The sequence below is a fragment of the Pseudorasbora parva genome, chromosome 6 (assembly GCF_024679245.1).
Source record: "Pseudorasbora parva isolate DD20220531a chromosome 6, ASM2467924v1, whole genome shotgun sequence".
Lineage (NCBI taxonomy): Eukaryota > Metazoa > Chordata > Actinopteri > Cypriniformes > Gobionidae > Pseudorasbora > Pseudorasbora parva.
In genome coordinates this window covers 38525255-38597343 of record NC_090177.1, presented here as the reverse complement: position 1 = coordinate 38597343, position 72089 = coordinate 38525255, and the positions used below count along the sequence as shown (strand labels likewise).

Sequence of the window (72089 nt, the reverse complement as noted above, 5' to 3'; positions counted from 1 at the left end):
CCATTATATGACAAATTATCTTCATATCTTGACTTACTAGTGTTGTTACTGCCGAGTTTTGCTTGTTGACTGAACACTAAAGAGCGACCCCCATGTGTGGTTTTGATTCTGCCCGCTAAATGTTTATACGTCATTTGTGCGACCGACGCGCGGTTTTACTTCCAGGTGCATTGTGGGTATTGTAGTTTCTAGTGCTTTCACTTCATACACCCTGAAAAAAATATTTAAAACAATATTCACTTGTCAGTTTGATTATGGTCTTCTTCTTCTTCTTCTTCTTCTTCTTCTTCTTCTTCTTCTTCTTCTTCTTCTTCTTCTTCTTCTTCTTCTTCTTCTTCTTCTTCCTTTTTGTTGCTCCAACTGAATCAATCCTCACGTAAAATGTTCTGTCATACAGTCTAAAAATGCCCATATTGATGTGATAGGTAAAAATAAGCTCACCTCAGATTTAGCATAGTCTAATCGTGCATATTGTCAACTATAGGAAACATTTAGTCCTGTTGGATTTATTTGATTTGAAACACAATTCTGAGAAAGTGTGGAAGGGCAGACAGCATCATATCAAGTTCAAGTTCAAGTTCAATTTTATTTATATAGCACATTTCCCACAGCCCCCAGGCTGACCAAAGTGCTTTACAGAAGGTCAAGAATAGCATACATACATAAAAATAAGACCAGAAGAGAGTAAAAAATAAAAAGCACAACTTTTAAAAGTCAAACACATATCAGAACAGCAGTTGCAAAAATAGCTTGAAATGCAATGCAAATAAAAGTTTTTCTTCTCAAGTCAGATATCTGTGATTCCACATTGACCTCAGGATGTCTCCAGTGAGAACTCAGAAGCTGCTTTGATAAAACTCTAGTCTAACCCCTCATTTACACTGAACACGTGTGCGGCGCATTACGGCTGCGACAAGGTTTTTATTCCGTCCTCCACAGTGCTAACTCACACCGGGAGCATATCAGAAGCGGAGCGACTGGATGCGTGAGACCACGTGATTTGCCTGTCCGACGTTCATTTCTCGTCTCCTACCAAGGATATACTGCCAATATACATGCAATACATTTGGGAGTCTGCACAGGGTGTTTATTTTAAAATTGACAGGGATTTTTGACTTTTATTTTGTATTTCCGGTGCGACTTGGACGCGCGTCCGTCAAAAATAGACTAGGCACCTATATTTAGCGAAGCGGCACGGAGAGCCGCTTCTGGGAAGCTTCTGAAACGCGCCGCGTCGTGGCCGGTGTAAACACAAGCATTGACTAGAATGGGCGCGATCAGCTCCGGTAGCCGTGTCGCAGCCGTAAATATTTAAAGGTGCCCTAGAATGATTTGAAAAAATATGTTAATTTGTTCTCTGATATCTACATAGAGGTTATGTGGCTTATTTAATGGCAAAAATTGTCCAGATACAATTTTACAGGTCCATTTACAACCTTATAAATTGTTCCTAGGATGTAATGCTCTATTTTTGCCTTATTTGGAAGGGTCATGAATATTAATGTTGAGCTCTGCTCTGATTGGCTTATTTCAGCAGCTCACAGCACACAGCAGTTCAGTGAAGCGGCTCGTGAGTCCTGACCGTCCAGACAGAACATAGACCGACTAAATGACACTTTAAGCAGAACATCTCAAATGGAGATGGCTAAAATGCAGCTTACATGTTTATTTGGTGTTTTCAGATCATCCACGCACGAGAGAGAGCTTGCGTGCATATGGTTGCCAGATTGTGCAAGTTTAGGTAAAACACCAGATAGTATACATATTCTTTTCACAGAAAAGCTCTGATTGGGGGATTTAAATCACTGATATCTGGCAACCGCATGAACGCTCTTCATTCCCTCAGACAAAACCAAAACCTGTGATTTTAGATTTGTCTTTTTTAGTCAACGATATTTCATGTTTATATAACGTTAGTCACAATGTAGGCTATGCAGTGCCTGTGATGTAGCCTAGAAATCTAGACGAACCCAAGCGGCAGCAAATTTAATTTGCCCGCGAGTGTCGTCTAGCAACTCTCAATACCCTTCTGAGCTGTATTCGCCTAACTTTTGTCGGGCCAATCACATCGTGTATAGAGTCAGTGTGCGGGGCCATAATGATGACGGCCGAGTTGCGTTTGCGTGCTTCTACTAGACACAGAAACTGGCGAACGGCGGTCTTTCGAATCAGCTTTGACCGCGACTCTGGAAGACTTGGAGTTAAGCTTTTCTCTGAGAAAAGAACAAAGAACGGCACTGAAGTCATTCTTAAAGAGGGAAGATGTGTTCGGAGTTTTGCCGACCAGATACGGCGAATGTTTAATCTGTCAACAAGCTCTGTTTCACATTTGTGGCTCTGGTTGGTTTTAGTGCTATCCTATCGCGTGCAGAGGGAGTTTGAAAGACAACCGTTTATCCGCCCCTCGGATTGAGCTGTCAATGGAGAGTTTCCAGACCAAACATCTTGATGTGGGTCTGGCTTGTCAGGCTACCTGTGATGTACTCTGAAATACAAGCATGCAAAAACATCATACTTAAGGTCTCAAAAAAAATATATATTATATATATATATATATATATATATATATATATATATATATATATATATATATATATATATATATATATATATATATATATATATATATATATATATATATATATATATATATATATATATATATATATATATATATACAGTATTGTTCAAAATAATAGCAGTACAATGTGACTAACCAGAATAATCAAGGTTTTTAGTATATTTTTTATTGCTACGTGGCAAACAAGTTACCAGTAGGTTCAGTAGATTGTCAGAAAACAAATGAGACTGTACAAACTGTACAAACTTTGTACAAACTCAAAACTATTTTGTACAAACATTTTTTTTTCTTCTGGGATTTAGCAATACTGTGAATCACTAAACTAATATTTAGTTGTATGACCACAGTTTTTTAAAACTGCTTGACATCTGTGTGGCATGGAGTTAACCAACTTGTGGCACCTCTCAGCTGTTATTCCACTCCATGATTCTTTAACAACATTCCACAATTCATTCACATTTCTTGGTTTTGCTTCAGAAACAGCATTTTTGATATCACCCCACAAGTTCTCAATTGGATTAAGGTCTGGAGATTGGGCTGGCCACTCCATAACATTAATTTTGTTGGTTTGGAACCAAGACTTTGCCCGTTTACTAGTGTGTTTTGGGTCATTGTCTTGTTGAAACAACCGTTTCAAGGGCATGTCCTCTTCAGCATAGGGCAGCATGACCTCTTCAAGTATTTTAACATATGCAAACTGATCCATGATCCCTGGTATGCGATAAATAGGCCCAACACCATAGTAGGAGAAACATGCCCATATCATGATGCTTGCACCTCCATGCTTCACTGTCTTCACTGTGTACTGTGGCTTGAATTCAGAGTTTGGGGGTCGTCTCACAAACTGCCTGTGGCCCTTGGACCCAAAAAGAACAATTTTACTCTCATCAGTCCACAAAATGTTCCTCCATTTCTCTTTAGGCCAGTTGATGTGTTCTTTGGCAAATTGTAACCTCTTCTGCACATGCCTTTTTTTTAACAGAGGGACTTTGCGGGGGATTCTTGAAAATAGATTAGCTTCACACAGACGTCTTCTAACTGTCACAGTACTTACAGGTAACTCCAGACTGTCTTTGATCATCCTGGAGGTGATCATTGGCTGAGCCTTTGCCATTCTGGTTATTCTTCTATCCATTTTGATGGTTGTCTTCCGTTTTCTTCCACGTCTCTCTGGTTTTGCTCTCCATTTTAAGGCATTGGAGATCATTTTAGCTGAGCAGCCTATCATTTTTTGCACCTCTTTATAGGTTTTCCCCTCTCTAATCAACTTTTTTAATCAAAGTACGCTGTTCTTCTTAACAATGTCTTGAACGACCCATTTTCCTCAGCTTTCAAATGCATGTTCAACAAGTGTTGGCGTCATCCTTAAATAGGGGCCACCTGATTCACACCTGTTTCTTCACAAAATTGATGACCTCAGTGATTGAATGCCACACTGCTATTTTTTTGAACACACCCCTTTCAACTAATTCAACTAATTGCCCAATTGCACAGCCTTAAGAGCGTGCATATCATGAATGCTGGGTCTCATTTGTTTTCTGACAATCTACTGAACCTACTGGTAACTTGTTTGCCACGTAGCAATAAAAAATATACTAAAAACCTTGATTATTCTGGTTAGTCACATTGTACTGCTATTATTTTGAACAATACTGTATGTATGTATATATATATATATATATATATATATATATATATATATATATATATATATATATATATATATATATATATATATATATATACACACAAAATTAATCGCCTTGTCAAATGACTGTTGTATGGTGGAAAAGGTGACGTTTGCTAGAAGGAATGCGTTAATGATCTGTACGTTAAGCAACGGTTGTATTTTGTAATACAAAATAATATTACCCTTTGTCATTAGACGCACTATTTAGTTTGCTAGACAATGCTGTCTCTCTAAGAAATTTTCAATTTAATCAGAAATTGTTTAAACAGTCAATAAGTGGATAAATCGCTACGTACTGCTTGCAGGAATATAGTTGCCACTTTCTTCAGTTTAAGATGCTAAGCAAAGCTTGCTTAAAATGGGCCAAACAATTTAACAATCTTGAATTAAATTGTTGTGGTATCCGATTATAAACATCAACCATGACTGTTGACATTTTGTATCTGTGGGAAGGGTATAAAGTCCTCATGTCCCCTGCACAGCCTGGAACATGACATATGTGTCCATGAGAGCTGCTGTTTACGCTATCCTCAGTGTCTTGTTTACCTGCAGTCCTGATGATTCGGCTCCGCCTGACAATGAACATGTTTGGACAGATGCAAATGTTTGGGGCGTGCATATAAATGATCCCCAATGATTGCGTCACGGTTGGGTTCATGTTGAGAATCACTTATTTTTCCGTGGTGTTTTTATGCACAAGATTTACATAAGAAGTAGGAGGCAATGGTGTATGAGACCTACAGTATGTGATGTCCATGTACTGAACTCTTATTATTTCACTGTGGCAAAAGTTAATTCAATTTTTCATTCTAGAGCACCTTTAATAGAAATCAGACTTTGCTTTTTTATTTATTGTAAATAATTAAACAAATGAAAATAGCATGGACAAAAATGATGGGATCCCTAACCTAATATTTTGTTGCACAACCTTTAGAGGCAATCACTGCAATCAAACGTTTTCTGTAGCTCTCATTGAGACTTCTGCACCTGGTAACATAGTTTGGCCCACTCTTCCTGAGCAAACTGCTCCAGCAGTCTCAGGTTTGATGGGTGCCTTCCCCAGACTCCAAGTTTCAGCTCCTTCCATATATGTTCGATAGGATTCAGATCAGGACTCATAGAAGACCACTTCAGAATAGTCCAATGTTTTGTTCTTATCATCTTGGTTGATTTTAGCCGTCACGTGTTTTGAGTCATTGTCTTTTTGGAGGACCCATGACCTGCGACTGAGACAGAGCTTTCTGAAACTAGGCAGTATGTTTCGCTCCAGAATGCCTTGATAGTCTTGAGATTTCATTGTGCCCTGCACAGATTCAACGCACCCAGTGCCAGATGCAGCAAAGCAACCAAAACATAACCGAGCCTCCTCCATGTTTCACTGTATGGTGTTCTTTTCTTTGAAAGCTTGATTTTTTTCCGCCTGTGAACATAGAGCTGGTGTGACTTGCCAAAAAGCTCCAGTTTTGGTTCATTGGACCAAAGGACATTCTCCCAGAAGGATTGTGACTTGTCAGCATTTCAGCAAATTCCAGTCTGGCTTTTTTATGTTTATCTTTCAAAAGTGACTCCTCCTGGGTCTTCTTCCAAAGATTGGGCAAAGACATGTGTGACACTGATTAAATAAATTAACTTGAAATATCACTATAATCCAATTATTTATTATATTTTTTAAAAGGTACCAACAAATGTGTCCAGGCCATTTTAGAATATTTTTTGTAGAATAAGCAATAATTCATTTCTTTTAACAACTTCTTTGCTTTATTCTATGACATACCAAAGGCATTCAAGTATACATGATAAAATAGCTTTTAATTGAATCACTTTTCCATCAGGAGCAATGAAGCATTATTTCAATGAGCTGTAAGGCCGGGTACCAACAAATTTGAGCATGTCTGTAAATATACCCTTTTCGTAGGCTACCTTATTGCTTATGCATACTTTCACATGTGCAGTAGCCTATTTAAATTATTCAATCTAAAACATTTGTATCAATAGCCTAATGAAACAATTAAGGGAATGGACCATTTAGTTGATGTGATTCTTATTCATAAATCAATAAAGAAGAAAATAATAGGCCTGTGTGTACATTTAAGTTGAAGATTTATAAAAAATGTTAATTATTAGTATTTATTTTTTTCAATTCCGTTTTAATGGAATTTTGCTTGGCTAATAATTGAAATGCGCAAATCTTGGGGAAAGGGGGCGGCAAAATACCTCAACAGAAAATTGCTGACAGAAATTGATAAACATAACGATAAACAAAACTAAAAGTAGGCTAGACAAACTAAACAGGGACACGTAGAGACTCAGAGCTAGGCTATATTTGATATAGTTTGCATTCAAGTTTCGCTCTTTTTCACATCCCACGCATTTTAGCTTAACACTTTCTGGCCTTTCAGGAAACACCAGATGCTATTGGATTAATAAACGCGTCTTGTCCCTGGGGTGTTTGTGAGATTTAAGTGCACACGCGCACACACACAGCCCCTGGCAGATCCGCTCTATCAGGGCTCTTTCGTTTTCATTTCCCGGAAGGATTCTTAATTTTGTGCAGGCGATCCGCATAAGAAAAAGACAAACTCTGCTGTGGACCACTACGACGTCACGCGACTCCAAATGCTTTCTTTGGAGTATATGTCGACCAGTTGTTGATATTTTAATCACTTATTGATATTGTCGCGAATAATTAGAAGAGTGTGTCAAGTCTTGAAGGTTGAAGAACATGAGTGACGCCTCCTCACCGCCACCTTTAATAAAGGTAAGAGCTACGGTAGACTCACAGCAGGAAATAAGTGCATTGCATAGGCTACTACTGTTTATGATTTTGAATGAGCAATCTTTATAAGTGCCTCAATAAAGAACGTACTAAAGTAATTGAAACGCATAAAATCACTCAAAACTGCTCATTTTAAACAAATGTTATATAGCCTATTCAACTGTTTTGTTAGTTTACAAACCCTCTCAAAGCCATAATATGAAAGTAAACTATTAGTGTAGATTTTTGATGCAAATCTATATCCTATTAACAATTTAGACGAGAGTGTAAAATTGAAAATAAAAACTGTGCCTCAAATTTACTTTCACTTTTGCTGTGTGTGTTTGTTTTCATTCAGCAAGATAGAGTCTTCTGTCCTTTCTGGTTCATTCATATAAAGGCATTATTATACATCACTGAAAACATGAAAGGGAATTAAAGGCTGAAATAAAGACTCCCCTTATTTTTCTTTAAATATTTTTATTGAAGTAAATGTGTCTTTCTGCTTTCCCTTCCAAGCTTCAGCAGAGTTGTAATGGGAACGAACCCTCAGTTTGCGCGGCAGTCCTGCCCAACCCTCCCTCCATGATCGAGGCCATGCCTGATGAGCTGTGCAAGCTACCTGGAAGACTACGTATGTTCCCTCATAAAACACATTAAACGCATAAACTAAATATGTTTAAGGTGCATTCAAGGGAAAATGTACTCGATATCAAGCCGTTTCAAACATGGTTTCTTCCGTAGAACACAATAAATATTCACCAGAGCTGCACATTTCCACACAGTATCCACTTGGCGCAATGACAGTACCTTAAAGCATTTGTCTTCATATATTTTTTTTCAATTCATTTAATGGTTTATTTAAAAGGGGACAGTGCATTTTCATAAAACACATGAACAAACATGGTTAAAAAAAGCCAGAATTAGCCAAAAGGCTATTTTTCATCTGTAGTCCCCTGGCCAAGATGTAAAAAAAGCAATTAAATACAAACAGAAATATACATTTACAAGTCTACGGCAAATTGACTACAATATAAATGACACTGTAAAATAACTTAATACGTTGTGCCTGTTACAATAATCAGACACACAAAAAACACATTTTCAAAAATGGCTATAGTGTATCTAATATATAGTACAGCTCAATAGACTCGACTTTTAATGTTGGCAGACATAGGTGTTAATGAGCCAAATTTTCAATTTTTTTGTAAAGGCCTTATAAGTATTGAGCTTATATTTGTCTACACCTAAAGCCCTGCTTACTCCTGGTGTTAAGATGTGTTTTAGTCTATCGGATCACAAATGGATGACGCTAATTACAGGTGTAAAGGGGGTCAAAAGGTTGTGAGCCTGTCTACTTTCGACCACTTCCAGAGGTAGTCAAAGCCAAAACCAACCAGATTGCTTTCATGGTGTAAACGCTCATGCGGTCCAATGCGTTTCCATGATCTCTCACTATTCCTGATTTCTAACACACGCTGTGTTCGTCCTGATTGTGGCTGTCAGAGCAGAAATGAAAGCTGTTTATCCGGTCATGTTCATATATAAATTGTGTGAGGTTATTTCGTCCATTAGATCGAAAGATCTGAAAAAGCCTGTACATCTGTCTGTTTTCCCTGCTGATATAAATTTCCGTCTGTTCCTCATGCACATTGCAAGGCTCCATAAGACATGAAATTGTAACAAACTACTTTTTATAGTGCTTATATGTTTTTTCATAGGCACTTCACACTGTCTGCTTTCATTATTGGACAGTCTGCACATTATCTCTTAATGTTTCCCACAGAAGAAAAAACGAATCATGACTCAATGTATTTTCTGTTGTGTAATGTACAGGGATCAATCCTTCTCTGTGGGATAAGGAGGATGTGAATCTCTGGCTGCGCTGGGCTCAGAGGGAATATTCCTTGCGCCGTGCGGACCACCAAAGATTTGAGATGAATGGAAAGGCTCTTTGTCTTCTCACCAAAGACGACTTCCGCCTCCGCTGTCCCAGCTCTGGTGTGTGATAGTAAAACAGTTACAGTTATCAGTTTTGTCCAAACCTTTTATAATAACTGTGCACTGTGGATGATAACTGCTGTGAACAGGTGATGTTCTGTATGAACTCCTTCAACACGTGAAGCAGCAAAGGAGATGTGCAATCTTCAGTCCACTGTCCAACTCCAACACACAGTCACAACAGACCCTCGACACGCATGGGACGACAGGTGATCTGTCTATCTGTCTAAATGTCTGTCTGTCTGTCTGTCTGTCTATCTATCTATCTATCTATCTATCTATCTATCTATCTATCTATCTATCTATCTATCTATCTATCTATCTATCTATCTATCTATCTATCTATCTATCTATCTGTCTGTCTGTCTGTCTGTCTGTCTGTCTGTCTGTCTGTCTGTCTGTCTGTCTGTCTATCTATCTATCTATCTATCTATCTATCTATCTATCTATCTATCTATATCTATCTATCTATCTGTCTCTCTCTGTCTGTCTGTCTGTCTCTATCTATCTATCTATCTATCTATCTATCTATCTATCTATCTATCTATCTATCTATCTATCTATCTATCTATCTATCTGTCTGTCTGTCTGTCTGTCTGTCTGTCTGTTTATCTGTCTGTCTGTCTGTCTATCTATCTATCTATCTATCTATCTATCTATCTATCTATCTATCTATCTATCTATCTATCTATCTATCTATCTATCTATCTATCTATCTATCTGTCTGTCTGTCTGTCTGACTGTCTGTCTGTCTGTCTGTCTGTCTATCTATCTGTCTCTCTCTCTGTCTGTCTGTCTGTCTCTCTCTCTCTCTCTCTCTCTCTCTCTCTCTCTCTCTCTCTCTCTCTCTCTATCTCTCTATCTCTCTGTCTGTCTGTCTATCTATCTATCTATCTATCTATCTATCTATCTATCTATCTATCTATCTATCTATCTATCTATCTATCTATCTATCTATCTATCTATCTATCTATCTGTCTGTCTGTCTGTCTGTCTGTCTCTCTGTCTGTCTGTCTGTCTATCTCTCTCTCTGTCTGTCTGTCTGTCTGTCTGTCTATCTCTCTCTCTGTCTGTCTGTCTGTCTGTCTGTCTATCTCTCTCTCTCTCTGTCTGTCTGTCTGTCTGTCTATATAAGAAAGAAAGAAGAAAGAAAGTCTGATTTCTTTCTTTCTTTCTTTCTTTCTTTCTTTCTTTCTTTCTTTCTTTCTTTCTTTCTTTCTTTCTTTCTTTCTTTCTTTCTTTCTTTCTTTCTTTCTTTCTTTCTTTCTTTCTTTCTTTCTTTCTTTCTTTCTTTCTTTCTTTCCGTGTTCCTTGTTCTGTTCTCATGAATTTCTCCTATTATTGATAAATGTCTAGCTTCCTACTTGAACAAGTGCCAGGGAATACATGAAACGGCTTGCCGGCGCTTGCAGCAAACACATCGTTGAAGGAACTGAGCCACTGATTTTGCTCCAGTATGCCTCTGAGTCCTTGTAAAGGGAAGCATACTGTATACTCGGTTCTGTATTTTTTGGCAAGTACTTTATAATTGATTCTGACTGGAAATACACCGATCTACTTCATTTGTGAAACACAGAGTTAAATTACACCCATTCCTTTATGCAGGAGGGAATTTCCTGGTTGCAAAACGAACAGTGTTGCCAATAGGTGTGGCTAAATCTGACTTAACTCCATTAAAGCAATATTACACATTTATTTTACTTTCATATTTGCCTTTTTGCTTCGGACTTGACCCTGTAATGTTATGAATAAAATGCTAATTTCCGTTGCAATTACAGCTGTAAATAGCACTTGATAAATGGTCTTGCAGGTCCTTGTGTCTCCTCTAACAGAGGTGTTCCTGTTTGTCCTGTGAATCCAAATTCTCGGTTGCTAACAGCTGGATGCAGCACACATCAGAACCAGGAGGGGAAACCCTTGTCTGCTGATCCTGAGCATCCACAAGCCATGCAAACAGGTCAGTGTTTCATCCATCTTTGTTATAAATCCTGGAACTGGCTCTCAGGAATTTATGCAGATTTAGTAAATAAAACCGTTCTGATAATCTTTATTTTGCCATTATTAAGGGGTTCATGATGAAACATTATGAAATTAGTTTGTGATAATATGATACAAAGGCCATTTAATAAAAAAAAAAATATTAAAAAAAGAAACTAAGTTCAAATAACCTCTGCTAAATCGAAAATATACTGCTCAAAAAACACTTTTTAATCAGTGAATCTGCCACTGCAACACATTTCTCCCTGAGACCAGAGTTCGGCGCTGATAACTGTCTTACTGGCAAAGTTCTGGTAAGACCACTGGAGGAGGTTAGGTTATTGTTTGTTTATAATGTTATACATGGGCTTTCCCACATAGAGAATTATGAGACGGCCGCCTCTGTCTGTCGACAAAACTCAGACAGGACAATTACTCAGATTCGGCCTGCCGAAATAGGCTATTGTCACATGATCCTGCAGCAATCACTCTTATATTATGATTTGCTGGTACAAAGTCATTTAAAGCTATACCATAGCTGAATATACGGGACAAAGATATTATAGGCCTACTAATATTATTTTCATCGTTAAATTAAAGTTGACGGAAACTCGTCTTCCCTCTGCTGCAGCTGTCAATCATCATCTCCGTTCAGCATTCAAACTGCGCGTCGCGTTCGGCTACGACAGTCATAAAACTCTCCAAGATCATATATTCTCATTATAATACTTGATCTGTAAATAAAGGACTGTGGATTTGAGTTTATAGCTGTTTCTGAATGATGTACTCGCTATTGGGTGACAGCAAGGACTGCATTGGCATCACACACACAATACCTGGAATTTAAAAGTGTGTAGAAACAAATGATCAGTAAATGAATGTTTCTTAACACATCTGTTGGGCAGATTATAGACTAGGATCTGAGCGCTCAACATCTCTTCTCTCTGTGCCGTGAACTCTTCAATACGGAGCCAGTGTTCAGTTTTGCTTTAAACACATCATTTTGCACATGGGATGCGCATTTGCTCTTTGGGTCGCTCTGATTTTAACATGGGCGTCGGAACCATTGTGTGTGGGTGGGACAAGACCCACTCACTTTTTAAGACCAATGATATTGGACCCCCTCACTTTTATCGTCTCTAATTCAGCACATGTCTGCTTGCGTTGACTACCCCTTAACCGAGAAACTTATTAAGAAACTTATAATTAAACACGTGTTAAACGCTTTATTTCCCCTTTTCTAATATTTTCTATTTTTTTATTGAAAATAAATACCTTTCCGATCTGAAATGTGATGGGGAAAGGGATTAGAGCGAGTGTGGCAAAAGACGGATTCGAACCTATGCTCGCGAAAGGCCTATGCGTCAAAATTTTGTGCTAGGCGTCTTACTCCTACTCTATAGGCAAGGTAAATATTTCAGTGATTTCTGTAATTTTGTTTGGCCCAATCAATTGTTTAGTAAACGGCATTTTTTCTGTCTGGATACGGAGCATAAAGAACATGCAACTTGTTCATTATCATTATCTGTGAAACTGTTGATTTCTATGGCAGTTAAATGAATACAGCCTTTTTATTATTAGACTATTGGTATTGACTGGTTTGAGGTCTTTTTTGGTATAGGAAAGGGATATGGCCTAAAACGCACCATAATGCAGGAAATCACATCTATGAAATCATTTTATTTTCAGACCCCCCACAAACCAATTTCCCCACCTATCATATTTTGTCTTATGGGTCCTGCACACTGTGCGATTTTTCAAAATCCTTTGCGAATGTCCCTTGTCAGACTGTACGAACATGATTCCCGATGCAAGCCATGTCACACTGTAAGATCTCAGTTGTCATTAATGTCAGACTGCACGATAGTTAAGGTGCGCTAAAAACGGACGCACGCAAGAAAACTCACCCAGAGTTTTATATCATAATGAATGACGTGCTGGGTGACGGTGAGCTGCATTACACGCGTGACTGAAATGCTGGCTACAAATAAATTTCTAGCTCTCGTTTTGGTCATAGTTTGTCTTGAAAAACCGAGATATTTGACTGTCGTCGTAGGAGAAGTCACACTGCAGGATTCTGTGCCAAATCTTCTGACACTGCCAGAATTTCGTCTGAGGTCAAATTTGATCGCAGCGCTCATTAATCGGCTGCCGGTGAACATGTCAAACTAACGATCAAAGACGTCAGATTTTAGCCTAGGATCAGAGGAATCTTTTAGGATTTGCTAAATTTGTCTCAGACGAACAAATCGTGGGCAAAATCGCACAGTGTGCACCCGGCTTTAGCCGCTACTGACCCACCCACTTTTTATTTGCTTTCGACGCCCATGGATTTGAAGCCTTTCATATTATGGTTTTGTGCACTGAACGATTATTAGAAGCCTGTCTTGTTCTCTCGTATCTATCATATCTTGGCTGCCCCCTTAAAAACTGCACATTATGTTTACAATAAACATCTTGTAATGTTATATTATTTTTATATATATATATATATATGCTACATGATCATGCCGAACACTGCGAGTGTGTGTTAGAAATCAGGAATGGTGAGAAAACATCGTGCTTGGTACGTTTTTCCAATTTAAACTAAACCTGGGTCTCCAGCCAAATGTCAACAGAACTCAACAGCACTGTGTTACCAAGTCTGCGGTTTTCCCGAGGGTTGTTTTCCATGTCCGCGGCCCTGACGGGTTAAAGCGACTTCAATTATGTGATATAAAGACCCAGGAATGTGAACTTTAGCAGGTAACCTTGCCAAAATAACACACATTTTACCCCTCAAATGCCATTTTCTTTCCAGAGAACCCCTCCCTGAAAAGCTATTGGGCTAGTTGGTGGGTTTTGTTGTAAAAACTTGTCAACCCTGTCTGCACGCACGCTGGAATAAGTAACGTTAGAAGAAAAAGATGAGTGTAAACAATCTTTGCCGGGTTGTAAAAAAAAGAAAGAATTTAAGGATACACAGTTACTTACCGACACGATCATCATTTCAGAGAGTAATAGTGAAGGTGAATGCCTATACGAACAAGCTCTCTGTTTAGGGTTTGAACACAAATAACCCAAGCCCCTTTGATGACGTGCATGATTACGTTACTGTTGATCATCTGTCCGTCATCGTCTAAAGCCCGCCCTGATGATTTCATTGGTCCGAACAGTTTCTGTTCAGACATAATCACTCCTCAATGGATCAAGTCCAGACCGAACTGCCCCAGCTCAAATGTTGTGGGCGGGGCTGAGTACGGCTGGCATCCAGGCTACCAGCCCTCACCATTTATCCATATTTTGCAGAGCTTTCTCAACATTCTCCCAAAGAAAAACTGCAACAGACATCTCCAGACAAAACCAGACAGCCTGCAAAAGTTTACTGTACAGATGAGCCTCTCAACCTGTCCAATAAACCTGAAAGACCTGCAAACACCACACACACCACTGAGGCCAATGGAAAAATCGCAGGTACTCACGCATGCTATTAAAGACATTAACAAAAAACAAAAAAAAAGAATACAAATTACTGTATTTCTGAAACCACAAAGTATCATGCTTTTAACCATTTTTCATTAGACTGCAAACTCTTATGGGGACTATGTGTACCACCTGCTGTCGGACAGTAGGTATGAGGCCTTCATCCGTTGGAGGATTCGGACGCCATGATCTTCAGAGTGGTGGATCCCAATGGACTGGCACGACTCTGGGGCAACCACAAGGTACTGTAACAGAAGAAACCCGCTAACTTCTTTTGTGTTTAAGTGTTATTTACAATAATAGGGTCTGTTTGTCTGTTATTGCAGAACAGGGCCAATATGACCTATGAGAAAATGTCTAGAGCATTACGTCATTACTACAAGCTCAACATTATCAAGAAAGAGACAGGGCAGAGGCTGCTCTTCCGGTAAGTGGACTCATTTGAAGCACATTTGTCTTTGTCATTGCTCAAATGTCGGAGTCGACTTGTATGGGTTTTCAGTTGTTAGTTGAAGGTGATGCCGATATAATTCCTATATAAATCCATTAAATGAAGGAAAATGAGACATGAGAAATTAGCTTGTATGGACTGCACATTTGTAGTGTACTTAAAGTATATTAAGTCACCTAGAAATCAAAATTGATTTTTTATATTTTTTATGGAATATTGCAGCTTATTATAAATGATTAATCTGTGCACACTATCATTTACACAAAAAATTAATAATGAATGTGCCCTTATAATCTTTAATCATGAAAGGACACTTTAATGACTATGTTTCTTAACACACTTTTAAAAAGTGCACTTTTTTAATAATGTCAAATTAAAGTACATTTAATTAATAATCCTGTTTTAATAATCTATTGTCGTGTTTTAAAGAAGTACACTTAATTAAATGTTGACTAACATACTAAAGTACATGTAAAGTACTTTTATTATAATTTTATGTGTAATGTTACTATACTAGAGTGTAAAGTTCAGTACTACCTGTACATGTAAAGTTATATTTTTAAACGTACTAAATTGCAACTTCATGATAAATGACATTTTCAATAGAAATAACATTAAAGGTGGGGTAAGTGATATCTGGTAATCGTTGTTGATATTTCAGATCACCAAATCAAACACCCCCTACCCCCAAAAGGGTCTCGGCCCTATTTTGATAGCTCCGCCCCACACGTAACCCAGACAAAGACTATGGCAGATTCTGTGTTACTAATCCAGGTCGAATATTCAATGAAAAAGTCACCCCTTCCATCACAAAAACACAAACTGTTCTCATGAACAACTCGATAGTACACGAGCCGACAGTCCAACTAACGACATATTACAATTATGACAAGATTAGAGGTATAGCGATCCCAAAACACAAACCGCTCTCATGAACAACTCGATAGTACACGAGCCGACAGTCCAACTAACGAACATATTACCATTATGACAAGATTAGAGGTATAGCGATCCCAAAACACAAGCTGTTCTCATGAACAACTCGATAGAACATGAGCACGACAGTCCAACTAACGAACATATTACAATTATGACAAGATTAGAGGTATAGCGATCACAAAACACAAACTGTTCTCATTAACAAGTCGATAACGTTAGTAAAAAAGCATGATAGTCCAGCTAACAACATATTACAATTATGACCGGATGGGTTATATCGATGAAAAGAGGAAACAAACATATATTAGGAGTATTGTATGTTACCTGTCGAACACATTTTGTGAGCTGACGCTTGAAACCTTGAAACACTGAGGGGATTTAGATGCTCCATAAGGTGTGGGTCTTTATCATCGCTGAAGTGAGCGACAATACGATCGCAAATGGACAAACAAGCGAACATGACACACGAGCATATTCAAGCAAAAGCAGCATATATTAGTTATCTCTTGGCTAATGTCCGTCCTGTGTGACTCGTGTGTTTTGAATAATGACGCATCGCGCACTGAGCCTCTCGTCTCACCACTGACACGCCCCTTACCTGCTGATTGGCTACAAGTTTGTTATTCCACTCGGCCCGATTCCTTTTTCTAAAACGGTTTTGAAGTAACACTTACCCCACCTTTAAGGTATATTTTAGTTTACCATAAATGCTTGTCAGTGCTTTTGCCAGTGCACTTTAAACAAAAAGGCAATAGATTTATGACACAAAGATGCACTCAGGTCTCACTTGACCCCTATTTTAATTTAGTATTTTTTTCATGTTATTACGTTGTTTAGAGCATTAAGAAACTGATTTGTTTTTGTTGAAAACATTTTTTATTCATATGTTATGGTATGTCCTCATAAGTGGGCACCAGGAAATAAAAAGACATGAAATTACATGTGTAAGCAAAAACAATGGGATTTTGATTCATTCACCAATACATTTTAAGGTTTCAGGATTTTTTGTTTAAAGATGATTCTCAAGCATGTTATGACAGATGCAACCGAATGAAATGATAGTTTTACTTTATGCAATATGTGGGTAAAACTGTAAAACTGATGGGTTTTCCCATCCAATCAATGCAATCTACCTATGCACTGTATCTTATTTGCTTATTCTTGTTGCAGCATGTAATGAAAAAAAAAGTGTATTAACAGGAGTAATAGATGGCAACATTTTCATAATATCTATTATTTTAAACAACATTCATATGTAATTTATTTCCCTATTCACTTGTTGTGTCTCCTAAAATGGTTGAAATGTGTCAGATTTAAATGATAATTACAAAATATTATCACATTTCCATGAAATGTGCTAAAGTTGATCATTCAGTCATTTTTAAAGACCAAGGAGAAGTTGTTGTTAAAACGGTGACATGTATGTAGTATCACTAAATATTCCACGGTCAACTGTTAGTGGTATTATAACAAAGCGGAGGCAATTGGAAACAACAGCAACTCAGCCATGAAGTGGTAGGTCACGTAAAATCACAGAGCGGGGTCAGTGCATGCTGAGACAAATTGTAAAGCACTGTCTGGCAATTTGATGGATGACTCTGTATTTGCCAGTTGCCAGGAGAACGGTACTTGCCTGACTTCATTGTGTTGTCAAGTGTAAAGTTTGGTGGAGGGGGGTTATGGCGTGGGGTTGTTTTTCAGGGGTTGGGCTTGTCCCCTTAGTTCTAGTGAAATGAACTCTAAATGCTTCAGCATACTAAGACATTTGGGATAATTTCCTGCTACCAACTTTGTGGGAACAGTTTGGGGATGGCCCCTTCCTGTTCCAACATGACTGCACACCAGTGCACACATTGTCGAACCATAAAGACATGGATGAGCGAGTTTGGTGTGGAGGAACTTGACTGGCCTGCACAGAGTCCTGACCTCAACCCGATAGATCACCTTTGGGATGAATTAGAGCGGAGACTGAGAGCCAGGCCTTCTCGTCCAACATCAGTGCCTGACCTCACAAATGCGCTTCTAGAAGAATGGTCAAATATTCCCATAATCACACTCCTTAACCTTGTGGAAAGCCTTGTTGCATGCAACATGTTGCAATTTGTGAAATCAGGTTCTGCATTCTGGCCCATATGTTACTCAATCCCTACTTTCTTTAAAACTGTCCCTCTGTCTGCTGCAGGTTCCTGAAGACCCCTGAGGAAATATTGCAAGCCAGGTCAGAGCGTGCAGAACCATCTCCTGATAGTCCTGTGTCCCCTGATTACAGAGAAGACGCTCTGGAAGTATCACCTGTATCAACCCCTACTACCCCGAGCCCCAGCTCTGATCACAACTTCAGCATATCACCAATCCCATGACACTCACTTCTACATTCTTACTAACTAATCAACCTTACCTTTAGGAATGGAAAACCCCAGAGTTAAACGTCCGATAAAGTGTGATGTGAAATACAGACTGTCATCTACAGCATCAGAGATTGTTGATATCCTGTAGACAGAGGAACCATTTTAATACTTTAGAAGATGCTCAGTTAAAGGGTTAGTTCACCCAAAAATGAAATTTATGTCATTAACAATAACTAACATTGTCCTGCATGTATTAGCAAGCTCATCAAGACTTGAGTGGGAACACAGTGACTTTTGAAAGGAGAATTCTGGAAAAGATATGAAGCTGTAGTTCGGTCAAATTAGAAAATTCTGTCATGTACTCGATCTCGTGTCATTCCCAACCCTGTTATTTGTTGAAGAAAAAAAGGAGAATGTCTTTTGAAAAAAACATTAGGTAGCTCTTCTTTTCTATCTCCTCGCCCTAATGTCGTTCCACACCCGTAAGACCTCCGTTCATCTTCACACACAGTTTAAGATATTTTAGATTTAGTCAGAGAGCGTATCTAAGTGAATGCACACTATAATGCACACATGTCCAGAAAGGGAATAAAAACATCATCACAGTAGTCCATATGAGACATCAGTGGGTTAATCAGAATCTCTTGAAGCATCGAAAATACATTTGGGTCCAAAAATATAAAAAACGACGACTTTTGTCTTCTCTTCTCTAGGCATTGTCTTCTCTTCCGTATTCCTCAAATAAAGATTCAAACGGCCATGAATCAGTGAATCGATCAATGATTTGGATCGCCTGTCAAACTGCCAAACTGCTGAAATCACGTTTGACTCTTTATTGAGGAACACGGAAGAGAAGACAATGCTGAATAAAGTCGTAGTTTTTTATATTTTTGGACCAAAATGTATGTTCGATGCTTCAAGAGATTCTGATTAACCCACTGATGTCTCATATGGACTACTGTGATGATGTTTTTATTCCCTTTCTGGACATGGACAGTATAGTGTGCATACACTTAGATACACTCTCGGACTAAATATAAAATATCTTTAACTGTGTGTGAAGATGAACGGAGGTCTTACGGGTGAGGAACGACATTAGGGTGAGGAGTTAATGACATCCATTTAATTTTTGGTTGAAGTAACTCTTTAAGTTTAATTCACCCAGTTTTGACTCAGGGTAGTTTTTGCAGTTGTTTGCTGTATGTAAGTATGTAAAAAGCTAAACGACACTAATTCTTCAACACAGCAATTATGATTGATTCTCATAGTCTCGTGGTTTGGAGTTGAGATGAAACGTTCTCTCAGGTTGTAAAATTGTGCAATGTTATTTTTTACAGATTTGTCAACTGTATTGCGTTAATCAAATGGAATTAATATGTACACTGAAATCTACTTTCATTAATTGCCTATAAACTAAATATATTTCATCCTCCATATCTCAAAAAAGTCTCACATTTTATTAGATCTATAAAAGATAAGCTGCACCAACTCTTCCGAAAGCAGCCAAACTCGTGGAGGAGTGTAGTGGACGGACCTGAAGAGTCACATACACACCTATGACAAACACACACACACAATACATATAAAATACCTTTCTTTATTTGTGTTGTTTACATTATATGCACATTATATGTGGCTTTGACTCATGACGAGGAAAAAACAAACATACTTGCAAAGCTCTGTTGCTGCTCCGGAAAACAAACTGCTTCCAATGTTTCCTTAACACTGGGTTATTTGGGAAGCTGAACAATGATATCTTTCCCTCACAACCAGAAACACATTTCTTTAGTGACATGATGTTGTGGACATTTTGACGTAATACATGGCCATACTCTAAAAAAACTTTCCGAAACATATGTGGTGTATAGATATTGTGTATATCTACAGTGTATTTGGCACAGATACTGATGTCCAACTCGTTTTTTGAAGATTTGTCCATGTTTTATCATGAGAAATCAACTCTTTAACAGTGTAAATAATTCAGAATGCAAGAAATAGCATTAGATCCCCCCCTCCCCCCTTTAAATATGTGTTCGGTTTAAATAAATATGAATGCATAAATAAAAGTTTATATTTAAGGAATTGATTTTTAAGGCTTTTTGCATTAACGTTTTTTTAAAATAGCTGGAGTTGTTTATAAGTAAAATGTTTAATTTTGTCTCATAAAATCTAGCATAATAATGGTAACAATTCTCACTATTAACTAGTCGATTATTAGCATGCATATTACTATGATATGGCTCTTCTTTAGAACACTTTAAAACATTATTTTGATGATTTATTCACAACTTTTTATCTTTTGTCAAATCAACATAATGTTGTGAAAGATAACATATGTTGAGTTACGATTTATTTACAATCCATCTTCTTTGTGTTAGTAACTAAAAATGTTAATTTCAATGAACTCAAAATTGAGACGACGAGTTAACTTGCTTTTTTAAAGGAACACTCCACCGTTTTTAGAAATAGGGCATTACACATTTAGATATGTGGGAAAATGTATTTTTGTCTCAGTGCATGCCTTGTTTTATTATTGACGTGGGACTATATTATGGGGAAGCACAGGCCAAGCGCTGCTACTTGGCTGCAGAGATATCACGGCTCTCATCCTCATGTCCTCCGGCTGTTGAGCCATCGCAGATCTGTTGCGTGAAATCTCTGGCGCCCAAGTAGCAGTGCTTCGCCTGTGCTTCCCCATAATATAGTCCCAAGTAAATATCTGCCTAGGAAATCGACTAGTCTTAATCTGCATTGTTATTTGTACTCGTTGTGAAAACGCAGGCCACAAGAAGTAATTAGGTGGGTTTTAAAAAAAAAAAAATTATCACTTACTCGGGACATGCTAGCTGGCAACATAGGATTCCATTCATTATGCTAAGCTAAGCTAGCGGCGACCCTGCCAAACTAAAACAATGCATGCACTGAGACAAAAAATGCATTTGGCCACATATGGGCATTATGCCTAAATGTAGGAAAGAGGGTGAATAAGCCCTATTTCTAAAAAAAACGGTGGAGTGTTCCTTTCAGATAAACCAACAATGTATTTAACAACAATTAAATAAAGCAAATATTAATGCCTTATTCTGCATGATCATATTCTACATCTATCAATCCTACCCAATACCTAAACTACCTTACTAACTATTAATAACTTGTATATAATAGTAACAGTATAACAGTAATTAGGACATAATGTGTGTGTGTGTGTGTATATATATATATATATATATATATATATATATATATATATATATATATATATATATATATATATATATATATATATATATATATACACACACACCTAAAGGATTATTAGGAACCTATACTATTACTGTGTTTGACCCCCTTTCGCCTTCAGAACTGCCTTAATTCTACGTGGCATTGATTCAACAAGGTGCTGAAAGCATTCTCTAGAAATGTTGGCCCATATTGATAGGATAGCATCTTGCAGTTGATTGAGATTTGTGGGATGCACATCCAGGGGATGAAGCTCCCGTTCCACCACATCCCAAAGATGCTCTATTGGGTTGAGATCTGGTGACTGTGGCGGCCATTTTAGTACAGTCAACTCATTGTCATGTTCAAGAAACCAATTTAAAATGATTCAAGCTTTGTGACATGGTGCATTATCCTGCTGGAAGTAGCCATCAGAGGATGGGTACATGGTGGTCAGAAAGGGATGGACATGGTCAGAAACAATGCTCAGGTAGGCCGTGGCATTTAAACGATGCCCAATTGGCACTAAGGGGCCTAAAGTGTGCCAAGAAAACATCCCCACACCATTACACCACCACCACCAGCCTGCACAGTGGTAACAAGGCATGATGGATCCATGTTCTCATTCTGTTTACGCCAAATTCTGACTCTACCATCTGAATGTCTCAACAGAAATCGAGACTCATCAGACCAGGCAACATTTTTCCAGTCTTCAACTGTCCAATTTTGGTGAGCTTGTACAAATTGTAGCCTCTTTTCCCTATTTGTAGTGGATATGAGTGGTACCCGGTGGGGTCTTCTGCTGTTGTAGCCCATCCACCTCAAGGTTGTGGGTGTTGTGGCTTTACAAATGCTTTGCTGCATACCTCGGTTGTAACGAGTGTTTATTTCAGTCAAAGTTGCTCTTCTATCAGCTTGAATCAGTCGGCCCATTCTCCTCTGACCTCGAGCATCAACAAGGCATTTTCGCCCACAGGACTGCCTCATGCTGGATGTTTCCCTTTTCACACCATTCTTTGTAAACCCTAGAAATGGTTGTGTGTGAAAATCCCAGTAACTGAGCAGATTGTGAAATACTCAGACCGGCTCGTCTGGCACCAACAACCATGCCACGCTCAAAATTGCTTAAATCACCTTTCTTTCCCATTCTGACATTCAGTTTGGAGTTCAGGAGATTGTCTTGACCAGGACCACACCCCTAAATGCATCGAAGCAACTGCCATGTGATTAGATAATTGTATTAATGAGAAATTGAACAGGTGTTCCTAATAATCCTTTAGGTGAGTGTATATATATATACTTTTGTGTACAAAAGTTTGGACACATTCCGATTTGTAATGTTTTTGAAATAAGTTTCTTCTGCTCATCAAGCCTGCATTTATTTGATCAAAAATACAGATTTTTTTTTAAAAAATATTGTTATATATTATTACAATTTAAAATATTTGGTTTTCAATTTATTATACTTTAAATTATCATTTATTTCTGTGATGCAAAGCTGAATTTTCAGGTTCGTTACTCCAGTCTTCAGTGTCACATGATCCTTCAGAAATCATTCTAATGGAAACAGTTCTGCTGCCTAATATATTTGATAATTAAAAGGTTCAAAAGAACTGCATTTATTCAAAATAAAAACATATTAAATGATATAAATCTCCTTTACTATACATTTTTTATCAACTTAACACATCCTTGCTGAATAAAATTATTGATATATTTCAAAAAAAGAAAGGAAAAAAAAAGACTGACCCTAAATTACTGACCAGTAGTGTATATTGTTGTTATGTTATGTGTATTGTAATATGCAATATGCTATTGCTTCTTTTTTTCTTTTTCTTTTTCTTTTTTTTCTTTTTATTCATCAAAGAATTATAAAAAAGTATCACAGGTTATGAAAAAATATTAAGCAGCAGAACTGTTTCCAACTTTGAAAATTAATCCTCATATGAGAATGATTACTGAAGGGTCATGATCACTGAAGACTGGAGGAACCATCCTGAAAATTCAGCTTTGATCACAGAAATAAATGATCATTTAAAGTATAATAAATTGAAAACCAATTATTTTAAATTGTAATAATATATCACAATATTAAAAAAAAATGCTGTATTTTTGATCAAATAAATGCAGGCTTGATGAGCAAAAGAAACTTCTTTCGAAAACATTACAAATAGTAATGTGTCCAAACTGTTGGCCTGTAGTATACATATTATATATATATATATATATATATATATATATATATATATATATATATATATATATATATATATATATATATATATATATATATATATATATATATATATATATTAAAAAAATAAATTTATTTTTTTATTTTTTTCAAAGACATCAGAAAATCTTATAACTGTTATATGAATTTTTAAATAAATATAGATTTTTCAACAAGTCATTGGGCCTTTGAATATTGTTGTGGCCTTTGAGTCAAAAAGGTTGGCTTATTCCTCACAACTATAAATCAACTAACTGTGAATTGTAAGTGCATGTAAAATTATGTTCTCTTCATAAGAAGTCTAAGATTTGAAAGACAAAGATACCTTTTTCTTTCAATTTTATTGATGCACTTCTTCTAATACATACTCTCCCTCTTGGTGGATGTGCTTGTAATCTACGCCTGATTAAACTAAATCTCCGTGGTAATTTAGGCATGACTTTGCTCATTTGAAGACATTTACTAAATGTCAAGTAATTCGTATTGCTCCAAAGACGACAATAATGCAGACATTTACCTCTGATGCTCCCAGAAGGTTGTGTGCAGTCAGCCAGACACATATAATATGCCTAATTCAGACGTCATGAAGTGAGGAATTGATTTGAGATCATTCATAGACAGAGCCCCTAGAAGAGGGGGAGGAGGGACTTTTACGGGTTTTCTTAAATCTTTTATCTCTTACACCGTGACGGTCTGTTTTATAGTTGCTCTGATGGTCTTCATCTTAAGTTAGAGCTACAGCGCTGAAGACCTGATACCATCCGACCACGAGGAGATACTTCCAGTCATGTCATCACCGTTATGCATTCTGTCTAAAAATGAGAACCTCTCTGTGTCTTTCTGTGGTTCTGGTTTTCTAGCAACTTACCAACTCGGCGCGGCGCAGAGTCTTTTGGATAATGCGGCCTGGATCCTGCAAGGAGCACCGAGAGTCTATGGAGCGTCTGCTGGCTCTCTCGTGGCTGCAGCGGTTGTCTGTGGGTCGAATCTAGGTAATCTGAGATCTTTACATTCACCTTCATTTATTTACTTTAGGACTAGTGTTGTACTTCTAAATGTTGTAGGTTTAAACCCCATCCAAAAAAATGCCAGGTTGGTCCAGCGTTTAGTGTGCTGTCAGTCACTTTGAGAAAAGTCATTAAATGCACCTTTTCTTCTCACAGGACGTGTGCGAGACCAGCTTTTGGAATTTGCGAGATTTACCAAACAACATCCACTCGGTCTTCTCAATCCCACGGTGGATATTTTCAGGTGGCTGGAGGTCACACTGCAGCGCTGCCTGCCTGATAATGCCCACCGTCTGGCCACGGGCCGTCTGTATGTCTCCATGACTCGCATGTCTGATGGAAAAAATGTTCTAGTGTCGGAATTTCATTCCAACGAGGACCTTATAAAAGTAAGCTTATCATATTGTTTAAAAATGTATATGTGTAAAAAGATTTACTTTACAGTAGCGTCATGTAACAGTACAATTACAGCTGTAAAATGTAACTACTGTACCTATGATTTATACTATTTTTAGGGGGAAAAATCCACAGTTAAACCTAACCCTTGGTGAGGTGTAAGCATGAAAATGAGACACATTTTTGTGATTTAGTGTTCTCCCTAACTTTGTAACACAGGTTAGTAAGTAAGCGATCTCTAAGAAACCATGTTGAAAGTGGATCGGACTGAGCACACACAACATCGTTCTAATGGCCAATCAGCAGTAGGGGGCGTGTCCACTCATGATGGTGGAGGAGAGAGAGCCAATCAGCAGTAAGGGGTGTGTCTACTCATGATGGGGGAGGAGAGAGAGCGAGCCATTCAACAGTAGGGGGCGTGTCCACTCATGATAGGGGAGGAAAGAGAGCCAATCAGCATTAAGGGGCGTGTCTACTCATGATGGGGAGGAGAGAGAGCGAACCATTTAACAGTAGGGGGCGTGTCCACTCATGATGAGGGAGGATAAAAAATGTGCCAATCAGCAGTAGGGAGCGTGTCCACTCATGATAGGGGAGGAGAGAGTAAGCCAATCAGCAATAGGGGGCGTGTCCATGCATGATATGCTGGAGAGAGAGCGAGCCAATTAGCTGTAAGGGGTGTGAACACTCATGATGAGGGAGGAGAGAGTAAGCCAATCAGCAGTAGGGGGCGTGTCCATGCATGATATGCTGGAGAGAGAGCGAGCCAATTAGCTGTAAGGGGTGTGAACACTCATGATGGGGGAGGAGAGTGAGCCATTCAGCAGTAAAGGGTGTGTCTACTCATGATGGGAGAGGAGAGCGAGTGAGCCAATCAGCAGTAGGGGGCATGTCTACTCATAATGGGGGAGGATAGCGAGTGAGCCAATCAGCAGTAGGGGGCATGTCTACTCATAATGGGGTAGGAGAGCGAGTGAGCCAATCAGCAGTAGGGGGCATGTCTACTCATAATGGGGTAGGAGAGCGAGTGAGCCAATCAGCAGTAGGGGCGTGTCCCTTCATGCGGGGGAGGAGATAAAGTGAGCCAATCAGCAGTAGGGGCATGTCCCTTCATGCGGGGGAGGAGATAAAGCGAGCCAATCAGCAGTAGGGTCGTGTCCACGCATAATATGGAGAGAGTGAGCCAATTTGCTGTAAGGGGTGTGTACACATGATGGGGGAGGGGAGAGAGACTGAGCCAATCAGCAGTAGGGGGTGTGTCCACTCATGGTGGGGGAAGAGAGAGTGAGCAAGGGGCAGATTTGATGAAAGACTATAGAAAGAGAGATAGCTGAGAGACATTACAAAAGAGAAAAGATCAGAGGAATATAACTGGTTGTGATTGCGCAAGAGTTTTAGGACATGTTAATATTAGAAAAACACTTCAGCGCGGGACAGACCAAATGCCTGAAAATGAATGCCAAAGTTGCGTTGTTTCTTGTCTATACACGAGTAACACTGGTTTTGAGTGTGTGCTGCTGGCAACTAACAGTGAACTCTTGCTTGTTTAGGCCTACTGTATGCTTTATTTGATTTATTTAGCTTTATTTTGCTTCCCTTATGCTATGATAAAGAGACATCCACTCTTGCATTGAGGGTTTGTGCATTTTTGGGGCGGAGCAATGAAGTATCAACAGTGTTAAACAATGATTCTCAGAAATTTCTTTCTGCACCTTTAAATCTTAAATTAAATAACATAGAATAAACAAAGTTTGTATCATTAAAATTCTTTCAGGCTCAGATGACAGCTTCAGTTTACTTTAAACTGTGCAGAACTTTTTCTTTAAGTGGTCTCTTTCCGTCCTCTATAAGGCTCTTTTGTGTAGCTGTTTTGTTCCTGTATACTCTGGCGTGATCCCACCACAGTATAAAGGCGAGGTGAGTAAAGGTGTTTATTCTGTAAGTCAACATGCTTCAGAAATTCAGAAATACAAGTTCAAAATATAACACCTCTTTATAATCTACTATACTTTCCCAGCACTATATGGACGGAGGTTTCACAAATATCCAGCCCTTAGAGGATTCCTCTCCCACCCTCACCATCTCCCCATTTGCTGGAAGCATGGACATATGTCCCTCTGATACCTCCACCAACCTCTGTGACGCCATCATCCAGCAACTCTCCTTCCAGTGCTCCCTCACCAACTTCATCAGACTGGTAGATGCGATGTTCCCTCGAGACTGGAGGGTGAGTTCCGTAACTATAGTTTCCACCCTAGGAACTAGGGACTTTGGGGTGGTACTAAATGAAGTTTCGGGTAAAAATTGCCCCTTAGAAAGTCCCTGCTCACGAGGTAGTACTTTTTCAAAGTTCAGGAACTTTCGAGCGTGGGACTTGAACATGCTGATTTATGGTGGCCCAGTAGTGCACAACACAATGAAATCAAGCCACAACACAACAAAAAAGCCACAACACAACCGAAAAGGTCTAGGGGGCTTCCGGAGCGTGGTAAAGTTAGTTTTTCTGTTAGTCAAACAGGTTTCTTTTGCTAGCTTTTTCAGTTTTGAAAACGCGAGACGCACCGACTGTTTTTTTATTTGGATAAGAGCAATGATTCTTTTTATTGTTGCTAGGCAAACACTGAATCAGCTGTACTGTCAGTCTAATCAAGGATCATAGCACAACACTAACTTGCCTCCAGTTGCTTTATGTTAACATTGTGGTAGCTATAGTTCGTGAAGTCATAAAGCTCCAGGTCAGAGTCCTGCAACGGGTCGGGTACCCGCATAAAAGTGGCTAAAACGGGTGGATTGTGACATTTATAAAATTCACGGGCGGGGATGCGGGCGGATAATTAACTCTGTGTGGGCGGGTAGTAGCGGATGAAAAATATGTGCAATATTTCTGAGAGAGAGAGAGAGAGAGAGAGAGAGAGAGAGAGAGAGAGAGAGAGAGAGAGAGAGAGAGAGAGAGAGAGAGAGAGAGAGAGCGGAGTCTGGAGTCTGGATCACCAGACCTTGATTTGACATTGAGTTGTGTTTACTTTTTATTATGTGTGTGCGCGTTGCAGATGTCCATGAGGGGCTGCGCACGTTACTTTCATTTTGTTTGGTTAAAGTCTTTTAAATGTTCGCGGGTTCCCGCCTCCTTCTTCCCCCATCGAACATATTGTAAGCTATTACAATTTCTATGTCCAAATTACCATTACACACACACGCAACAACGATATGCCATTCGACCCAACACGCCACCACCACTGCGACATTGAAACTTTTGTTGATGCCTCTCGTAGCGCAGATGGAGCGAGCGTTGCAGGAGTAGCAATGGATGAAGTAAATGTAAAGTTGGTGAGTGGAGTAGCTATATGAAATTGTTGACATTGAGTCTTTAAAGGCACTTTAGCCTGTTTCATTAGCCCATTCATAATGCTGTTGTGATGTTGAGAGAGGTGCAGGATAAAAAATAAAGCATTTTAATTTGAATGTTTTAGCGTGTGTGATTTATCGCGGGCACGGGTCGGGTAACGGTCCAAATATTAACGGGTCTGGGCGGGTGTGGAATTTAATTTTGATATTTTCACGGGTCGGATCTGGTGCTAAACCTTGCGGGTACAGGCGGGGGCGGGTCTCCAAAAATGGACCCGTGCAGGACTCTGCTCCAGGTAACCCGCGACAGCCGGCACAAGTTTGAACTCCATCATCTCTCCAGACATTCCAAGCAACTGGAAAATTCTGTCACTACAAAGGAAGGTCCGTCTCTCCATTCATTCTATTGGACAATGGGGGAGAAAAAAAATGGGCGTTGGGCAATTTTCTACTCAGAGTTGATTTTTCAACTTCAAGAGCATTCCTACAAGAACAGGAGGCGCAGAAGGCTCCGGGGCGCATAAACAGCAAGCAAAACGCTCACTGCCAATAGAAAACTATTTATAAAAGGCACCTCTCACTCCAAAAATCGGAGTCTTATTCTGTCTGGCTCTTTCACAGAATGGTGTTTGGAGTTAGTGTTATTGGCCTCTGCCAACAAGATCGAACAAGGTGTAATTAGACACTCTGTACTTTTATGGTGCTATTTTTTCCGGAGTAAACTCAACCCTGATCACAGTCCACTTGGATGGAAACGAGCAGCTTGAACATTCTGTAAATGTTATGGTCTGTTAAGTAAATAAATATATGGTAATACTGGTTTCAAATGATAATGGTGAATACATGATGACAATTTATTTTTCACCATTCCTTTAACTTAATTTTTTGTTAATTGTCAGATTTTGAGGAAGGCTTACTACAGTGGATACCAAGATACTGTGTACTTTCTGCAGCAGAGCAGTGAGTTTTTATTTAGTTTTTTCTTTACTATTTATCGTTAGTTCATGTTGAAGTATTCATACACTGTAAACAAATGTTGTTCGTTTTTTGTTGTTTTAACTTAAAAAAGTAACCTGATTGCCTTAAAATTTTGAGTTTATTGAAATTAAAAATTTGAGTTGATACAATGAAGGAAATTTGTTTAATAAATAGAAACTCAAAATATTATTGTATCTGAACCACATAAAATTTTTTGATAAATCATGAAAAAGCACTATTTGTCATGTTTCACTGTATCATCAGAAATAAAACACACACAACTACCCAATATGCTTACAAAATCTTTTAATAATATTTTAATAAAGGTTGTCGAATCTCAAAAAAATTTCATTGAGTTAACTCAAAATTTTTATTTCAGTTAACTCAAAATTTTAAGGCAACCAGGTAACTTTTTTTCTAAATATTTTTTTACAGTGTAGGTATATGTAAAGTGTGTATATATATATATATATATATATATATATATATATATATATATATATATATATATATATATATATATATATATATATATATATATATATATATATATATATATATATATATATATATATATATTTACGTTTTGGTAAGATAGTGATACATCCAATGTCAATGTATACACAGCTTTAAAAACATAAACCCTGAGATGCTTGTAAATCTTTTGACGAAAGACTAACAGGAAATACTGGAACCCTTGTAAAATGTAATATTTAGACACAACAATCTTTAGAACCTGAATCAAATTCATGAAACGAGCTTTATCCAGCACTGTCGTTCATAACCGTCTCACACACCTCGACAGACGCTTTGCCGCTGCACCCTGAACGGAGGAAGGAGTCGGATGCATCTGATGATTCGCTGAGCTCAGATCACTGGATGCTAACACAGACTGATGGTGCTGAGGAAGAGGAATCACAGCAGAACTCGCTGGAACAACCTGAAGAGAAGACCACCAATGGGGTGTGTTCATCCTTGAGTCCATCCCATCAGGAGCAGACAGTACATAAGAACTCACCAGTAAAGGTTCAGGAAGGTACTATAGTGTGTCCTGTTTGCTTGTCTGATTATAGAGGATTCGATACAGAAGAGAAACATTCTCCTATCCTCTGTTTTAGTGCTGCTGTGTAACATCATGGGGCAGCTGGAGATTCTGAGTAATCCGGGTGTCTCTTTATCTCAACGGACGCTCTCATACCTGCTCTTGCTGGTCACACTGCCAATCTGGAGTGTCACAACCTTATGGGAAAGGTACTGAACTATAGTTTATTTCAAAACATTGTTAGTGAATATTCAGTTGAAGGTAATTTTTCAGTCAAAAGAGTTTTGGAGGGCTGATTCATTGGCCTAAACTGTGATGCTCAAAGTCGGCATTAAAGCAGTTGCGAGTCTTTTCTTCTCTATTGTGACGTATATCTGAGTGAAATGGCTTCTTGAACAAGAACAAATTTAGGGTGGGACTTGATTTTGTGCATTTGATGGGATGGTTGTGGTTGCAAGAGGAAGGGGAAGTCATTTTCATTATGAGGGAACGTATGGAGCTCATAAAGGGACAATGTGAGATAAGATGAAAAACGTTTGGGATGAAAAGGCTTTTATGCGATAGAACGCAAAGGCATTGAAATATATATATTTTTTTTGACCCATCTCAATTTTTTTTCTCATCACATTTAGGACCTTCATATAGAAAAAAACTTCACCAAACATTATTTTTAGTGTGCATACCATCCAATAATCTCAAAAAGTTTAGTGCTGATTTGTTACTTTTGATATGTGCAGTACTCCTAAGGGACATGGGGGAGGAAAAAAATATGAGCTGGGAAGAAAATGAATGAAGAAGTCTCATTCAAATGTTTACAGGTCCCCAGAGAAACTTTGCGCTCGCAGCAAAGTTTTTCGAGGGGAACGCAAAACATTTAGCGAGAAAACGCGACATGTCTCAGGAGAACACAAAATATTTAGTTCGCAGGGCACACAAACATTTTGCGAGCAAACACAACATTTTTGGGGGGATATAAAACATTTCACTCACGGGGAGCACAAAACATTTGGCAACCGAACTCATAATATCTTAAAGGAATGCGACACATTTCGCAAGCAGGGAAAAGCAAAATTTGCCTGCAGGGAACACAAAACATTCTGCAAGTGAATGCAACATTTCTCAGGAGAACGCAAAACCTTTCGTTCGTAGGGAACGCAAAACATTTTGCGAGTGAGAGCAACATTTCTCGGGGAAGGCGAAACATTTGCAAGTGAATGCAAAATTTCTCGGGTGATGCAAAATATTTAGACTGCAGGAAACGAAACATTTTTGCCTGCAGGAAATGCAAAACTTTTTTCCCGGGCAAACGCAATATTTCTCAGGAGAACTCAAAACATTTCGCTTGCAGGAAACGCAAAACATTTAGCCAGCGAAGGCAACATTTCTCGGGGCTTGCGAAACATTTGCAAGAGAACGTAAAAGCATTGACAAATAATGTTTCATCCCATCTCCATTTCATGCAATAAAAACAATTACAGCCACCATTCAATATATTTCAAAAACAAATTCGATTTGAAACATAATTATAATTTTATATCAACTTAGATAAAAAATCGAGCAGTTTAAATGCTTATATACAGTGCAGTGTTTTTGATGTTGTTGATTATTACATAGGTTCACATTTTTAGTGAATAAAACATTTCGGTGCATCTGTAATTTTCATTAAATGCATAAAGGCAACATAATTGAAACTAAAAAGATTTCTGAATTTAAAGGAACTGTATGTAAGAAATGTATTTCAATGAATCATAAAATGGCCCTGATATGTCACTAGATATTAAGAAATCATGTTAATTTCAAATACTTATATCACTAACACCAGTAGTCCGGCCAGGATATTGTCATTTAAAAGTTGTTGTTGCAGCTCAACTGATGTTGATGTTGTCATGTTGTGTTTTGGCCTGAAGCTCCGCCCTCCACCTATCGACCAATCACGAAGTCAGTAGTGTTTGGGCATCCGGGTGGCCAGATCTGCTCTAGTTACCACAGCTGCAGATCTACAAACATTCCTGCTGATCCTGCAGCCGATCTGTCACGTTACACACAAAAGGAAAAGTGGTGCGAGGACTCAAGTGCAGAAAATGATAATTTATTATAAAATAAAACATAAACTCAAAACAAAACCCACGAGGGGGGAAAAACATATAATCATAAAACATAAACCAAAGACTCAAACATACCAAAGGAATGACTGGGAACCGGGAGACATAGACGAGACATACAACGATCCGACCAAGACTGACAAACACAAGGAGCTTTTAAAGGGAAGAAATCAAAAGGGAATCAGGGAACACAGGTGGGGCCAATAACACTAATCAGAATAACAAGGGGGAGGGATCCGACAATGACACATGCACAACATAACAAAACCCACATGTGCACACAAGACAGGACAGGCATGTGACACAATCTGGCAACCTCGAGTCAGGGCGAGAGGGAGGGGGAGACACCGCTCTATAGTCATTTGGAGTTAATTGTAGTACCAGTTTTGGCCACAATCTTACGTACACTTCCTTTAAAAGGTAATATTTTGAGGCTGCCCATAAACACACTGGATGTTGTTTCACAGGTCTCAGAAATGGATTACTAAAGCTACGACTGTGGCATACTGGCTCTGGCATGGCATTAAAGTATTTATGATCTTTATACTCAACATTATATTGTCCACTACGAGGAAAGGACTTGGAGACATGTAAGTACACAACAAAAACAAATTTTCTGCTGTGAGTTTTTAATATTGCCACTGAGGAGGCATATTCTGTCTTTTGCAAAGGATGCTGAGTCTGATCAGCTTCACACCTGCACAAGTTCCCGATGAGCACCGCAGGCCCCGAGGGTTTTCTGAGAGACACGTGGCCTCCTCTAATCTGAACGGGCACGTCTCTTCTCTCGCGCTTCCGGCGAGTCCCTCCGACGCACAGACCCTGCCAAACATCTACACACTCCTGTTTTCACTAGAGACAGAGAACAAATGGAGAAGACGCAAGATAGAGGTGCAACACACGTTACAACAACACGTGGCTGATGTGAAAAGAAATTAAAAGCAGGATGGTCAATGCTACTCAGAACAGAGTGACGTTGATGTACCGTTCTGTGCGCTTTCATTGTTTTAAAGCTAAATACTGAATACATATATACTAACATGTGACTAGTTTTTGGACAATGCTCTCTAAATTATTTGTCTTTTTCTTAAAAGGTCCTATAGAAATGTGTGGTAACACTTTACAATAAGGTTCCATTTGTATAAAATCTGTATCATTCGTTCAGTCGTTTTCTGATTTAATACTGGAAGTAGAAAACGAGAAAACAGCTTGTTTTTTGTTTTGTTTTTAAACAGCTTGATTTTCTGTTCAGAGGTAGAAAAATGAACAGTTTGAATATTCGATCTCAACATGTGGGCGGGAATTATACACCCCTTTCTGCTGATTGGTCAGCCGAAGATCAAACTATAGAGGGAATGCATCGACGTCACTTTCCCGCCGGAACACGCCCCTCAGCTGGGGCTGAGTGGCAGAAGAGCTGCTGCGTGACTGGAGTTAATGGAGGAAAACGGGAGTACAGCAAATGATTATCAGTTTAAACGAATGGTTGCGTTTAATATAGTGGTCCTTACAACTTACCAAAGATCCAGTGATCCAAATGGATAATGATATACAGCCAGGAATCGTGTTTTCTTGACATTTTTATGAGCCTGATTTCGACATTTATAGTATTTATAACTGTCACTCAGTCATCAAATTTTTCAAGTGAATCCCGCATGTATATGCGGATGGATCAGTGTATTGAAGCGTATATGTGGACGCTTGTCAAGAATGGAAAACAGAAGTTTTATCCCTTTATAATCACTAAAAGCTGCCACTCATTCTATAAACGCAATCAATAAATGCACTTAAGATCACAAACAAGGTTCCACAGTGAAGCAATGAATCTCTAATTATCACAATATCTGCACTTACAGAGGAATAGCGCGTGTGTGAACTGAACTCAGCACCTCAAGCGGTGAGGGGATTCCAAGTTCAACACCTGTGATTGGCCAATTGCGTTGTAGAAATCCACAAGCATGTCTGTGATTGGCTACATTACTCACCGACTTCGAAAACACATTGGAAATGTAATCATTTGACGAGTGCAAATACAGACACACACTGGATCTTTTGCCAGCTCCTTTTCGCTAATAATATGCTATTATTACAAATTCTTACAGAGGATTACAGATCCTAGACAAGCAGTTATGGGCAGCGTTTCCCTCTAAAAGCAGAAGCAGGTGGCAGTGGTTTGAGTGAGAAAATTGCACGCTATTATCAATTTCGGAACAGCGATGTCCATGGGGTCCGTGGACAAGCCTCCCCCTACCCCCCTCTGGCTTGTGTGTTTTTGCTGCATTCACGCTGTAAACCAGTGCTGCCTCTCAGTCTTTTTGCCACTCAGTGGGGCGTAACCGCAGTCGCTCCAGCTGACGGTGACGTCACGTGCATTCCCTCTATTCCATCATCAGTTCTTCCTCCGTTTCCTACAGCACAATAAAAGTCCTGCGCTGCTATGGCTGTTCGGATAATGTGTTTATTGCAACTACATTTAATATTTTTCTCATTAAACAGTCAGACAAAGAATGGCTTGACACAACCCGTACCGGAGCAGAGCCTAGACAGGGCTTTCTTCTGAGCAGACCAGCGGCTTTAGACCAGCAAAGTGCCAGGGGAAGTAATTCGCTATATCCTACTGTCTTTTCCAGACTGTAAAGTGTTTTTTTTTTTTTTTTTTTTTTTTTTTTAAATCATTGTATGCATTTATTGAGTTATATAATCCATTTAACACCAAATAATTGAACTGATGACTGAACAGTTTGATCTTCGGCTGACCAATCAGCAGAAAGGGGCATATAATGGAGTATAAATACATGTAGCTATTGTAGTTCCTATAAAGTGTGCATGCAACTAAACCTAATCCAAATCCTAATACTAACACTATAAATACATGATGTTAATTATTATTAGACATATTAAAATGTATTATTACATTGTAACACTGACATCTTAAAATAAAATGTAACCAAACCATTTCATTTTAGAATTTCCTAATACATTATTAAAATAAAAAAGTTATCTGTTAATATTATTTAATGGATTTGAGTGAACATAAACTAAAAATTAATAGTTAATTAATGTTAACTAAGATTAGTAAATAATGTAACAAATGCATTGCTCATTGTAGGTTAATGTTCATGTACACTCAGCTAAATGGTTATTGGGAACACACAGGGTTTTTGGCATATTTAACTGCCTCAGAACAGACAAGCCGAGTCAAAGTGACAGCAATTAGACGCATTCCTCAAATGCCTAGTCAACCCACAAATCCTGCAGGGCAAATAGGGAGTTCTCATTCACATACTGTGCGTGGTGCTATCAATGACTTACTCAATACCTAATGTCTTCTTGTCACAGGGATAATGCTCTTTAACATACTTTTAAAAAGGATACTTGTTACGGAAATTATGCTATTTAACCTGCCCCTATTATGTTATTTTAAAAGTTCCTAATTTTGTTTTGGAAGTTTCCTACAATAGATATATATACTCACCTAAAGGATTATTAGGAACACCTGTTCAATTTCTCATTAAAGCAATTATCTAATCCACCAATCACATAGCAGTTGCTTCAATGCATTTAGGGGTGTGGTCCTGGTCAAGACAATCTCCTGAACTCCAAACTGAATGTCAGAATGGGAAAGAAAGGTGATTTAAGCAATTTTGAGCGTGGCATGGTTGTTGGTGCCAGACTTTGGCGTAAATAGAACAAGAACATGGATCCATCATGTCTTGTTACCACTGTGCAGGCTGGTGGTGGTGGTGTAATGGTGTGGGGGATGTTTTCTTGGCACGCTTTAGGCCCCTTAGTGCCAACTGGGCATCGTTTAAATGCCACGGCCTACCTGAGCATTGTTTCTGACCATGTCCATCCCTTTACGACCACCATGTACCCATTCTCTGATGGCTTCTTCCAGCAGGATAATGCACCATGTCACAAAGCTCGAATCATTTAGAATTGGTTTCTTGAACATGACAATGAGTTGACTGTACTAAAATGGCCCCACAGTCACCAGATCTCAACCCAATAGAGCATCTTTGGGATGTGGTGGAACGGGAGCTTCGTGCTCTGGATGTGCATCCCACAAATCTCCATCAACTGCAAGATGCTATCCTATCAATATGGGCCAACATTTCTAGAGAATGCTTTCAGCACCTTGTTGAATCAATGCCACGTAGAATTAAGGCAGTTCTGAAGGCGAAAGGGGGTCAAACACAGTATTAGTGTGGTGTTCCTAATAATCCTTTAGGTGAGTGTATATAACTAAAGGGACCTTATTGTAACGTACTTCTGACTACCGTTGGTGAAACTCCTAAGAAAAATGATACATGAGAGAAATAAAGCATTTTACTAAATAATGTCTAAGTTAACATACTATATAGTTAGAAGCACTTATGAAAAAAAAAAAAACTTCTTTACATTCACATAATTTTTATAATATTACTATTTAATTTTCATGTTATTTTATTGACAGCACTAGTTTTTAACAGTAAAGCTTTGAGGCAAAAATAAAAAAGTTTTTAATCTCAGACATGCTGTCAACATATAACCCCAGACAACATATACATTTTTGCTTTAGTATTATGCAAATATAATAACCAATAGCTTCATTTTGCTGTCCGTGTAATATGACACTTAATATTTTTCTTACACAGTAAATGGGATTTTTTAAATTTTTACTGTACAGGTGCCTGCCTGGGAATCAAAAGGGTTAAAGACCCATGGTTGTTATTGTTTATTATTTCATCTAGCATCTATTTAAATTATGATTAATTGTGTTGAAGAAGAGTTTGACCAATTATAGAGGACATTTGAGGTTTACTTACAGTGTCTTGCATGTATACAGTTGAGGTGAGAATTTTTAGCCCCCTTGGTAAATATGATCAAAGATGGCTGTAAAAAATTAATCTGCATTGTTTATCCTTTTGATCATTCATTCATTCATTCAAAAAAACAAACACAAAAATCTAACATTTCATTGAAGTAAAATAATTGAATGTGGGGGGAAATCTCTTTATGTAATAAATGTTTTTCTCCAAAAAAACATTGGCCACAATTACTGGCACTCCTAGACTTGTTTGCCTCTGAAGCATATTTCTATTAATTAAAGGTCCCATGGCATGGGTTGTTTTATAATGTTTCCTGGGGTGTACTTATATTGTTAGTATGGTTTTACATAAAAACATTTTTGGGTCATAATTTAGAAATAAAAGGCATTTTTTCTATACTGATATTAGCCCTCTGTTTGGAATGCTCTGTTTCAAGAGGCCTGTCTGCTGTGAGTCTTCAGTGAAAACACCCAATGTTGTCATTGGCTGACATCTTTGCATTTGAAATGAGATTACGTGAGATTACGACCTTTACAAAAAAGAAATAAGCACACCAGGGTGCCTAGGAGCATGAAATTATGACTTCCTGTTTCACAGGAGTACAAATATGAGGAAACATAAAGGCCAAATTCCCTTAACCATTCATCACAATGAGTAAAACCAAAGAGGGCTGTAGGAAAATAGCTAAAACACTGAAAATCGCAATTTCTACCATCAGGACAATAATAAATAAGTTCCAATCAACTAAAGTCATTCCGAATCTGCCTGGAAGAGGACGTGTGTATATCGTCCTAATGCATGGCGAGGAGAAGCGTTTTAGTGGCAAAGACTCGCCACGGATATTTGAGTTTTGGGATCAGAAAGGCAAAAAAACAACAACCCCTACATCACCACATGTTGTTTGGGAGGGATTTAAAAAAAAAATCGTCATGGATTCTAGCAAATACCAACAGATAAAAAATCTAAACCTGATGGCCTCTGCTAGAAATCTTATAATGGGACATGGTTGGATCTTCCATCAGGACAGCGATCCAAAACATCAAAATCAACACACAAATGAAGCCCAAAATGAAGCTTCTGCCATGGCCGTCCCAGTCCCCTGACCTGAACCCTCAGGTCAGAACATGAGTGGGAAGAGAAGAAGCGCCAACATGGATCCGGGAATCTGAAGGATCTGGAGAGATTCTGTGTGGAGGAATGATCTCTGAACTCTTGTGTTCTCCAAACTCTCAGGCATTTTAGGAGAGGACTCGGGGTGTGATTGTGTAATGTGATTTCCCCCACTTTCAATTCTTTTTCTCCAATTTGTGCTTATAATTTGTTTTTCTTTTTATGAAAGATCAAAAGGATAAACAATGCAGATTTGTTTTATACAGCCATCTTTGATCATATTTACCAAGGTGGCTAATAAGACCAAACTTGTTTTGATGCTTAAGAGTTGAGTTTGCTGTTAAAGCAGATTTTCTCCTAGTGAAATCAGTTCAGAGAATATAGGGCACCTGTTCTAGGCCACAGCTGACTAATAATTAGGTGGTTAGATCACAGGACTGTGGTTACATCCAGCCCAAACTCCATGAATGATTTGAGATTGATTAGCAGTGGTGCTCAATGAAGAATGTGTATATACAGGACACACTGAAATGTCAAGGATGGCTAATACAGTACACCACTGCTTCCATTCACTTCCAGAAACAAATACTGCCATTATTTCAAGGCAACCATTTATAAAGACATTATCTCTTTAAAAGAGACTGAATATGATTCTAGCACAATGACAAGAAAGAGAGCATATCGAAGCTTGGTTTCAATGATGCAGTCATCATCTACCACTATCAGAAGATCTGCTGGTCCTTTACAGACACCACCTACTCGGTTAAAAAGCCTGACGAATTACCGAAGAGATGCTCAACCTGGTCTAGCCAAATAAAATCACATGACAGTTGCTCCATATCTGACATTTTACACCCAAGCGTAAAGCTGTTCAGCGTAAATATCAGTTCTGAAAAGAGGTTACACGCAGCACAAGGCCCCGATATTAATTTTCTCATGGTTTAACCTAAAATTTCACATTGCAGGATGTTTCTAACACATACTACTATTTGAAAGTTTGGGCTTGGAAAGATTAGACAGTGTTTCTGAAAAAAAAGCTGCATTTATTTAAATGCCATTACAATTTAAAAGAACTGTTTTCTATTGTAACATATTTTTAAAATGTTATTTATTCCTTAAAATGCATCATTACCCCCGTCTTCAGTGTCACATGATCTTTCAGAAATCACTCTGATATGGACGACGGTAACAAAACTACTCAGTGCATGAAGAATACAGTATACACACATTATTACATTTGGCTTGTTCACAAAAGCAGCTACACATATATCAGTTTTCCCCCCCCTGAGATTACCCTATTGCACCGTTTGTCGCTTTTGACTTCATAGTAATAAGCCATCAGTCTGGATCACAGGTATTCTGTCCTTCCAAATCTTCAGGCACCTACCAGGAAATGAAAAACATGAGCAAACAATGTCCAAACTGCACACTGACTGTACAATAAACTGAAACCATCTACAAGAAACAGGAAACAAAATGAGGAACTTAATTACTACCTTTGTTGTAAGAATTTGATATCTTATATGAGCACCCTAGCATTTCAGAACTCAAAACTTCCTCCCCAGTGGGCAAAAAAAAAGTAGTATTTATTTCTATAAAAAGGTTTCCGCAGGTCTAAAAGAAAATCTTAATTTCACCTTTCACAATTTAAGACATTTTTAAAGGATTAGTTCACTTCAAAATGAAAATGTCTGGATATTATACTCACCCCCATCTCATCACAGATGTTCATGTCTTTCTTTCTTCAGTCGAAAAGAAATTAGGTTTTTTTCGATCAATGATTCGGCTCGCCAATGTCACGTGATTTCAGCAGTTTGACTCACGATCCAAACTGCTGAAATTACGTGACATTGGCGATCCAAATCATTGATCGATTCACTGATCCATAACCTTTTGAATCTTTATTTGAGGAACACGGAAGAGAGGACAATGTGTGAATAAAGTCGTAGTTTTGATATTTTTCGACCAAATTTTTCGATGCTTCAAGAAAACTGATGTCTCATATGGACTTCTGTGATGATGTTTTTATTCCCTTTCGCGACATGGACAGTATAGTATGCATACACTTAGATACACTCTCGGACTAAATCTAAAATATCTTAAACTGTGTCTGAAGATGAACGGAGGTCTTACGGGTGTGGAACGACATTAGGGGGAGTCATTAATGACATCAATTTCATTTTTGTTGAACTAACCCTTTAAGGTTCAGTTATTAACTATTAACTAGTTGCTTATTAGCATGCATATTACTAGGACATTGACTGTTTATTAGAACTTATAAAGCACATATTAATGCCTTATTCTGCATGACCTTATTCTACATCCCTTAATCCTACCCAATACTAAACTTAAATACTACAAAAACTACCTTAATACCTTTATAAGCATTAATTAGGAGTTTACTGAGGCACAAGTCATAGTTAATAGTGAATATGTGTGACCTATACTAAAGTGTTACCAGTTTATTTTTATGACCCTATTTTATGATCTTATTTTAATCATAAAATCACTTTCACAAGAACACAAGATTTCTTATCTCAAACTATTTTTTGGCCATTGAACAGAAAAGTAATGGAGCTCTGTTGGAAATTGTATTTTGTAATGTATATTTTTTAGACATTTACACTGAGAGAATATACTGACGTGTTATGTTCGCTTTAACTTGTTTCTTTCATTTTTTTTCTTTAATTGGTCTTAAAAATATCTTAAATGTACCTTCATAAAACCTGCAGAAACCCTGTATAACATCTGTCACAACTACAAATGGGTCAACACAAACGCATGACCACATTTATACACCAACCCCTCCATTTGGTGAGCAAAAACATGGTCCACTACTTTACTGCAGACACTTACACACATTTGCTTTTGCTCTTTGGTGCCAGATATGTTTTTACCTGTGTTTGTGCCGCACACATTTGTGAGAAGGAATCCTGGAGGTATTGATAACCAAACCCCATGATTCGACCGACCGTGTGGCTGCACAGTCCAGCCACTTTGGCAGTGAAGTCCATGGTGAAGGCCAGTCTGACCAGCTCAGGGGAGGCGTCTGTGGTCTGGGGAAGAGGATTGGGGATCTGGGCTATGTAGCGATCTGCCAGCTGCTGGAAGGAGCTGTACGTCAGTTTCTGGAGGAAGTTTTGGACACTCTTGTTCCTGCTGATCTAGAAAGAGAATTACACAGAAATGTAGCAATCTTACTTTTATGTAAAGGATTATGTGCATTCGGCTGGTTATTATGACAAAATAAACCACAGAATGCCATGATTGACCAGTCAGAATACAGTGTCCCATGTACACTGCAAAAAAAAAAAAAAAAACGCTTTTCATACTTTATGTTTCTTCTTAAATCAAGATGCATTTACTTTACAAGTTAAATGTCATAAGATATTAGGTCTTGTTTTCTGGGGGCATTTATGTATTTAACCCTTATCATTAAACCCAAGCATATTGAGGTCTTTATCGACCTAGAACTTTATTTGACATAGTTGGATCTCTGCCTGTCGTGATAATATAATCTCTCCTGATATTAGAGTAACAGTTACAGAAGAATAAAATAAAGCATATTTTGTGACCTTTTGGAGCTTGTGAGGGTTCAGTTTGAGCAGATGTTTTATCCCATCATCATCACTGTCCTCATCAGAGCTCATTTCAGTTCATTCAGCATCTCCCTCATATTCACCATCTCAAACATATTCTCAAAACTATCATCTTCAACATCTTCAGGATCAATATTTAGCTCTCCGACAGCTTCTTCAGCAGATCCACCATCAGTGACAGTGACAGTAATATTTGACTGCGTTCAGTTCTCGCTCTGCAGGAAATCTCTGAGACATTTCAAGTTTTCGGGATGAGGTCAGGACTCTGTGCAGGCCAGTCAAGTTCCTCCACACCCAGCTCGCTCATCCATGTCTTTATGGACCTTGCTTTGTGATCTGGTGCACAGTCATGTTGGAACAGAAAGGTGCCATCCCCAAAGCCACAAAATTGGTAGCATGAAATTGTCCAAAATGTCTTAGTATGCTGAAGCAGTAGGAGTTCCTTTCACTGGAACTAAGAGGCCAAGCTCAACCCCTGAAAAACAAACCCCACACCATAATCCCGCCTCCACCAAACCACCATTCATCCCTCCAGAGAACACATCTCTGCTCTAGAGTCCAGTGGTGGTGTGCTTTACACTGCATCTGACAATTTGCATTGCACTTGGTGATGTGAGGCTTAGATGAGCTGCTCGGCCATTGAAACCCATTCCATGAAGCTCTTCACACACTGATTTTGAGCTAATCTGAAGGCCACATTCATGAATGGACTTATAGCACAGGTGGCAACCTATCACAGCACCACGCTTGATATCACTGACCTCCTGAGAGCGAACCCTTCTTTCACAAGTTTGTAGAAGCGTCTGCATGCCAAGTGCTTGATTTTATACACCTGTGGCCATGGAAGTGACTGGCACTCCTGAACACAGTGATTTGGAGGGGTGTCCCCATACTTTTGGAAATATAGTGTTTCTTAAAGGGGGGGTGAAATGCTGTTTCATGCATACTGAGCTTTTTACACTGTTAAAGACTTGGATTCCCATCCTAAACATAGACAAAGTTTCAAAAACTAATGTTGGACGTTTGATGGAGTATTTCTGTGTTAAAAATACTCCTTCCGGTTTCTCACAAGTTTCAGAGAGTTTTTTTCGAGTATGGGTCTACTTGACGTTACTAGATCGGAAGTTCCTTGTATGGGCCGTACGGGCTCTTCTCCCGGTAGGGTGCGCGCGCGCGTGACTAGAGCGAGAGAGGAAATGCACGCTGTAAACAGTCTCTCAGCTGCAGATCCACTCGTCCGTGAACACTAATGTCGGTTATAGTCCGCGCCGCGCTCCACTTCATTCCTCCACTTTGACATTAAACGACTTTAACGCTTCAGCACAGCATTCCGGGAAGGCAGCGCTGCATTTGAACCGATTTGAACGCAGAAATGATGAGAAGCTACACAACATCGATTCAGTCGCATCGCAAAGTGGATCTCCACGGTCACTGCTGTCACAGGACTTCATCAAATTATACCAAAGAAGTGTGTTTTTGATGGAGTGGTCCCAGCGATAAAGGTTCGGTCCTGCTTTGGAAGCAGCCGGTGAGTAAAACTGCTTCAAATGTCTGTGCTGCTGGCTATCGTCGTGTGAGTAAACATCAGTAAACGACACGATCGCGTTTCGTCATTCAAATGCGCTAACGGTTACTCCATTGCTGTTCTATGTATAACGTTACACTAGTCTGACGTGCAAAACCGTTTTGCTTGCTACTGCTAAGGTTTAGTCGCATACAGTCCATAAACCGAATCATATCCTCATAAAATGCGAGTAGAGACACACAAACGTTGACAGGCCACTAAATACAGTACATACCACAGAGACGGACGTCCTGATGTTGCTGTTTCTCCTGTTCAATTTATTTCAGCCTCAGATTTGATTCTGGATCATTATCTGTATTAGCTGAGATAGCGATGGGTTTCTCCACGCTTGAGGACGTCACCGCTTTGTTCGCGATTGTCATTCTTTAGCTCCGCCCACACGATACGCCTCCAGGCGCTCGTTTTTTTCCGGAAAGACTCGGTACAGCCCTTATTTCTTTTATAAATATAATAAAACTAAAGACTTTTCGGAGATATGAAGGATGCAATACTACTCTATAGGTACTCAAGATTGACATGAGATTGACTGAAACTGAGTGTTTCACCCCCCCTTTAAGCCATTCCACAGTAAATGCTTTTGGATTTAAGAACTGTTAGATTATATTTGTATGGAAACCATACAAACATACTAAGTAAGAAAAGCATTTTTTGCAGTAGTATAATAAAATGTGACAATTATTATTTGATTATTACCTTAAAATAACTTCTTTATAGAGTGGATAACATTATGTCAAAAGATAAATTGACCTAATTGTCACTTATTCAGTAATAATTCTTTAAATTAAATGCTAACTTTTTGATCAATAACATCCCCATGTTGTTTCAGCAAGCTGATAATCCTCTTTGTAGTGTCATCACCTGAGGAGACAAGTGTGTACATTTAAAATGTGTAATATTAAAACAACAAAACAAGATTTGAATCAATAAATAAATGAAATCTCCCAGGGCCAGATCAACAAGAGTATTCTGTGGAATTGATTCTCCTCTAAAACATAAATTGACTGAATCTCCTGCTAGTCATGTTTTATTGAGAGGGTCACCTGCAGAGCTGCAATCTCCTAAACAAGCCGCAGAGGGCAGTGGAGAAGAATCTTCTTCCGGACTAAACTGAATCTCCTTCACAATCCCCTCCAATTCCTCGGACACCTTCTCAAAGTATGTACTGGAGTCCACACTCACTACATAGAGAGGAAGGAAAAACAAGAAATCATTCACAAAAGTGTTTTTTTAGTGTATGGACCAACAGGCATTTAAACTTAAAACATTTAAGTTTTTAAGTATTTTATTTTTTAAGTATAAAGCATTTAAGTAGTTGTTTTTTTTTACGCATACAAGCTATTCTTGTGGCTTCATAAGATTGTATCGACGTCTTTAGTGTCTTTTATTGGTCTTGAGAGAGGAAATGAAATTGGTGTCAATAAAGGCCTTTCTGAGCCGTCGGATTTCAACAAAAATATCTTCATTTGTGTTCTGAAGATGAACGGAGGTCTTACGGGTGTCCAACGACATTAGGGTAGGTAATTAATGACATCATTTTCATTTTTGGGTGAACTAACCCTTTAAGGTGGCATATATTGCTTCCTAATGCAAATGCTAATTTTTGTCACTGCCGCAAACTAACCACCACAGAGAATTTGAAGAATACGAGAAGCTTCCGGAGTCAGCTGTCCATGACAGGCCTAAATCAGCCAAGGTACCAGCATGAAAACACTATTAATAAAATGCCTAAAACATCAAGGTTTTTAGTTAATATCGCACACCCCTACAGACAAGACTCACCGTCTGAGAGCCCTCCCGCACTACCAGGAACTGGAGTGGAGTCTGTTTGTGATGATTCGCTCTCCTCCTCAGAGAGATTGTGTGAGCTTACAGAACAAGTAAACTCCCATTGCTGCGTTTTAGACTTTCCACAGTGTCTTTCGAAACCTCCTACTCCATTCACTTTCAGGTCATGCTTCTTCTTAGAGAAGAGGCTGCGAAAGCCTCCGAAGAGAGAGCGCCTCTTGGTCTTGCTTAGTCCTCTCTCACACAGTAAATCAGACGCTGATGCTGTGCATTCAGGGCACTTGTTGATCTTCAGGAGCCTCTCTGCGGATAAGTCACTCGACAGGGTGGAGGGGTCACTGGATGCCTGCTTGGCCTTGCTTCCTCCCTTCATCCTCTTGAGTTGTTTCGGCTGATGTTTCCTCCATCCTTCATTCAGGCTGAGGCTCCGCTTGACGTACGTCAATAACAGACAGTTGGCACACTTCTGATCCAAGAACAGCCGCTGAGAGTAACGGGGAGTAGACTTGGACATGTTTGTCTTCTGCATTCACGATGCCTATATAATCAAACAATATAATACTGTTAGAACCAAAACACACACACACACACACTATATTTTCATATATTTGATGCCATTTGATCTATCCCAAAATACACAAAATTAAATAGTAAGAGTTCTAGTTCCACAATCACGTATTTGCTTGATTTGACAAACCTACACTTTCCAGTGATTTTTACCTTGACTTTGTCTTTATTTTCTTATTTCATCCTAAAGTCTTAGTTGACACTGCATGTGACTTTGGTAAAAAATTAAGATAATCAATGGTTGTGGTGAAAAGAACTGAATGGTCAAATTTAGCACTCTTCTTTGTTATTATAGTTTTGCGTTTTGAAAATAGTTTTTATTTTAGTATCGTTTTCAATTTTGCTACAAATTTCAGTTTAGTTTTAGTTAGTTTTACAAATGGTTTTGCTAGTTTTAGTTTAGTTTTTATTTTGCAAATACATTTCTTTTAGTTTTTATTTATTTAGTTTCAGTTTTAGTTTTAATAATTATAGTTTAGCAGATCCATAATGAAGTGTAGAGACCAAATCAAGGTTTAGTAATTTCAGCAAAGTTTAATGTTTGCACAGATTAGAGTTTAATCTTACTAAACATCCTTAAGTGAAATAACTTAATAAAAGAGCATTATTGTTTATACCCAGGACGGTCTTAAAAACATGCATAAAGTTGGGTCTTCACCTTTGAGCAAAAAAGCTTGAGTCAAACTATGACCTATACAAACAACGATCTGGAGATTAAAACTGAAATAAATAATATTTTGATATTAAAAAATTATATTTTATATTTTTGACTAATTCTCTATCTGTCTGCACGCGTCCGTCACAGGACAGCGGTTAATCTCCTCAGATCACTTCACGCGCAGTAGCGCAATATACAGACAGATTTTCCACCACATTAAAGAGAGCTTATTAATAAGGAAAACGAATATTTATTTTTGCTAATTATTATTTTATTTCAGTTAGTTTTTTAGTAAGAGTAGTTCGTTTCGTTTAGTTTTAGTTTTTTATTTATTCAGATTTTTTTATTTTATTTCAGTTTACGAAAAAGTTTTTTGACCTATAGTTTTAGTCTTAGTTTCAGTTTTCGTTTACGAAAATAACCTTGCTTTGTAATTATTTAAATCTGACTACTTTTCAAATGATTTGTTATAAATCAACACCTCAGGAAAATGTCATGGGGTTTCTAATCAAATATGACTTTTTGTTCAAAAACATGGCACTGATTTCACGCATGTCCATTGTCCGGTGAAGAGGACACCTGGATGTTTATCATGCATTTTAGAAGATATAAGAAGTGAATATAAATATTCCTATAATATATTTGATATTATGAAAATGTTGTCAACTACCATTATTACACTTATTTTTTCATTACATGTTGCACCAAGAACACATGAATTTGCAAATTAGATACAGTGCATTTTATAGCATATTGTGGCTATTTTAACCACATATTGCATAAAGTAAAATTCTATATCAAGCTGTTACATCGTTCATAACATGGTTGAGAATCATATTTAAACCAAGTTTGGTTTAAAAAAATGATAGGTCAAAGGAAAAGTCGCCAATTAACAGATTAGCCTATTTTAATGTCGCTAACAGATTCCTATTTTAATTAATAGACAATAGATTTCCACTCAAAATAGGACAGTTGGTCAAATGCACAGTCGCTGTTAGACCCCGTGGCTTTGTAGTACAGTGTACACAATGTAACGTTTAACGATACAAATTATATAATCCATTTAAAAAACCGTTAAAATGGATGTTCTTGTAAAAACGGAAGTTGGGTAACTTAACGGTCAGGGCAGTGACTCAACACCTAACGAGCTGCCTATTTAGATGTTTTTGGGCATCATCATATCTACAGTTATGGCTCCAATGCCCACTAAACAATGACATAGATACATATAAAACACTTTTAATTTCGCTCATTACACTTGACATCGTTATTTTAAGTAGTTAAACCTCACCTCGTTGGATCACCTTTGGATGAAGTAATGAAACTACGGTTTACAAAACTGTTTGAAGTTCCGCAACACCTTCCCTGCACGTTATAAATCACGTGACATTTGTGAACTGCACAGTGTAATTTTTAAACTCTCCACATGATGACGCCATTCGTTCAAAACTAAATATATGTATATTCCTAACAGAAAAACAGTTTTCTCTCTTGTTGCTTGACAGATGTCAATGCATCTCTTTGTTTACCTGTATTGGATTATTGAGGCATTTCAATGTCTGCAATTAACAAACAACATTTATTTGCATTGAACCTAAAATTGCAACATTATTTCATGAAGCATATAGATTTGTTGTAGGCCTTGTGTGTCTTCAACTAAACTGACAAAAATTGTAATTATGCCTTCTACCTGTGTTAATGTAGGGATCTTTGAGCTCAAGAAAACCAAACAATCTTCTTTAGGGTGCAGTATTGCATCAGTATTGAGGTGCCTTCGTTAAAACACTCTTTTAAACTAATTGGAAATAATCAATGAAACATTTACAATGTTAACGGGTCTATACATCAGACTAGGCTCGGTTAGGTCCTGACCATCCTTAAAATTGACAAACTGTCTGACACCTTATTTACTTATTCCGTTCCATTCTGATAACATCAAAACACTTGACAACTTGATGGCTGCAGAAGCCTATCACACCAGAATTCAATCGGGCTGGCGAAACATAACCTGTGCTTACACAGACTGTGGCAGAGCAGATATTCAACTTAAATTCCCTTAAGAGACCACACGCAAGTCAAAATAGGGCTTATCGTGAGATCCTGTGTCTTTTTTGGCATCTTTCAAACAGATATAGGTCAGGAAACACCATGTTACCTCTAAGTCACCCAAGTGAATAATTCACATGAGTTTAACTCAACTCCAGTAGTTTAATTATTCACAAGAAGGTTAACACTAATGTTAGATTTGCTTGAAGTTGGTCAGCCAGGGAGCTAATGGGGACTTTTAAATCAATAACCAATACATCATTTTAAATGGCAATGGACTTTTAAGTGCATGCAATGAAGATCAAAAAATTCAGAATGCTTTGGTTTGCATAATAGATTTGCAACGTAATTTGTTTCTTAAAACCCTAATGAATCGAGTCCCTTGTAAAAAAAGAAGTTAACTTTTGATGTGTGTGTGTAACTTTTATTTTGCATAATGTGTAGAGGGAAAGTAGGCATATTTGGAAACATGGAATCCATCTTAGTGGCATTAAGATCAGTATTTCTGTCTGTAATTGCATAACATGGTGCTTAGGTTTTGGACTGAGCACATGGTTAGGTTCAAATGGCATGCTCTGGGTGTCTTCCATGTTATTAGCGAGGCAAAGAATAGAGAAAGCGATGAGATGACAAAAATAAGCTATTGAACTGTATTGATTGGGCAGGTGTGGAAGATAGAGAAAATATGGAGCAAAGAAGAAAGAGAGGAGGAAGATAGATGACCTTTAGAATGATGAATGGTGTGTCTGGGGCAGCAGACTCAGTTGAAAGATGAATTATAACACACATAAACAGACTTACAGTTATAAGAGCAAAACACATGGGTGGTTGTCATGTGAAGAAAGGTTGACAAAGTGAAGAGGAATAAAATGTTAAGCAGCCTTGACTTGTTACTGCCCCTATTGTTACAGTCTACAACTGCGCATGGATTGCAGCAGAGAGAGTAGAGGCAGAATCTAATTAGAGCAGTCAGGTTTTCACAAATTAGATGTTATTCACAGACTTAGTGAAGGAAGAAAATATGGAACAGGTGGAGATAAAGGAAACAATAACTAACACAGTACAAACTACAAAGTACAAGCTGAAATAAACACCTTTTGTTACATTTACACCACTCCCAAGTAGGCGGCTCCTGGCGCTGTAAAAAAAAAAAAAAAACATCACCAAAGTGGGGAGAGGGTTGCCAAAACTCTGTGGGAAGAGTCCATGGGGGAGTTGAGGAGGAAGAGAAAGAGACCATAGGGAGACCCGATCAGCTCCTGGAGAAGGATGACCCACGGGAAACAAGATAAATTGTGCATCTGCAATCATTTGAGTTGAGGAAGAGTCAATGGGGGAGTTAGGGGAGGAAGAGTCCATAGGGGTTTCGTGGGAGGAAGAGTCCAAGGGGGAGTTAGGGGAGGAAGAGTTCATAGGGGTGTTGGAGGAGGGAGAGGCCATGGGGGAGTTAGGGGAGGAAGAGTTCATAGGGGTGTTGGGGGAGGAAGAGTCAGTGGGGGAGATAGGGGAGGAAGAGTCAATGGGGGTGTTGGGGGAGGAAGAGTCAATGGGGGAGTTAGGGGAGGAAGAGTCAATGGGGTGTTAGGGGAGGAAGAGTCCATGGGGGAGTTAGGGGAGGAAGAGTCCATGGGGGAGATAGGGGAGGAAGAATCCATGGGGGAGTTAGTGGAGGCAGAGTCCATGGGGCGATAGGGGAGGAAGAGTCAATGGGGGAGGAAGAGTCAACTGGGAGTTAGGAGAGGAAGAGTCCATGGGGGAGTTAGGGGAGGAAGAGTCAATGGGGGAGTTAAGGAGGAAGAGTAAATGGGGGAGATAGGGGAGGAAAAGTCCATAGGGGAGTTAGGGGGAGGAAGAACCCATGGGGGAGTTAGGGGGAGGAAGAGTCCATAGGGGAGGAAGAGTCCATGGGGCAGTTAGGGGAGGAAGAGTCCATGGGCGAGATAGAGGAGGAAGAGTCCACAGGGGAGATAGGGGAGGAAGAGTCCATGGGGGAGATAGGGGAGGAAGAGTCCACGGGGGAGATAGGGGAGGAAGAGTACATGGGGGAGATAGGGGAGGAAGAGTACACAGGGGAGAAAGGGGAGGAAGAGTCAATGGGGGAGATAGGGGAGGAAGAGTTCGTGGGGGAGATGGGGGAGGAAGAGACCATGGGGGAGATAGGGGAGGAAGAGTCCATGGGGGAGATAGGGGAGGAAGAGACCATGGGGGAGATAGGGGAGGAAGAGTCCATGGGGGAGATAGGGGAGGAAGAGACCATGGGGGAGATAGGGGAGGAAGAGTCCATGGGGGAGATAGGGGAGGAAGAGTACACAGGGGAGAAAGGGGAGGAAGAGTCAATGGGGGAGATAGGGGAGGAAGAGTCCATGGGGGAGATAGGGGAGGAAGAGACCATGGGGGAGATAGGGGAGGAAGAGACCATGGGGGAGTTGGGGGAGGAACAGGAAGAGACCATTACCCGATCAGGTCCTGGAGAAGGATGGCCCACAGCAGAACTTATGGATGGAGGACTGAGGCAAAGCTGGGGGGAGTGAAGACTGAGGAGGATCAAGAGGGAAGAATGAGCCCAATGGTTGAAGGGATTGCACCGGCTCAGGCTCTGAGTCTGCTGTGGGCTCAGCCTCATAATGAGTGGAATACAGGTACAGGTGATTTTAGATCCTCCTCACTCTAACAGTTAGTGATCCCACATTGAAATAGGGCCACATATTCTCGAAAACCCAGTTTGACTTAAATATGAATGCAACACAATGCAATAATCACAATGCAGCTCTCAGCTGGTCCGTCATATGTAGGCTACGCCCATAAAACGAGTGCATTTATTCCAGCACACTGCATTGTTTTGGATTTTTCTGTCTCAAAATATACATAATAAAAGCTGACTAATCAGGTTGTGAACATATACCTATGCTTTTAGGTTCAGTATCTTTAGGTTTGGTGTTAAAAATGCTAATATGAACGCTAAGCTGACCAGATAATGTGTTTTTTTTTTCTTTTTTTTCGGATCAAACGTATCCAGCTAAACTAAAAGTGTGAACTTTTTACTTACTTGGTGTACTTGTTTATTTAACTAAATTAAATAATTACAGCAATATAATGTCATCAGTTTTATCCCTTTGACATTGCAAGTCAAGTGTCTTTAAACATTAATGTGGTGAGACTAGTTTAGCAGAAAGAAGGAAGAAAGAATTTCAGCTGGGTCTCTTGTCTGCTTGATCACAATCTCTGCATATCGCATTGCTTCCAGTGACCAGTTGACAAGTCAAAGTCAAAGAGTCCAGAGCCATGGCCAAAATCTTGCTGTTCTTTACAGGACAGCAATCAGTTAGAGAATCTCACATCCCCAGACCTCCTCATTGCAGCCAGAAGTCCTTCTTCCAGGGTTCTTTTACTGGGGAACCTACGTGGAAGCCTCATACTATTGTTTTAGCTTTGAATCATGTCATTGAGCAAATATTATAGTAGTCTAATAAATCTGTCGTTATGATTAGTGTCGGCTCTGTGACAAAATACTTTTTGTCCTGTTTTATTGCTTTGGATAAAATCTACTAAATGCATAAACATAAATGCACACAAAAATGTTCTTAGTTATATGTTAGTGTATGGTTGTTTCAAAGCACGTGTTACAATCTACCCTACCACTGTCACCCATTGTTTAGCTTTAGATATTGCAATAATTATATTTATGACATGATATGATATGGCCAGTCAGGTAAAAAGGTTATAATATGTACCATTTAGGTACTAATATGTACACTTTTGGAACCAATATGTACCTTTGAGGGACTGATATGCACTCTAGGTACAATTCGGAACCTTTTGAAAAGGTGCTGCCTCAGTGACAGCTTTTGTACTTTTTTTTTTTTTTTTTTTGTGAGAGTGCATTGACTTTCTCTTTTAGGTGTCTTGTTATTTTAGGCCATTCCTCAGTATACGCTATTCTTCCGTTAGTCACACAGATTTAAAAAACACTTTTTAAGGTACCTTTTTAGCCACTATACTTGATTTGACTCTTTCTCTGTGCCTGGTTTAGTGCCAGCTCAGATGGTTCAGAGGATTTTTTCCTGACTCGTTAAACTTTCATGAGTTCACTCCATCTTTAACGAGTCTCTCTTTGATGGAAAGTTCCGTGTATCTGCGGAGACCAGTGCATTGAGCTGGTTTGGTTTCTTGCAAAGGAAGGTATTGGTTATTTTTGGCTCGGTGTATCTGGTTAGAGGATCAGACATAGTAACAGAGCCCAAAATCATCATGCACAAACTTCACACTGTGCAGAGACAGAACACTCAACAGTAACTCATTTGTTAGAAGACAAACATATTTGTGCACTGGGCATTCAGATGGGAAAGTTCAGTTGTTTTGAAATGCACACTGTCTCTGCACAATATTATGGGAAGGTCACTGGGTTTTCTGACTTGCTTAGACAGTCTGTGCTTTTGCAATGATTTTAAACCAACAGCGCTCACAACTATGAGAGATGATGTAGATGATATTAGTGATGCAGATGTACCGTTGTCATGTTTAGTGTTGGTTTCTGGTCCTATGTTTTTTTTCCGTGTCTTTTGTTCCTTTCTTCTTCTTCATTTGCGGTTTTATGGCGGTTGGAAAACCAACGTTAGGTGCATTCCCGCCTCCTATTGGTCCTTTGTTCTGTTTACTCTTTACTGGTCACATGGCTGCATGAAAATGTATTATTCATGCCAGTCCAGTAGGTGGTGATACTATGCGCCTATAGACTGAACACGTTATACACATGTGCATGTCATCAATGTTTCTACAAATTCACATTTTTGGTGATAATGTCAAAATGGTGTCGTGCAAACGGCCATTTTGGCCCCGTTCACACCGCATGTCCTAATGCTCAATTCGAATTTTTTGCTCAGATCTGATTTTTTGTTTGGCTTTTCACATTACCTTTTAAAATGTGGCCTAAATCTGATTCCAGTGTGAACTGTTTCAGGTTTCAAACTAACCCGCATGTGCAAAAGAACAATATCAATGACATCAGACACAGTGAGCTGTTGCACTAAAGTTCGGGAGGTTATAGAAGAAGTAAGCATTTTCGCTTTTATTTAAACATGTTTGTGTAATGGAAGTCATAACATTAACGAGCAGGTGCTGAAGAGGAGAGGAACGAAAATAAATAGAGCAAAATTGGTTATTTTGGCCTTTTGTCACCTTCCTTTGGCACTGAAGCCACGTTTTTCTGTATCCCCATTCTTCCATTTCGTGTGCTTTCAAAAACGGAGCGGTTACGGTAGGATCCTTCTAGTTTAGCTTGAATTGAAGTATCTCCCCATATACTAATTAGGTCTAACACCTCACTTTCCCTCCACTGACTCGCTCCATCGCTGTTCTCCATATCTAGTCAAGTTTTTAATGTTACTGTCTGTGTCTGTTGTGTCTAGGGCTAACTCGCTGGCGCATAATTGTGACAAATGTTGACATAGATTGACGTAAAATACGCATCATATCCGCATCAAATCCGCTTTGGTTGTTCACACTGCGGCCACATTGGAAAAAAATCAGATCTGGGCTAGATTTGAGTGTTCACTGTCATGACCCTGGGCTGATCTGTCCGTTCATGTCCTGTCTCTGTCATGTGTTTGTGTTTTGGAGCACTTGGGCTTGCTTTTAGTCACCTTGTGCTTTGCTGTCACTGTGGTGTCTGGCCCCACCCCCTTGTTATTCCACTCATTACCTCGTCATTGTTTCACTCTTTCCACCTGTGCTGTACCTATTAGATCTCCTATTTAAGTCCCTCTTGTGTGTTGTCTTGTGCCAGTTCGTTGTTTGGTGTGGCTGTGCAAGCACTCCTCTAGTCTGGTTGTCTGGTAGTCTGGTATTCTCTGATTCTGGATTTCTGTCCTGTCTTTGTGAGACCAAGCTTTAAGGACTGTTTGCCTTTAGATCTTCCTCTTTTAGTTTTGTTTTTTTCCTGCTACGCTTCTGTTTTCTTTAGGTGGATTCCCTCTGCATCTGGCCCTGGTCTCGCTCTCTAACGCTGCCCACAGATCTCCTTTGCTGCCCTGCTTCACGTGCCATCTGAGCGCCGCCAGCCCTGCCTACTCTGTGCCTCGTGCTGCCCTTCTCCGTCTGGTTGATAGTCCTAATATTCTTCGGCAGAAGGCTCTGCCATTGACTCTTGTGTTGCCTTTTTGGATTTTTTTGTCTGGTCCTGTCCAGATTTTGATAAGTCTTGTGACTCCTCTGTTCTGCTGTATCTATCTGGACTATTGTTAGCCCATTTGGGTTGTTCCTGTTGTTTCAATAAACTGTATTTTGGAGCCTGCAGACTGAGTCCGTGTCCCGATCTGACAGAACGAACTGGCCAAGGATGGACTCAGCGGGCCCAGATCCTCTTCGATCAGCAGTCACTCAGCAAGACATTGTCTTAGGCCAGCATGCCTCTCAGCTAACGACCACATCTCGGGAGGTGGAGTTTCTAGGTTCCCAGTTGGCTGACCTGAATGTCCAGCTCCAGGAGCTTCGCAGAGAGACAGCTAGCAGCGCAGAAGACACTGGCAACCTCTCTTCTCTCCGCCAGGAGCCAGAGCCTCATGCAAACAACCCGCCACCCTATGATGGTAACCCTAATTCTTGTATTCCTGTCCCAATGTTCACTGGTGTTTGCCCTGCAGCCCCGTCGTTATGCCATGGAACAGACCAAGGTTGCGTATGTCTTAACACTGCTGACAGGAAGGGCTCGCGACTGGGGTACGTCAGTGTGGGAGGCTCAAGCTCCCTTTTGCTCTTCGTTTGAGAAGTTCCGTCAGGAGATGGTGAAGCTGTTTGACCGGTCAGCTCGGGGTGAGGAGGCGGCGGCTCAGCTGGCACGACTTCGTCAAGGAGACCATTCTGTGACCGAGTTTGCTATCGAGTTCAAGACATTAGCAGCCTCATGTGACTGGAACGAGGGGTCGTGTAGAGCTATGTTCCGTGCTGGACTCAATGAGGAGATCCAGGATGAAATCGCCACCCAGGAGCTTCCACAAGACTTCGACGCTCTGGTTGACTTGGCTCTCCGAGTGGAGAGTCGCCTTCGCCTCCGACACCGACGTTTGATTGGCTGCCTCCCCTGGAGGGGGGGGGGGAGAACTTCCCACTGAAACCAATTCGGTTTTGCCTTCACCTATATCAGCTGACCCTGAACCCATGCAGTTGGGGCGCCTGCGTCTCACTCCCCAGCAGAAACAAGACCGTCTCACCCGGGGTCTTTGCCTCTATTGTGGAAAAGCTGGGCACTTTGCCAACAAGTGCCCATTAAAAGCCAGGGCCCATCAGTAGCTAGGGGGATCCTGGTGGGCATTTCCCTCACTTCCCCCTCTCTGTCCCGCACCCTTCCTGTTATGGTCCAGTTTGGAGGGTCAGTTCACTCCTGCTCTGCCCTGGTGGACTCTGGGGCTGGTGGAAACTTCCTGGACCGTGACAATGCAGAGCAGTAGGGTATTCCTGCGATTCCTCTCCCCAGTCCCATCTCTGTTCGTTCCCTTGATGATTCTCCTATCACCACCATCACTCACGTCACACCCCCGTAAGTCTTGTGGTTTCTGGCAATCACCGTGAGATCACCGAGCTGTACCTCCTGCATTCCCTGAGTTCTCCAGTTGTTCTGGGGCACCCATGGCTGGTACAGCACAGACCTCACGTGGATTGGGCCAGAAATTCTGTTTTGTCATGGAACCAGTCTTGTCTTGCGTCTTTTATGGGTGCTGCCTCTTCTCCTGGCTCTGTGTTTCCTGTTTTGCAGATGGAGGCGGCTGATTTGTCTGGGGTCCCGGTGGGATACCATGATCTTCGGCAGGCCTTCAGCAAGTCCCGAGCCATGTCCTTGCCTCCTCACCGGCCTTATGATTGTGCCATCGAGCTCCTCCCAGGCACTTCTCCGCCCAAGGGTCACCTTTATTCCCTGTCTGGTCCAGAAAGAGAGGCTATGGACAAGTATATTCGTGAATCTCTTAATGCCGGTCTCATCCGTCCCTCCTCGTCCCCGGCTGGTGCGGGGTTCTTCGTCGTCAAGAAGAAGGATGGCTCCCTGCGTCCTTGTATTGATTACAGAGGTTTGAATGACATCACTGTTAAGAATAGGTATCCCCTGCCTTTAATGTCATCTGCCTTTGAACTACTGCAGGGAGCCAGGGTCTTCAGTAAGCTGGACCTCCGTAATGCTTATCATCTGGTCCGGATCCGAGAGGGGGATGAGTGGAAGACAGCGTTCATCACCCCCTCGGGACACTTTGAATATCGGGTCTTCCCTTTTGGCCTGACCAATGCCCCAGCTGTCTTCCAGGCCCTGGTCAACGACGTGCTGAGGGACATGGTTAACCAATTTGTCTTTGTGTACCTTGATGACATTCTAATATTTTCTCCTTCTATTCAGGTACACACCCAGCATGTTCGTCAGGTGCTACAACGGCTGTTGGAGAACCAGTTGTACGTGAAGGCGGAGAAGTGTGTTTTCCATGCAGAGTCAGTTTCGTTCCTGGGCTACATCATTTCGGCGGATGGCATCTAAGCCGATCCCGCTAAGGTAAGGGCCGTAGCCGAGTGGCCAACTCCAGACTCACACAAGGCTCTGCAGCGGTTTCTGGGATTCGCCAACTTCTATCGGCGTTTCATCCGGAACTTTAGTCAGGTTGCTCCACCCTTGACGACTCTCACCTCCACCAAGGTACCGTTTAGATGGAATTCGAAAGCCCAGGGGGCCTTTGACGTTCTCAAGTCCCGGTTCATCTCGGCTCCTGTTCTTTCTTTTCCAGACCCTGAACGGCAGTTCATTGTGGAGGTAGATGCCTCTGAGGTTGGGGTAGGCGCGGTCCTGTCTCAGCGGTCCCCTAGAGATGGGAAGGTACATCCCTGTGCCTACTTTTCTCATCGCCTGAGCCCAGCTGAACGGAATTATGACATAGGGAATCGGGAGCTGTTGGCGGTCAGGCTGGCTCTGGGCGAGTGGCGTCACTGGTTGGAGGGGTCGACGCAGCCCTTCTTGGTTTGGACGGACCATAAGAACTTGGAGTATGTCCGCTCGGCCAAGAGGTTGAGCTCTCGCCAGGCCCGCTGGGCACTCTTCTTTGGCCGATTCAACTTCACTCTCTCGTATCGGCCAGGCTCTAAGAATATCAAGCCAGATGCCCTCTCTCGTCTTTTTGGGGTCCCTGGGGGAGGTGCACCGGCTGATACCATTGTTCCTAAGGAGATGGTGGTGGGGTCCCTTTCCTGGGGTGTCGAGAAGCGTGTGGAGGAGGCCATACGAGAGAGAGAGGTGCCGAGGGGGTTCCCGGATGGTAGGCTATTTGTGCCGGCTGCGTTGCGCCCTAAAGTCCTCCAGTGGGGACATTCGTCCAAGTTAGTCTGTCATCCAGGAGTCCGGAGATCGCTGGCCGCCATCCGCCAGCGATTCTGGTGGCCTTCCATGTCCCAGGATGTCAGGCAGTTCATGTTGGCCTGCTCGGTTTGCGCCCAGAACAAGAGTTCTAACCAGCCACCCGTTGGTCTGCTTCACCCCCTACCCATCCCCTCCCGCCCCTGGTCACACATAGCCCTTGACTTTATCACTGGTCTTCCCCCATCTAAGGGTAACACTGTAGTTTTGACAGTGGTGGATCGCTTTTCCAAAGCAGCCCACTTCATTCCCCTTCCCAAATTGCCCTCAGCCAGGGAGACTGCTCAAGTGGTGGTTGATCACGTCTTCCGGATTCACGGTCTTCCTGTAGACGTGGTTTCCGATAGGGGGCCACAGTTTGTCTCCCGGTTCTGGAAGGAGTTCTGTCGGCAGATCGGGGCCTCTACGAGTCTGTCGTCAGGTTTTCATCCGCAGACCAATGGGCAGTCCGAGCGGGCAAACCAGGATCTGGAACAAGCGCTCCGCTGCCTGACATCCCCGAATCCGAGCTCTTGGAGTCAACAGTTATCCTGGATCGAGTACGCCCACAATTCCTTGCCGGTGGCAGCCACAGGTATGTCCCCATTCCAATGTTCCATTGGCTTTCAACCCCCTTTGTTTCCTTCACAGGAGCCCGATGCTGCTGTTCCGTCTGCCTTAGCCTTCATCCGGCGGCGTCGCCGCACCAGGAGGAAGGCTGAGGAGGCCTTGGCCCGGGCTTCCAGACGAATAAAGGGAACGGCTGACCATCACCGGACTCCTGCTCCCCGCTATGTGTGTGGTCAGAAGGTATGGCTGTCTACCAAGGACCTACCTCTCCGGGTGGCCTCTCGCAAGTTAGCCCCCAGGTTCATTGGGCCATACCAGATCACTAAAGTGTTGAGTCCGGTGGCAGTTAGGCTCAAGTTACCTCCTACACTTGGTCGGGTACACCCAGTCTTTCATGTTTCTCGGGTTAAACCTGTGTTTCGTTCTCGCCTTAACCCATCTGTTTCTACCCCTCCCTCCCCTCGTCTAGTGGATGGTTCCCCAGTCTTCACTGTCAGAAGATTGCTGGATGTCAGACGTCGGGGTTTTCAATATCTTTTGGACTGGGAGGGATACGGCCCGGAGGAGAGGAGTTGGATTCCGGCTCGGGATATTCTGGACCGGTCATTGGTCGGGGACTTCTACTGGAAGCGTGGTGGGCCTCTCCCTGGGGCCTGGGGGCGCTCCTAGGGGGAGGGGTACTGTCATGACCCTGGGCTGATCTGTCCGTTCATGTCCTGTCTCTGTCATGTGTTTGTGTTTTGGAGCACTTGGGCTTGCTTTTAGTCACCTTGTGCTTTGCTGTCACTGTGGTGTCTGGCCCCACCCCCTTGTTATTCCACTCATTACCTCGTCATTGTTTCACTCTTTCCACCTGTGCTGTACCTATTAGATCTCCTATTTAAGTCCCTCTTGTGTGTTGTCTTGTGCCAGTTTGGTGTGGCTGTGCAAGCACTCCTCTAGTCTGGTTGTCTGGTAGTCTGGTGTTCTCTGATTCTGGATTTCTGTCCTGTCTTTGTGAGACCAAGCTTTAAGGACTGTTTGCCTTTGGATCTTCCTCTTTTAGTTTTGTTTTTTTCCTGCTACGCTTCTGTTTTCTTTAGGTGGATTCCCTCTGCATCTGGCCCTGGTCTCGCTCTCTAACGCTGCCCACAGATCTCCTTTGCTGCCCTGCTTCACGTGCCATCTGAGCGCCGCCAGCCTTGCCTACTCGGTGCCTCATGCTGCGCTTCTCCGCCTGGTTGATATTCCTAATATTCTTCGGCAGAAGGCTCTGCCATTGACTCTTGTGTTGCCTTTTTGGATTTTTTTGTCTGGTCCTGTCCAGATTTTGATAAGTCTTGTGACTCCTCTGTTCTGCTGTATCTATCTGGACTATTGTTAGCCCGTTTGGGTTGTTCCATTTTCAATAAACTGTATTTTGGTGCCTGCAGACTGAGTCCGTGTCCCGATCTGACAGTTCACACTACCTATGAAGAGGTCTGACCTGGTCACTTGACCCCCAAAAAAATCAGATTTGGGCCACTTTTGCCTGCAGTATTAACGGGGCCTTAGTTTCCTCTGCTAGTTTGCCACATAGTCCATGGTTTCGGCTGTGTTGCTTGATTATGCTCACCTGTTTCTTGTTAAGTTCATTGTTTTCCTCTGTATTTAATGCCCTCGGTGTCCTCAGTAATTCAAAACATATATTTAAAAAAATCTGCTCGCCAAGGCTGCATTTATTTGATCAAAAGTAAAGTATAAATAGTAATATTTTTAAAATAACGTTTATTTTTAAATATATATTTTAAATTTAAATTTTTTCCTGTGACCAAAGCTGAATTTTCAGCATCCACACAGTAAAAAAATCCAACTTATGTTTTTTATGACAAATTCAGCTTTTAAAGTGTATTCAACTATGTAACATAAAGTTGAGAGAACTAAGTTTGTACAACTATTGACCCTAAGTTGAGAAACCGCAAAATCTTCTGCAGCTGGCTGCCTTCTCATCTTTTTTTTTTTTTTTACAGTGCAGTCTTCAGTCACATGATCCTTCATAAATCAATCTAATATGATTTATGAATATAAATGACGGACCACCTAAATGGACATGGTGGTGGGAAAAAAATGTGGGATGAGAAACGTTACTTAAACTTACGCAAACGCAAAACCTTTGCAAGGGAATGCATTGAAATATATATTTTTTATATTTATAAAAAATATATAATCTGACACTTATATATGAAATATACTCCCCATTTTAGTGTCCCTTTTAGGGCTTTAGTTGTGCTGCTTAAAATCAGTGTGGAAACCAACTTTTTTTTTCTTTGATAAAGAAAAAGAAAAGAAAAAAGAGGGAAAAAAGCATTTTATGGAATATAGAATTAATGCATCCTTTCAGAATAAAAGTATGAATTCCTTATTCCTCAGTAAATATTCCATTGTTGTCTAGTTCATAGTTCACGGTTGCAAACAAATTAAGTTACACTTTATTTTGATGGTTCACTTTAGACATTCTATTGACTATAAGTAACTTTGCAACTACATGTCAACTAACTCTCATTAGAGTATTAGTAAGTAGTTGCAAAGTTACTTAGTACAATAAAGAGTTAGCAAATATTGAGCAGACAGTAGTAATACTCTAATGAGACTCAGTTGACATGTAGTTGCAAAGTTACTTATAGTCAGTAAAATGCCTAAAGTGGACATTGGTATATTCTATTATGTAAAAAAAATGTGGTAAAGTGTTCACACACACTGTGTTCAGATAGAGCTAAAATTAAATTGCTTCTAAATCACCTTTTTATTCGTTTAATCTTCAATTTTGTCAAGATCTGGATTAAAAAGCCAAATCTCCCAACTAAATTAAATGCATTAATTCCAAACTAAGCATTAAGCTTACGCAGAAAGTCTTGCCCTGCTGAGAAAAAGCGTTTAAACAACAAGGTTGTGTTGTGGGGCAGAAATACAAAGCATGTATTGGGGTGGGCCATACGTCATATTTAAAGCCGCCCGCCCACCTGAGGAACGAGGAACCGGAAATTGGAAGGTTTGAGTACAACCGCCAACCCGCGGCCGCCAAATACAGTTGTATTTCAGCAGTGGCATGTAATGCAGTCACTCCTACTAGCCACTTTGGCGGATTGAGTATTATATATATATATATATATATATAAATATATATATATATATATATATATATATATATATATATATATATATACACACATTTTAAATTATAGTCTTTTAAAAATGCGTCTGAAATAAACTAAATGCAATGTAGGGTTGTCAAAATATAAATGTTTAGATACATATTGATACTGCACTGAAAAAAAATGCTCTTTTTTCAAATATCTAGATATTTATAAGTCCAAATATCTAAAAATTCTTAAATCAAGATTCATTTACTATAGATAAGTAAAATTACATAAGATATTTTTGCTTGTGTGGCATTCCGAAGGGAGAGTTATAGATTTAATTCAGCGACTACGCCACCCTGGAAATTCGCCAGGGACGATACCAAGTAAGTTCTCTTTTGTTAAGACACCACAGGTTCGTTATCTATATGGGTGAAGAGACGCAAGTCGCATGTATGGAAAATTACCACTTTATTGTATCAATATTGAATAAAAGACAACTTCAGAGCAGGAGTCCCCAATCTGCATCCGACACACACACAACAAACAGGTGGGCACAAATACATCAAAAACTATTTTGTTACAAAATACAAATACTGGCTCATGAAATGTAACAAAATAAAATACAAAATACTGATGTGAAAAATGTATTTAAATAAAATACAAGTAATTAGTATTTTGAAAATACAAAATTACTTTTTTTTTCTTTTTTTATGTGATTATTCATTTACATGTATGCATTTGGCAGACGCTTTTATCCAAAGTGACTTACATTGTATTCAAGGTACACATTTTACATGAGTGATAAAACATTGGAAAAAAACGTTTTACAAGGTACACATTAATCATAATATGTGTGGGTTTGTTTTACACACAAGACTACTGCCTTGACCACGTATCTTTTCCATAGTAGAATCACGCTGCGTGCGCAATTATTGAAAAACAGCATTGATGATTATTTTACACAAATTCCGACAGAATATCAATATTTCTCATATGTAATATGTTTAAAAACGTGTAAAAACTGCAGATGAATTTTATATTGTGAACACTTGCTTAGCATGGAGATTTCAGTGGCGTTACGAGTACGACATTAACAACGATTTCAGTGGAGTTACAAGCTTATGGCAATTGCAGTGGAGTTACAAGCTTATGGCAATTGCAGTGGAGTTACAAGCTTATGGCGATTTAGTGGAGTTACAAGCTTATGGCAATTGCAGTGGAGTTACAAGCTTATGGCGATTTAGTGGAGTTACAAGCTTATGGCAATTGCAGTGGAGTTACAAGCTTATGGCGATTTAGTGGAGTTACAAGCTTATGGCGATTGCAGTGGAGTTACAAGCTTATGGCAATTTAGTGGAGTTACAAGCTTATGGCGATTTCAGTGGAGTTATGAGCTTACGACAATCTCATAAGGCACAATTTTCTCTATAATGCCGTTCAGTGTGTAGACTGTATATTTTTCACAAAACACTTAACCTTAATGCTGTTTTTAAGAGGAGCAGCGCCACTTCTAGCCTAGAAATCTAGCTGCACCCGAGCGGCCGCAAATCTAATCTGCCACGAGTATCGTCTAGCAACTCTCAATACACTTCTGAGCTGTAAAAAACAAACTCTGGTCAGGCCAATCAAATTGTGTATAGAGTCGGTGGGCGGGGCTTAACATAATGACTGCCGAGTTGACTTATAACAAAAAACGAACAATGTCTAAAAGCTGATATGTGACAAGGGGTACAGAAAACAAACTAAAAAGAATTCGGCACCGAATTCGGCACCGCATACCAATGCATCGAATCTTCAACTATTCGGGGTCACCCCTAGTTTAAAGAACCCAAAACCCAAAAGTTTTTATAAGCTGTTGACCCCCAAAAAACGGCGTTTAAAGTAGGGGTGTCCTCGACCAAGGATTTACACGAATCAGAATTGTCGAATCTTTCTATGGTCGACCGATAGTCGAACCATCTACGTATGTGTGAATGGGTTGGGAGGGGCACGATACTCTACTAATAAACTAAACCTAATAAACTTAAAAGAAATTACCTTCCTAGAGAGGAAAAGAGAACTTTGAGTGCGTTTACATGCACATTCCTAAGCCAACTGTGCCTAAAGGCACACCGCACACGAAGATCAGCGCCATGTCTCAGGATCTCACACCAGACGCGCACATTATATACGCGCAAGCTCAATTTTGAATCGACTTCTGATAGAAGAGCTCCACGATCTTGTAGCACAGGGTGAAATCAGTATACATTGACGATTTGAGGGAAATATAAATTTAATATAAAACCTTGAAATGGCGCTGTGGTTAAACAACTTCCTAAGTCGCCACGGACAGGCACCAATTGCCACCACCGGTGTGTGTGTGTACACTCATTGAATGTCTTCGAATTTTAAAGGCGCAGCACTGAGTTTCGCTTTGCAGTGCGAAGCTCAGCGCCCTTAAAGGGGTCGCACACTGGACAGGAAGCCTGCTTAACACCTGCGAAGATTCGTCTGTGATATCGCTGGTCGAATTCAGCACCGCATGCCAATGCATCGAATCTTCGACTATTCGGGGTCACCCCTAGTTTAAAGACATAAAAGTGCATACATGCAATAGAGACAGAGTGTGACAAGTTGTATTACACTGAGAACTACGCCCACTGGAGGGGAAAGCCTGTATCCACTTTTGTCTCCATAAACGCTCATTTTTTTGGGTCGAGAACTTATAAAAATGTAGTTATCGGTATATATTTTTTAGCTTATTTGCTGTATACACCTTGTCACATATCAGCATTTAGACATTGTTCTGTTTTTTTGTAATGAGTCCGAAATGACAAGGAGGCAGCTTCATGTAATACAAAGTCAATGGAGAGCATTTACAATGGTAATTTTTTTTTTTTTTTTTAAGTATTTAAGTATTTGAAATACTCAAATACACTCCCTCAAAATATTTTGTTACAAACTACATTTTATTTTTTCCACACCTGCAAAATACAAATTACAAAATACACTAAAGTAATTAAATACGTATTTAAAATACATTTAATTGAAATACTGCCCATGTCCGACAACAAATAATACAAAATAACCAGAAGCGGAGGTATCTGGAGGGTTGGGCCCACGGTCCAATTTAGAACGTTCCCGTGATACTATACACGCCCATACCACACGTGAAGAATGGATACAAGAAAACAGCACTAGGTGTGAACACCACACTATGGCAGCAGGACGTTACTCTCCAGAAACTCTCAGCTCCTGTAATAAAACAAAACACAATGAAAGACAATCTGAACAGAAACCAAAAATAACAGAATACAAAATTCAACATTAACAATAGAAAATGTCCCTAAATTAAGTTAAAGACAAATTCACACTTAACATTCACTCGGACTTCTGGCAGTCCAGTTACAATGTCAGAGTGAGGTAACATACGTTGACTGAATGCACACAGTACTGATATACAACCACTAGAATCAAACAGGTGGCAGTCGGCGGAAACAGATTGGCCAGCCAGGCCGCTCAGACCTCAGAGGCGATAATCTCAGAAACAGTTATTATTAGGAAGATAAAACTAAACAGCACAATGATAAAACTGTGGTAACAGCAGACTTTCCGGAAAACTGAGTGGCAATAAAACAGTCAGACTTGTAATAGCAACAAAACAGCAGCGCGAGCTCAAACGTGTTTCATGCGGGAAACCGTCACCCCAGCATCATCTATGCCGAGCGTCCGTGAAGGAACTGATTCTCCTGCGAGTGATTGTCACGGAAACATAGCTGTACAATTACTCACAGCACGAATCACCGCACCTCACATACATCAAAACCAACATAACAACAGCCTGCACACACACGTCACCGCAGGGCTGCAGACCAAACATTCCCTCACTGAATGGTGGCGCGCCCTCGGCCCCTCGCGGAGCTTGAAATGACGCACCCTCAGGTAGGACACAGGTGCTGCGTCCCAATTCGTTTACTTATACTACGTCCTAAAAGTATGTACTCTTTTTGTGAAGAAAAGGTATATACTTTTGAGTGTGTAGCAGAAAAGAATGCAAGCTTCGGGACTTACTACTTCGCCATCTTTAACGGACTCTGTCGCTTATTTGCGAGCATCCCGTCACCGTTTATCGGCCTGTCAATCATCGTCAGATTCGTCACAGTTCAAATCCTCCAGTTTAATCTCCTGTCGTATCGGAGAAAAATGTAGCCGCTCGTTGATCTGCCATGTGTGTGTCTTTAATGCAGAGACTCTCCTCATGTGTTTGCAGTTTAAATATAATGATGCATTTAAAAGTTAATGGCCAAACCTAGAGCATTTTGAATCCACTTGCACATCAACAGTGAATTGGGCGTGCGTATAAAACGAGCGTTTGAAGCAAAAGAGACGCGCTTCAAGGCGCTCCAGGAGCTGCGCCTGGATGATGGCTCGCTTTAAGTGGTACTTTTGCCTGTCCCGCGACCGAGTTCAGACCTGCTGAGGATGGGAGGACACACGGTAGCCTTCTCTACTAATGGAACAGGTTCAGGCAACGCATACCTTGATTATCTTCACTACATGTATGTTAATAACAAAAGAAATATAAAACCTTCCTCTTTTAGTGTACATTTAAAAAAAGTAATTAAACATTAAAATGTGGTTCAGACAATAAGTGTGCATATTTATATGATTATATGATAAATCAATTTGGCATCTTTCACTGCGTCATTAAAAATAAAACACAATTACCCCATATACTCACAAAATCGTTTAATAAAATTTTAATAAAGTTTGTCGATTCTCAAAAATGTTCATTGTATTAACTCAAATTTTTAATTTCAATGGACTCAAAATTGTAAGGTAAGCAGGTAACTTATTTTTTAAATGATTTTTTACAGTGTAGTAACTTTGGAAAATAAATCAAGATGTACAAGACAAGTGTTACAAGTGTCGGATGCAGCAGAGAAGAGGAGATCCAAGACTTCCAAACAAAATGGGCTTTAATCAAATCAGACTCAGAACGGAACATCAAACACCATAAACTTAACTTCAACTCGGGGTATCATAACTTAAGACTGGACAAGAAGGGAATGAACATGAGGGAACTAAACACACACACTGAAGACTAGACTAACGAGGGGAACAGGTGACAGACTGACTACACACAGCTGAACAGAACTAGACTAATGAGGGGAACCAAGCGAACAGAAAAGTGGCGGGAAACTGAACAAAGGAACGTGTGACCAATGAAAACAAGAAGCACAGGGAGAAAAACACAACCAACACAGACTGAACATGTAACAACAAGTAAAATGACGTAAGCTATTTTTCTGATGTTCTGGAAAATCAAATCAAAATGAAGCACGTTTTTGCTTAAGACAAGGGGGAAAGAAAAATAAATCTTGTTTGATAGCAGGCTTAAGTTAGCATTCCCCAGATGGAAAATGTTTAGATTAAAAAAAAAACCCACTAGAACAATGTTATATATTTGTTATATGTTCTTTATAATATTACATATACACGGCTATAGTTTTATTGTTTGAATCATTCATTTTCTTGAGTCAACGCAAGTAACGTTTGTGCCATGCCTCAGAGACAATGGTATTTTGTCAAGTGACTAACAGCATAATCTGAGAGAGCTTGATCCATCATACAATATATTTTAAAACGAATTGTGTAATTTAGCCACAGTCATTTAGTCACTTTGTTTTTACAATAAGAAATATAAATATCGATCTAGATTACTGCAAAGTGCAACAAGTCTCTGATACCAGCCACCGAGTAAAATGTATAACACAACTTTCAGCAGACTTAAATTTATTTATGTGTCAGTGTTATGGACATTTTCGGCCACTGAGGCCCCCGTTGTATCTATTGTTGGTTTTCAGTCACTGTCATTATGTCAGATTCTTTTCACCTGTGCCTTATTTCCTGCTTGTGTATTTAAAGGTGCACTATGTAACTTTTCCGTCCGCTAGTGGTCGCCTATTCAGAACAAAGTAGTAGTTTGATGACGCCAAGTTTGGCCTCAGAATCTTGGGACATGTGGTCTTCATCTCACAGCCGGTGGGAAAGAATTGGGATAGGATTCGGGCAGAAATCATGATCATTAATGTGATTATTAACGTTACTGTAGTGAAGCAGAGCAGGACCGAGTGTTGAGGAGCTGAGCAAGGCCACTGGAGCGATTGTTACACAAACACACTCCTCGCGAGCAGCAGGACTTTTATTCTGATACATCTGAGTGTGTTTAAAATGATGTTATGACGTTACTCTGTGCGTTTGCTCAGCGGCTGCTGTGACACTTGTTCACACTGCTAAGAGTAAAGCGCTTCTGCAGAATAAAACCGGAAACCGTGAGTAATGCAGAAATTATGCCATTGACAGGCGACTCCCTCAGATGTCCCGGCTCATTTATTAAAATAGTAATTTTCTCACAATTTACAAATTTTTGGAAACATCTGGGGCTATTGTAAGAACTCAACTGAGCAAAATATATAAAACTGGCCTGGTGGTTTCTGGATATTTTACTGCAAAAATACTACATAGTGCTGCTTTGTCATCCTGGTCTTGAGTACTTTGCTCAGTGTTTCCGATGCCATGACCAAGCGTAGGTCATTTTCATGCTGTTCTGTGGATCTATCTGAAGAAACTACTTTGTGTACCTGGTATGGTTACTTTGATTTATTTTGTTGACATTTTTATTTGAAACTTTAGCAGTAAGTCAAAGATTTGTATATATTTTTTTCTTGCACTTTTTGGAATGCCTTCTGGGTTTGCGTTGTCAACTTTTTTGTTAAATTAAAGGTTTGTTAACACTTCCTTCAAATTCTCATCTGGCTTTTTGCATTTGGGTTCACCTCCTTTTTGACCTTTTTTCCAGTTTTCACACTACTCCTATTCCCGGGTCCCGTTTTAATCATATAAAAACCGCTGCGTTACCTCACATACGCAATGAAAAGAGTGGAGACTGCAGCATGGTAAAAGCTCCGGTGTTTCGTGTAATAGCATACCACAACCATCCAATCAATTCCCCATGGATGAAATCAAGTCCCACCGTACATACAGACTATACAATAGAGAAGAAAAAAATGTCTCAACTTCCATTTCATGCCAACTTTGATAAACAATGTGCTAACCAGTCCCAGTACATGTACACTACTGTTCAAAAGAAGCCTCTTTCACCAAGGCTGCATTTTTTCGGATCAAAAATACAACAGTAATACCATGAAATATTATTACAATATAAAATAACTGATTTCTATGTCAATATACATTTTTATATTTATTCCTGTGATCAAAGCTGAATTTTCAGCACCATTACTCCAGTCTTCAGTGTCTCATGATCCTTCAGAAAGTTAGGCTACTTTATATTTGTGTGGAAACTGTGATACAGGAGACAATAAAATGTTTAAAAGATCAGCGTTTATTGAAATAAAAATCTTTTGCAAAATTATAAATGTTGTTATTGTCACGTTGATCATTTTTAGCAAATTAATGCAGTGATAATAAAAAATAACAGAACATAGAAATATACAATGGGACCCCCTTTACATTAGGTGGCTTTACTATGTAGTAACATTTTAATTAATCATTTGATGCAATGCACTTATTGTGTACATACATGTTTTTACATTGTACTTACATATTAAAAATACCTGCATGTAATTACATCTGTAATTAATTTCTGTAGTTACATTAGTAATTACACAGATGGCACTTCCCTTACACCTAACCCTACCCTTAAACGTACCCATATCACCACACCTGTCCCTAACCCGTAACCCACCTCAATATCAGCAAAGGTGTTTGGCAATACAATTTGAACACAGTAAGTACATTGTACTTATTTTTTTAATGTAAGTACATAGTACTTAAGGCCACCTAATATAACGTTTTCTAGCCTGTTTACATAAGGCTATAAGGTCATAAGATATAACCCAGACAGCAACATTAGTGTTGGCCCATATCCGGCCCACATATGGTGCATGTTGAATCCACACGTACCAGATGTGGACCAGCTCTGGGCCGACACTAATGTTGCTGTCTGGGAAAGTGCAATCAGTCATTTTTCCTCAATTAAAAGTTTTACAGATAAATTAACAGGGCTTTTGAAAACATTTCTAAAATTGTATTTATGAGATGAAGACTGCCGTAATATAGGTATCATAAAACACCCCTATTGTTTGACTGATATCTGACTGGAACTTTTGCAGTGTCATCAGTAACTGAAAGTTGAGCTTTTGTGTGATGCTGCGTCCACACCACCAGGTGTCAGAAGGTTCAAGGCGACTGCCAACATAGCAAAATTAATGTTGAGCAACATAAAAAACAAAAAACAAACACAGCTTTAAATAACATATCTGCACGTCAGTGATTATTTGTTCATGTGTGCTCCACAGTGGGATTTCAGTTTGCTGTCTGGAGAATCCAACATGAACAATATCTTCTAATGGTGGGTGAATGTACTGGCCTTAAAAACCATGAAACTGCTTTGCATTTAAAAAAAAGACATACTTAGGCTTATGACAAGGAAATCATTTAGCTGTTTTCACTTTTATATTTGCTTCAGACAGCACATATCATCGTGTCACACAGTATAATTTACAATGAATGCTTTAAAACATTAAAACCCATGTGCATGTTTTCTTCCTAATTGTGTTTAGTTGTCTCAGTGGCAAGAATAAGCAATATGACACCAGAAAACAGGAAAGCAAGATGTAGTTTTGACAGCAACACTGGTTTGAAGGGGTGGTTGCATGCGATTTCACTTTTTAAACTTTAGTTATGGGCTCGAGTGCATTTGCTATTTAAACAACGTGGCGCTGGTCATGAAAATGATAACTGTGGCGGGATGAAACTAGCAAAAAACACTTTTGTTGTGCCTGCCGTCACACTGCGCCGGGAGTATGTGACATTAGCACGACAATCATCCATTTTACCTTTAAAATAATGCACTATGTTCCATTTCTTAAAAATAATACTGGCCAAAATTGGCCAGAAACTGTTAATTCGGTGAATTGCATGTTCTTCTCTTGCATTTGGTGCTTGGTGAGTAAAGTTGGACCCTGTGTTAAAGGGGTCACTCATTTTTGTCTGTTTACAGTATACTGTATACATAAATACTGCATCGGTTCTGTGTGTGCGCATGTACGAGGCAGGTGTCAGGTCATCCTGTTCAATGAAAAACAAGAACTAACTCCCCACAAACACAATTTTGCACACACCTAGATCATTGCTAAGATCTTATAAGAGCCTGTTTGCTATGTAATCGATCTGACTGTCATAATTATACTTATCTTACCCTTCAAGAGCTGCTTTTAGGCCCATGAATAACTGCATGCATTGACAGTATCTCTCATTGCCTGGCTCTCCTGCTCACAGCTTTTCTTTTACTAAAGTACCATGTCACATTTCATGTGTTCTCTGTTCCAGTCCTTACTTTGACCAGTGGTCATTGTTTTTCGTCTTTCACCTCTTAGCGCGCGGCAGCGTTCGGGCTAGAGTTACCTCAGTATACTTAATTGATCACTCCTGGGGCTTTTGTCAGATGGCTTTGTTGATAGTTGACAGATTTGTGCAGTCTGTGTTCTTGAACGGAGGTAATGCAGTGATATCCTCATTTTCACTTACGTTTGAGTTGCTTGTGTAGCACTTTTCGTTTTTTTTCTTGGATTTTTACATTCATGTCTGTTAGCTTTGAGGCTAATAGATATGCTAATGTCTTCCTAAGAGTTGACAAATATAATCTTTTAACAGCTACACATTATATAATGTACGCCTCTGACTAGCTGTAGCATTTAGCACGTACGTAAACAAAGTGCTATATAAATAAATGCGGGTGAGCAATTTTACATATTCCAGCCCAGTTTTAACAGGAAATACATCAACACAACCCTTGAGGAAAGTGTTATATGTTTTGTTCAGTTCAGAATTGAAAATTGCTATTTTAACCAAGGAGCCGGGACGTCTGAGCAAGTCGCCTGTCAATGGCGTCATATCTGCATTACCTTCGGTTTCCAGTTTTATTTAAAACGCTTTACTCTTAGCAGTGTGAACAAGTGTCACAGCAGCCGCTGAGCAAACGCAGAGTAACGTCATAACATCATTTTAAACACACTCAGATGTATCTAACATGATAAACGGAGCTGCGTTACCTCATACTCATGACCGGAAAAGCGGAAATGGCGCCGGCAACTGTGTCCCGTCATAATAAAAGTCCCGCTGCTCGCGAGGCGTGTGTTTGCGTATCAATTGCTCCAGTGGCCTTGCTCAGCTCCTCAACACTCGGTCCTGCTCTGCTTCACACGACAGTACGTTAATAATCACATCCATGATCATGATTTCTGCCCTCAAACTTGGCATCATCAAACTACTCCTTTGTTTTGAATAGGCGCCCTGTAGCGGACGGAAAAGTT

General features: G+C 39.8%; 4 protein-coding genes across 4 annotated transcripts in view; 2 read left to right on the top strand and 2 right to left on the bottom strand.

The window, feature by feature from the left end:
• The window catches only part of ube2t (ubiquitin-conjugating enzyme E2T (putative)), a 5852-nt gene extending 5709 nt beyond the window's left edge, over positions 1–143 (bottom strand). The window contains exon 1 of the mRNA XM_067447360.1: positions 38–143. The gene's annotated coding sequence lies outside the window, so the exon portion shown is untranslated. The remainder of the gene's footprint in view (positions 1–37) is intronic.
• Positions 144–6675: 6532 nt separating this feature from the next.
• On the top strand, positions 6676–18746 carry etv7 (ETS variant transcription factor 7). Its single transcript, XM_067447359.1, is given in 11 exon segments — positions 6676–7029; positions 7546–7660; positions 8863–9027; positions 9117–9236; positions 10907–10984; positions 14293–14457; positions 14566–14582; positions 14584–14635; positions 14638–14708; positions 14793–14893; positions 18039–18746. Coding segments are annotated over 11 exon segments (1098 nt in total). The 5' UTR covers positions 6676–6993; the 3' UTR covers positions 18217–18746.
• A 5130-nt stretch (positions 18747–23876) lies between these two features.
• pnpla1 (patatin-like phospholipase domain containing 1) lies at positions 23877–35127 on the top strand. Its single transcript, XM_067447357.1, has 9 exons — positions 23877–24648; positions 24820–25052; positions 26911–26976; positions 27077–27286; positions 29304–29364; positions 30188–30418; positions 30501–30633; positions 32994–33116; positions 33198–35127. Exons 1-9 carry the CDS (start codon positions 24444–24446, stop codon positions 33463–33465), a joined length of 1530 nt encoding a protein of 509 aa, XP_067303458.1. The 5' UTR covers positions 23877–24443; the 3' UTR covers positions 33466–35127.
• Positions 35128–39421: 4294 nt separating this feature from the next.
• On the bottom strand, positions 39422–48056 carry LOC137079396 (apoptosis facilitator Bcl-2-like protein 14). The gene is made up of 6 exons (XM_067447356.1): positions 47933–48056; positions 45411–45954; positions 44672–44809; positions 44425–44489; positions 41345–41611; positions 39422–39830 (listed from the first exon to the last, which is right to left on the bottom strand). Exons 2-6 carry the CDS (start codon positions 45943–45945, stop codon positions 39786–39788), a joined length of 1050 nt encoding a protein of 349 aa, XP_067303457.1. The 5' UTR covers positions 45946–45954; positions 47933–48056; the 3' UTR covers positions 39422–39785.
• Positions 48057–72089: the final 24033 nt, after the last annotated feature.

Excerpts from the sequence above, each read along its gene's own strand:
- pnpla1 (XM_067447357.1), top strand. The coding sequence starts at position 24,444 with ATGTCATCACCGTTATGCATTCTGTCTAAAAATGAGAACCTCTCTGTG. Across the intron at positions 24,649-24,819 it reads TGTCTGTGGGTCGAATCTAG|GACGTGTGCGAGACCAGCTT; the intron begins GTAATCTGAGAT and ends TTCTTCTCACAG. Across the intron at positions 27,287-29,303 it reads TGTTCCCTCGAGACTGGAGG|ATTTTGAGGAAGGCTTACTA; the intron begins GTGAGTTCCGTA and ends GTTAATTGTCAG.
- LOC137079396 (XM_067447356.1), bottom strand. The coding sequence starts at position 45,945 with ATGCAGAAGACAAACATGTCCAAGTCTACTCCCCGTTACTCTCAGCGG. Across the intron at positions 41,612-44,424 it reads GGGATGTTATTGATCAAAAA|ATCAGCAGGAACAAGAGTGT; the intron begins GTTAGCATTTAA and ends TTCTCTTTCTAG. Across the intron at positions 39,831-41,344 it reads TGTGTGCGGCACAAACACAG|GTGCCTGAAGATTTGGAAGG; the intron begins GTAAAAACATAT and ends ATTTCCTGGTAG.